General features: G+C 32.1%; 3 protein-coding genes and 1 pseudogene across 6 annotated transcripts; 3 read left to right on the forward strand and 1 right to left on the reverse strand.

The window, feature by feature from the left end:
• Positions 1-6,207: 6,207 nt before the first annotated feature.
• On the forward strand, positions 6,208-10,797 carry KMS1 (SNARE associated Golgi protein family). Its single transcript, XM_079060251.1, has 9 exons — positions 6,208-6,351; positions 6,456-6,531; positions 7,981-8,192; positions 8,681-8,759; positions 9,001-9,300; positions 9,470-9,624; positions 9,727-9,843; positions 10,122-10,301; positions 10,450-10,797. Exons 2-9 carry the CDS (start codon positions 6,519-6,521, stop codon positions 10,615-10,617), a joined length of 1,224 nt encoding a protein of 407 aa, XP_078916377.1. The 5' UTR covers positions 6,208-6,351; positions 6,456-6,518; the 3' UTR covers positions 10,618-10,797.
• A 14,185-nt stretch (positions 10,798-24,982) lies between these two features.
• On the reverse strand, positions 24,983-27,017 carry LOC145127218 (uncharacterized). Its single transcript, XM_079062448.1, has 5 exons — positions 26,834-27,017; positions 26,713-26,727; positions 26,292-26,586; positions 25,244-26,172; positions 24,983-25,137 (listed from the first exon to the last, which is right to left on the reverse strand). The coding sequence occupies exons 1-5, from the start codon at positions 27,015-27,017 to the stop codon at positions 24,983-24,985; spliced, it is 1,578 nt and encodes a 525-aa protein (XP_078918574.1).
• An 8,018-nt stretch (positions 27,018-35,035) lies between these two features.
• LOC145124307 (receptor-like protein kinase FERONIA) lies at positions 35,036-40,860 on the forward strand. Of its 4 annotated transcripts, none has more exons than XR_013715591.1 (5): positions 35,036-35,730; positions 36,020-37,911; positions 37,991-38,289; positions 40,351-40,486; positions 40,592-40,860. XR_013715591.1 is itself a non-coding variant. In XM_079059596.1 (5 exons), the coding sequence occupies exons 2-5, from the start codon at positions 37,869-37,871 to the stop codon at positions 40,747-40,749; spliced, it is 636 nt and encodes a 211-aa protein (XP_078915722.1). In that variant the 5' UTR covers positions 35,040-35,730; positions 36,020-37,868; the 3' UTR covers positions 40,750-40,860. The 4 variants fall into 4 exon arrangements, 2 of the variants coding, with proteins under 2 accessions (XP_078915721.1, XP_078915722.1); XM_079059596.1 differs by having other exon boundaries at positions 35,040-35,730; XR_013715592.1 differs by lacking the exon at positions 35,036-35,730 and adding an exon at positions 35,740-35,933.
• A 7,545-nt stretch (positions 40,861-48,405) lies between these two features.
• LOC145127219 (putative serine/threonine-protein kinase PIX13 pseudogene) lies at positions 48,406-50,596 on the forward strand (annotated as a pseudogene).
• Positions 50,597-72,089: the final 21,493 nt, after the last annotated feature.

Here is a 72,089-nt window from a genome sequence, read left to right on the forward strand (position 1 = left end):
CCAATCTCATTTTCAGATCTACCATTTTCTCCTTCATATTTATGAGCTCCGACGAGCGGCGATATCCACCGCCTTCGTCCATCACTGTTACTGCCAACGGAAACACATATCTAACAAGATCTGATGAAAATACTTCCATATCCACCGTCGATTGCCACCTGGTCTAAGATCTGGAGTCACGAAGTTGTTTCAGCTTCACTTTCCCTCTCTAAAACGCAAAATATCTCAGTTCTGGTGCGATTTGGTCAGTGCTGATACCACCGTCATCACTGTCAACTTCGTTTCCACCATCGCTACCACCACTGATGTCATACTACAACCTCCTACTGTCGACATCATGTCCAGATCTGGTGTATATGGTTCGATTTTTCTAGATCTGGTTTATGTTGTGCTATTCCATGCATATATCTGAAGCTATAATAGTGGTACCAGTGGCTGATGGTAGTTCCACCACCTTAGATATGTTCCAACATCGTCACCTCCTCTATCTCTTTCTCTCTGACCTCCAGTGAAACACATCAGGTATGTCTATTATTTATTTATTTCCTTCTGTTAAGCTGTGAATTTAATGTTTTAATCTCTCATTTATTGTTTATTTTTGTTAATCATAGTTTTTCTGTTGTTAACTTCTGGATCCATGCTTTTTTCTTATTTGTTATAATATCTGCATCAAATTGTTATTCATAGTTTATGTTTTATGGTTGTTATACTGTGAATTAAAAATTAGAATATGAGTTATTATTTTAATGTTTTCTCGAATAATGTGAATTATTTTTTTAAGCTGTGAATTATAATTTTAAATGTTTCAACTATTGTTCAGTTATGTTAAAGTTAGTTTTAACTGTGAATGAGTGAATTGATATGGTTTTAAGTAGTAAATACTATGAATGAGAGTCCTAAACTATTTTTTTAAACTGTGAATGAGAGTCCTAAAATGCTCTATTAAACTGTCAATTTGTTTGGTGCACATAAGATATTTGATGAAATGCTTCAACAAAATCGATTATGTTTTTAAGTTGTAAATATTGTGAATGAGAGACCTAAACTATTTTATTAAATTGTGAATTAAAGTCTTCAAATGTAATTTCTAACTTGAGAATATGATTGTGAAGTATATTTTTTTCGTATTAAAATTTGAAATTATTATATTAAGCTGTGATTTTTTTATTAAACCATGATTTGATTGTATTAAGTTGTGAATTAATTGTATTAAACTGTAAATTGGCTGTATTAAGCTGTGAATTGACTGTATTAAGTTGTGAATTGATTGTATTAAGCTATGAATTTTTAATAATTCCTTATAGCCTTTTAAAATATGAGATAAAAGCACCATTATATTCGGATCTCATTTAATCTAATTTTGAATAAAGCATTTAAAATTTAAGTTGTGAAGATTTTTGTAAATAAACTTTGAAAGAAGCACTAGCCTATAGATCTAAAAGTATATATGTAAGTTTTAAGTTGAGAACACAGTTTGTGAATGTATAATTTTTGTGCATTAAACTGTTAATTTTTTATACTAAGCTGTGAATTTTGTGTACTAAACTGTGAATTGATTTTATTAAGCTGTGAATTTTTAATGAAGTATGTGTTAAAATACGACTGATTTATGTATGAATGTTTGTTTTAATTTGTTTGTGAATATATTTATTTTTTGTGTTGTATAAACATGGAAGACTATATTAGTTTTTATAATTATTTTGCATTAAATTCAAGATGAGTGAATTAGTAGGTTTTATAAGACTGTGACAGTAGTATTTAAGCTGTTAAAGCATGGATTTATTTACAGATCTGATTTGGATGAAATGATGGTTGCAATGTTGCTACAGGTGTTCGGTGGCAGTGTATGGTGGTGGTAGTGGTAAAGTTTGTGTTTTTGATTTCTTTGAAGTAATGAATTATTGTAAAATAGTGTGTATTAAGTTGTGAAGTTTTTGCACTAAACTGTAAATAGACTGTATAAAGTTGTATTTTATATCAGTTTTGTGTTAAAATATAAGAGCATATATGAATGAAAATATTAGATTGTAAAAATTACAATTTTGCCTATTTCGTACCAAAAGGACAAAAAATAAGGAATTTTAACATGTTTTATAAGAGTATCGTGTATATATTTATTAGTTAATGGGGGTTCTTAGGGTTCTTAATCTTTTGTGGTTCTCATTTGAACCACTCAATATATATATATATATATATATATATATATATATATATATATATATATATATATATATATATATATATATATATATATATAGAGAGAGAGGTAGGTTCCGTTGAGATTAAAAATAAAATAGAGATTTTGAAATTCAACCTCAATCATATATTTCACATCTGCCGCTCTAACCCTTCGGCGTACCGGCGCGACGGGTTTGTTATAATCATAAATGATTATATAGCGCCGCCCGTTCATTTCTCCTCCGCCACCATCCCCACCACCACAACCGTCATCGCCGCCACCACTACTGACACCAACTGACCCCACCACTGTCACCTCCGTCACTTATACCATCGCCACCTCTGTCACCACCACCTCTTCTGCCACCAACTGTCATAATCATTTATGATTACTCTGTGAACAAATATATATGTATTATCATTTATGATAGGTATACACTGTTCCTGCCGGTACACTGAAGCGTTAGAGTGGAAAATGAAAAATATGTGGTTGAGGTTGAATCTCAAGATCTCTATTTTTTTTAATCTCAAGTGAACCGTCCCATATATATATATATATATATATATATATATATATATATATATATATATATATATATATATATATATATATATATATATATATATATATATATATATATATATATATATATATATATATATATATATATATAGGAGTAGGATCAAATGAGAACACCTAAAAGGTTGAGAACGCGAGAACAGATCTAGACCATCTAAATATTCAAATCTAAGGCTATTATCAGACGGACCATTTATGTAAATTCTGAAAATTATTGGTATTAAAGTGTAACTTTAATTGGTGAAAAGGGTATAATAGTAATTGAATGTTTATTTAATTTCTATAACTTCTCACACACTGATATCTTTCCTTTTAATTTGCCGTCTCTCTCTCTCTCTATACCTAGGGCACGCTTCGTCGCCTCCCTCATCTATACACCACCAGAGCATCTAAAAATGTGAAACAGATGAGAGAGTACACGAGGATTCAGAGTGAGATCGAGAAGGAGGAGGGGGAAGCAGCGGTGATGGAGTTATGTTGGCGGCGAACAGTGGCAGACCCCAGCGATGACTTTCGTTCTTCATCGTCTCGATGCAGGTATGTGAGCAAGAGAAAAAATGGCGAGACCCACTTCCTCTTCTTTTCTGATTCGAATCGCAGCCCTTTTTCTTCAGAATCAAGTTTTTCTTTTTCATTCCCGTCTCTCACCCCGTCTTAATCTTGGTTGCAGGTAGAAATCGAAGAACAGGGAAAAGACAGGGAACTGGGAATTCTTCCTTTTCTCTGCGCGATTTACGTATTACAGTAGAGTGCTGGCTTGGTGGTGGTCGAAAGTGGCGTTTTACAAGTGTCTTAATCTTGGTTGCAGGTAGAAGTCCACCTCTTCTCTTGATTTGAGCCTTACAATGCTATATATTGTTCGAATCTGTACATGTGCAGTCTTTTTTTAGATCTTGGTTGCAGGTAGAATCTGTACATGTTCGAATCTGTACATGTGCAAAATCAATTGGAAAGCCAAATGTTATGCTGATTTGAACCTCTTATGTTGTCTATTTTTTTGTATGCACCAAAGCTTCGCAATTCTTTTGCTTGAAAATGTTTCTCAGGTATGGTACTTTACTCATTTAAATTGGCTAATAGGGGAAGAAGATAAGTTATGCACATAAGGTGCTCGATGAAATGCCCGAATTCAGAAAAATGGAACTTGAATGCTTGTAGTTGTAATCTTATATGAATATAATGTTAGATGCCTCATTTTGCAGTTAATCATCAATGAATACTCCATGAGGCTGGTTCGAGAGGAGCAAGGCAAGCAACCACAACCAGTATATTTATGTGTGGATTTATGTTTGAATGACTATATTTATTTATGAATAACAGGGTATTCATTTGTGAATATTAGTGTATTTATGTGTGAATGACTATATAATTATACATACTTGTTTCATTAACATTTTTGCAGATACAATGAATAAACATGCATATAGTGGGAGGTGGGAGATTTACCAAATGAAACACCGACACCAATACCTCTTTTGGAAGGAGAAAAAATGTGTTTTATTCATTTATGATTGTAATTGTAGCACTAGTTTCCATGTCAAAAAAATATATATTGTAACTTATTCATTTACTATTATAATTATATTCTTATATGAATAGAAATGTGTTTTATTTATTTATATATGAGTATCATTTTAGTTGATTTTTATAATCTTTTTTTCGGGTTAATTCATTTATGAGTATCATTTATGATTTTACAAGTGTATTCATAAATACAACTGAGTTAATTCATTTATAATTTATAATTTTATTCATTTTTAAATGTAATGTATAAATCATTATTTATGAAGATATTTTTTTTTAAAATAAATGAGGTAAACCGATAAATTATTCATTATCAAATGTTGTTAGTAAAAATAAAAATATAAAACAAATAAACGTTTTTTTAATTCATTTTAAATGATATTTTTATTAATTTATTAATTAAAAGGAAGATTTTAAGTATTCTTAATAATTGGGGAAAAAATTCCCATGATTTTCGGAATTGATTAATTACTTTCCATTTATCCATATTTAATTAAATTGTAAAATGCCTCTAATGCCCTTATAAAATAATTGGTCCACAACTGTTCTTGCGTTCTCAACCTTTTAGGTGTTCTTATTTGATCATTTCCCTATATATATATATATATATATATATATATATATATATATATATATATATATATATATATATATATATATATATATATATATATATATATAGGGAAATCTCCGGAAAAGTCTCAATATTTTACCCTAATTTACGAAAAAGTCCCAAACTAAAATTTGTTTATGAAAAAATCCCAATTACCGGTAAAAACGACGATTTGGCCCTATTTTCCCGATTTACCGGTTTCCTTAATTATCGGGTTTTAATAAAGTCCCATTATTTTACCATAATTTACGAATAAGTCCAAATTATGATAAAATAATGGGACTTTAATGAAAATTTTGGTAAAATATTGGGACTTTAATGAAACCGATAAACCGGAAAAAAATGGTCAAATCGTCATTTTTTCCGGTAATCGGGACTTTTTCGTAAACCAATTTTAGTTTTGGACTTTTTCGTAAATTAGGGTGAAATATTAGGACTTTTCCAAAGATTTCCTATATATATATATATATATATATATATATATATATATATATATATATATATATATATAACATTATGTAACACATAATATGTAAATTTGTTAAAGTTTCGTATTATATATATATATATATATATATATATATATATATATATATATATATATATATATATATAATGGGTAAAAATAAAGACAAATTTTAGAAGAACCCAATATATTTTTTATCTATTTTCTTAAAAAAGCTATTTATTATTTGTTAGTGTATTAAACTCCTATATTTTCTGAAAGTCTAATCTAACATTTTTGTTCTTCAAAAAACATAACTTAGTTACATCAAACCAAAAAAACACTATATTATTTTTAGTATTTTTAGTACGTTTAAAAATCTTATATTTTCTAAAATTTTCTAATTTTTTGGATTATAACCAACAAACTATTAAGAGCCGATTACCTAAACATTTGTGTATGCCTAGGGTTGCCTAGGGTTTATTGGTTTTAAAACCTTAATAGACAATTATAAAAATTATAGGGGTTTTATGGATTAAAAAATTAATATTGATATTTTTAAAAGTTAGATGGAAATATGTTGGGTTGTAATGAGTTTTGTCAAAATAAGAAAATAATTTTTATTATAAATAAAAAATAAAAAATATATTATTACAAATAAGTAAAAACTAAAATTTATTCTATATAACATTAAAATCTAGAGATATGAACATCATCAATATGTTGAAATTTAATAGCAACAAACAAAGAAAAGAAGAAAAAAAACAGCAAAATCAATGTTATTTTTTGTTTTTTCTTAAAAGTACCAACTCTGAAATTACCGTATATATGTTTTGATATTTTTCAGACGACCAAGAAAAGCAAGCAACGAGCACAAATCATATCCATAGAGAGACGGCGCACAATCAGTGAATGCTGCGAATCTCATAGCTTCCTGGATTCCTCTTCCCGTAACAACAACAAAGATCTGCTTTCGCGTTGTTACTGATCTTAGCCTGCTCCGTTTGAATAGTGAGTTTATCAGATTTTCTAGAACTTCTATTCATACCGATTGTCACTAATTTGAGATTTTATCGCGAATTTAAACTGATTCAAAAGATGTATTTTCGTTTTAGCATGTGAGTGCAGAAGAACTTCAATCGCACTCGTAAATCTTGTTGTCTTCTCAGGCTTTCGAGATGCCGATCTCAGGTACCTTTTTTGATTTTTGAGATGCCGGGGTTGTTTAAATAAAATCCTCTAACATTTGATGTTGTTGGCTGTAATCCATGGATATAACTAGGGTAGCTAAATCCGTCCTGATTCACAACTTTTTTGATCTGGTTGTCTAATAGATTAAACTATCATCCTTTTTCATTGGTTACTTGATTTGACTTTGTGACGAGCTGATTCAAAAAGATTCAATTAATTTTTCCTTTCAAATAAGAATTAAAGTTGCAATTATGGTAGTTATCATATGCGCCTCTATGAAACAAGTTACTTGCAAATAAAGACAACTTTCTATGTTTTATTGAGAAGGTTTGGTGACGACAGGTTATGATCTCACAATGAATATGATCTCACAATGAACATAAATGTTATAGGCTAATGTACCAATGTTTGTCAGTGGTGGTAGTTACTGTATTAATGATGCAAAGTGTTGTTAAAGTTATATAGGTATGAGTCTTGAGAAGTACATTGTGAGAGTTTCAATTTCAATGTTTATTTGGCTCCTTATGGGGACTGGGATCTTATGTCAGTCACCTAACACACACACACTGCCATGTATCTGATTTACATCTCACATGATGTACCTGAACCGGGGTAGAGCAGTGTGGGCCAGCTCTGGGGTTGCTAGAACAATAACCTTTTAGTAGAAAGATAGTGATAGGTAGTATATCTTATAGATCTCGTGATCAAATTGAGATTTTTTTGTCGTCTTGCTACCATTCTCGCTCTCTTCTTAACCTTATAAAATCAAGAGACATACTATATTCCCTTTCTCCATGGCTTATTGCCTTATTTTCTTCGATCCATAACTTTTGTCCGTTGCACTTTCGCAAGGGTTTTTTTTTTAGTCTTCTTTACTTACTCTATTTCCGTTGAGGTTTTGTATTGTTTCTTTTTTCAGACTAAGAAAGTTTTACCTACTTAATTTGGTAAATCGAAACAATATTGATTAAATGTCATTGAAGATGTGAAATGAGTTTGTTGGATAACTTAACTTGCTCTAGGTTACTTGAGTTTACGTGAAGCTAATATGACAATGTAATAATATCAAACTAACACAATGGAACCATGGTTGTGTATTCCCGTATCTCTCTCTCTCTCTCTCTCTCTCTCTCTATAATTGATCTAATAAGATCACCTCACTCTTTTCTTATGAAAACATTTATAATCTCTATATAGTCTATGTCTATATACATAAGACATGACACAACACAATGGCCTTGCTCTGTGTCTAGTGTGCATTGAGTGGACTGATGTCAATTGGACAAAATTGTAATCTTTTTTTGTCTCGTGTAACGAACACAACCTTAATTATGGAAGTTCTCATTTTACCATTTGGATTTTTTTTCCTAATTTCGGGCTTATATTTTTGTAATGGTGAGTGGATGCCTTGTTTCCTTGGCTAATTGGTTTTCTTGTTTGTAATTGTAGGACTGCGTGAGAAGCATAAACAAGAACTCGAGAATCTGACATTAATAGCACAACCTTTCAAAACATTGAAGCTTTTTATAGTAGCTGTTCTTCAGTATATAAGGAGATCACTGGTATACCTTCTGACACATGTTGTCTGGCTTATGCTTTTTGTCACACTCACAGTTGCAGGTGGACTCTTGTTTCTCTCTGTGGATGGTCCTCATGGAAAGGTACTTCATATTGCCTATTACTTACATTAGGCCATTACAAATACATATTTCTGCAGTTTTATTTGAAATAATGATGTGTATAAGTGCTCTCAAATGAAAGCTTCTATTGATCATGAGATCATCTACAGAATAGAGTAAATAACATTTTTTTTTGTCCCTGTGCTATATTCGTTTTTTTGGATATGGTCCGAAAAGGAATATTTTTCCCTTTTTTGGCCTTAATTGACTGTTTCTATACACATGTAGTCCTTGATCAATATTTCATTTATCTTCATTAGGAATTATGTTTGTTAATGAATACTTTGCCTATGATTCATCGTACTTACAGTTCCTTCAAATTATCGAAAATGAGAATGAGGTTGTAAGTTCCTTGGTTTTCATGATTACATCTTACATATCAATATATTTTGGTATTTTCTATTCCCATAATAGTTTAGTTGGCATTTTTCTCTTCTAATGATGTATATGTGATACATGTGCTCTTGTAGCATGTTGAAGAGCTTCTTGAATATGCAAGGTTTGGACTGTGGTGGGTAGCTCTTGGTGTTGCATCTTCCATTGGTCTTGGTGAGCTCAATCAACTTTATCCCTATTATCTTTCATCTCATTTTTTATTATTATAATAATAGTTCAATAGCTAATTCGATAAAAAATAATATACTTCTTCAGTGGGTAAATCAATAAAATGGTGAAAGTACTTTTCTGTATTTTCCCCTTTAGATAATTATTCTTGCATTTTCAGTTATTGAAGTTGTGTTAAAGAATGCAAGTAATATTTTGTTAATTTGTATTTTTTTAATTTGATCAGGTTCTGGGTTGCACACTTTTGTTCTATATCTGGGTCCCCACATTGCTTTCTTCACAATAAAAGCAATGCAGTGTGGTCGAGTGGATCTTAAAAGTGCTGTTTATGATACAATACAGTTAAACAGAAGCCCTTCATGGCTTAAAAAGGATTGTTCAGAGTTTGGGCCTCCATTGTTTTCATCCTCTCAAGGTGTTCAGGTTCCACTTAGCAGCATTTTGCCACAAGTACAAGTAGAAGCTATTCTTTGGGGCCTTGGAACTGCATTAGGAGAGCTACCTCCATATTTCATTTCTAGAGCAGGTTTGTATATTCCTAGGTTACTATTCCCTTCTCAAATTGTTTTTTTTTTTCTTCATTAAGTGATACACTGATAAAGTGGTATCTAGATAAATGATGTTCAAAAAGGGTTTGAGAAAATCATTTCAATCTTGTTTTAAAAATGACAAGAAAAAGTACAATTTTTTTGCAGCAAGTATCTCGGGTGACAAAATGGATGTGACAGAAGAACTGGATGCTTCCTCATCAGAGAATAACGGAGTTGCTTCAAACTTAAATCACATGAAGCGTTGGTTCCTATCACATGCACAATATTTGAACTTTTTTACAATTCTTGTGCTTGCTTCGGTTAGCTTTCATGCTTTTATCCTCTTCAGACTTCAATAATAATAAACACTTGTTCTTCAATTCATTACATTGGTTGAATTAATTAGCTGAGGCAACTTGTAGGTGCCAAATCCTCTGTTTGACCTTGCTGGCATTATGTGTGGGCAATTTGGGATTCCATTTTGGAAGTTTTTTCTTGCAACCCTAATCGGAAAGGCAATCGTAAAAACTCACATACAGGTCATCTTCTCTTTTCTCTTCAAACCTTTGAGATTATTTATTATCATCAGTTTTGATGTTTGATGTTGTCAAATTTAAAAGCATTTCACAAAATTAAAATATATATGTTCTTATCACATATAGCATGTGATGGATGGGATGTTAGCAATATGAGGGACTTATCACTTACTAACTCCTTGTTTGGTAATTGGTATGAATATGATGGAATCAAAAGAAGAAAATAATAATAATGATTGATTTTGAATTTTGAATTTTGAATTTTGAATATTGATTTGCAGACAGTATTCATCATCTCAGTGTGCAACAATCAACTTCTTGATTGGATAGAAAATGAATTGATATGGATGCTTAGCTTCATCCCTGGTGTGGCTTCTGCCCTGCCCACCATCGTAGCTAAACTGCATGCAATGAAGGAGAAATACATGGCTGCCCCTCTCCCTGTCACATCAAACATCAAGGTACATTCATTTGCTCTTTTTTATTATTTCAAAATATTATAACTTTTGAACAAGTAATTTGGTAAAAACATTGTGACAGATTTGCAAATATACTTTGTTGGTTTAACAAATAGTTTTGTTAAATTTATGTATGGGTTGGGTGATTCAGGTGAAATCATGGGATCTATCGTTTGCTTCAGTCTGGAACTCTATCGTGTGGTTAATGCTGTTGAACTTCTTTGTGAAGATTGTGAACTCAACTGCACAGAGGTATCTCAAGAAGCAACAAGAAATAGAAATGGCTGCTCTCAAAAAGTTAGAGCAATCAGAGGATTGATTGATTGATTGATTCATAATAGCCATTACTAGTTATTCCATGTTTCTTTTGTTTACCTATTAGAATAGACTTCCCTTACTTACCATTGAAGCAATCTGAAATCAAATGAATCCTTAACAACTCATTTATACAAAACATTAGTTGCAGACATTTCAAGGGATTGCTGTTTTCGGTGCAAAATTACCTACCATATTATCTCTAATCTCTTTACATTCTTTTCCATTGTTGAACCACTAGTGTTTTTCCCTACGGGGGTAACACTGTTAGTTTTAGGGTGATATATTTGTAGAAATGATCCAAGAGTTCGAGTTTTAGTAGTTACATATAGGGGAGCGGGTTTGGGTTTCGGTTCCAAATTAACTACTTACTGGAGTGTTGTGTATATCTAACATGATGAATGCTTTTGGGGTGGTGGGAAGATTTTTTTTCTTTATTCTTTTAGAATATTTGTGAATTAGTTGCTTGGAATGGACAATTAAAAGTAATGTTAATAAGCTACTAAAATATATGAACAAAGGGATGGTGAAGTAAGAATAGAATTCGAGATAATTAAATCGTGATGGAGTCTGAGATGGTTGAAAAGAAGTCTGTATAGACTATAGAGTTTTGGTTTTGGTAAGAAGTTGGATATGTGAAGTTTGTGTTACTTAAGATGTTCAACCCAATATGTGGCTCAACTTAGGCCTAGGGTATCGTTATTGTGGGCCTAAGTAATATTATATCTCATCTGTTGTTTGGGCCTTATCGCATGGGTGAAAAATATTACGAGGTAACATTACTCGACATAGAAGGAGCATTATGTTTGAACATTACAACATGTTACCGTTGGCTTTCCTATGGCTTGGGACAGGGTTCATTAGTATCATACAATAGGGTATGTTTTATTAGCGTAATATAGCATGTTTGATTTTTGTTAACAAAACCTTAGGTTGGACGAAGTGAACAATGGATGGGTATAGATCAGTGCGGTACTGGAGGTACCAAGACCATGATTCCTTGCATTATGAGTTGGCACTAAATAAGGGTTAGGACGGTTCACCACCTCCATGAACCTGCATATCTATTTTTCTATAGGTGCACCATCAACTTGTACCATATGCTTCAGTATTTGTATATTGGAAGTGGGTTGGAAGAGATGTATTATTTGTGATGTGGGTTGGGAGAGAAGAAACTTAGAGGAGAGAAAAAATGTTGTGGTATCCAGATGACAAGTGGGTTGGAAGGGTTCAGGGACATGGACTCCCTCCACCCGTATATAATGTGTTATAATTTAGGGGTGTTGGTCGGGTAATTTTTTCGGGTTTCGGATAATTTGGGTCGGGTAATTCGGGTTTTTCATGTTAAAAAAATTACCCGTTACCCGACCCAAATTAAATTCGGGTTTGGGTAATTCGGGTAGCGGGTCGGGTTTGGGTAATTCGGGTATTACCCGAAATATATAATTTTTTTTTGAATTGCACCTGAAAATAAATTTAATGAAATAAATACGTCGTGTTTTATTAGTCATGTTTGTATAAACAAACGAGGCATAAATGAAGTTACTCAAGCTTTGAACATTGAGATTTTTTAGTCAATAATACTTAAGATATCAAACAATTTTTTAACAACTTAATCTAATCTAATAAGATGTTAAATAAACAAATACTTAAAGATCTTAATTTAAAAGTTTAAAATGTTTAAGATAATTATAACAATAAGTTTTGCCATGTTCTGAAGTTTCGTTAAGATAATGAGTTTGTTAGTTGCAATCAAAACTATAATCTAGAAAACAGTTAAGTTTTAAAGAACATCGTGATATATAAACAATTGCTTTTAATATTGTTAGTGTCATTTTGTCATAATAAAAGAGATTCATGTTTTACAATAATGATAGTTAGTTTAAGCGTGATCAAATATCTGCTACAGAGTACAAGCTCTATGAAAAAAAAAGAATTTTTAAAATAATTTGGGTAATTCGGATATACCCAAAACCCAACAAACGTACCCTTTACCCGACCCGAAAAAAAAATCGGGTTACCCAATTACCCGAAAAAATTTACCCGATACCCGAAAAAATCGGGTGGGTAATTCGGGTATCGGGTATTTTCGACAGGGCTATGTTATATAGGTGATTGGGTGTTTATAAATGAAAACATATCAATTGGAGGATGAGTTCTTCATGCTTTATAAAACTAGATGCCACGAACGACAATGAGGTGATGAAATGTTACGGTATTTCGTTAGAATTATTCAAATATGTCGATAATTGTACATTAACAAAGGATATATATATATATATATATATATATATATATATATATATATATATATATATATATATATAGAGAGAGAGAGAGAGAGAGAGAGGTAAGTTCAAATGTTTCTCACATCTATTGTGTGCTAGAATGCACGAATAGGAATTTAGTAGGAATTTAGTATTAATTATATGTATATTAAATGATATCCATATTTATAACTCATTTTTATGGAAACTAATTAAATTCGTCATTAATGTCAACAATAATATTCTTTCAGAATGAATTCATATCTAGAAGAATGAGAGTGTATTCTAGTAGAATACACTCTCGTTCTTCATATTCCATGCAAATTTATTGTATTTTAAGTGAGTGAGTCCTGAAACAAAATACGAACTCATATATAAAAACCTAGATGCGAATTCATTCTGAAAGAATGTTATTGCTGACATTAATAACAGATTTAATTAGTTTCCATAAAAAGAGAATTATAATTATGGATATCATTTAATATACATATAATTATGGAAATCATTTAATATCTATATTTAATTAATTAATTATTTAATTTACTAAATTTCTATTGGTGTATTCTAGCACACAATAAATGTAAGAAACAAAATAACCTAGCCGTATATATATATATATATATATATATATATATATATATATATATATATATATATATATATATATATAAGTAAAAGATCAAATGAGAACCACTAAATGTTAAGAACCCTAAGAGCCATATATTTTTAACTTACAAATAAGGTATTTTTTTTATATTTTGATTTTTTAAAGTTTTATATAAATAAAAAAACACAATAAAGACATAGTGGTCTTTGTGTAAAATCAATTTCATTACTTTTGAGTTTGATCAGATAATATTCTTTCATAATAACTGAAAAAAATCTCTCATCTCCTTCAACCTCCTCCCAGTCACCACCGCCAACGTCGACCTCACCACCGCCGGCGGCGACCACCCCTCCACCGTCATCACCTTCGACAACAAATTTCAAATCTGGAACCATCGTTACCTCTTGTGACATCCCCTAATTTATCGGCCAGAAAAGACCGCTTTATTTTATGCTTTTAAAATAAAATCAAAGTAATCATTTTAAAAGATGTTGCGGAATTTGTTCCCAAAACAAAACATGATAAAAGTTTGTCAAAACCTTTCTTTAAGAAATATATAATTTCCTTTTATATCAAAACCTCGGGATGTCATGTTCCGATACAGATCAAAAGCATAAACAAGACATGATAAGCCTTACAACAATTATTTACAACTATTGGCCTATAATCCAAAAATCACTCATCATCATCATCCGACTATGCTCGGGGTCCACTACCTGTAATATAAAAGGCTGAGTGGGTCAGGTTTGGAAGCCTGGTGAGCATATAGGGTTTTCAACCCACAATAAATAAATTTATTATACTTAAACATCAATCAATCAACCAAATTACCCCAACCCCATTATCTTATTTATTTCTTAAGGGTTTACCCTAAGATTCAAGTATCACTCATTCCTAAGGATTCATCCTAAGGAATAGGCACGAAGTCACATCGTCGTCAGGGTTTATACAACAGACACTAAGTCCATAGCTGCCAAGGTTTATTCAACATGTGCTAAGTCCATAGCTCTTATTCATCGACAGTATTATTCACAGGAATCCCCCCTGCAATACATGTCAATGGGTTTTTAGAGTACAGCTGATGAACATATAGTTCACACACTTACAGGTTGCGAGCCTGCTAGTGTTCCACATATCATCTAGAATAGTCCATGGTTGTCATTCATACTCTGCTGAATGACGGGGGCCACGTTTGGGTAAGTGATTCTCTCATATTTCACCACTCACCCTCAACTCATGATCTATATCACTGATCATCTCATTTATCCAACTCACCTTTCAACACACGTCAACTATTTCATCTACCCATGTTTTACCCAACATTTTTGTAGATAAAAATACATATACAGTTTAAAACTTGTATAAAACATCTATTCAACAGTCACCTCAAACAAACAATTAATATAATTACACATAGCACGTATTTTAAGGTAAATACTTCATATCTATGTGTAAGGTGAAAGTAACTACACACTCACCTGATTTAATGAAAATCGGGCAGCAATTCGTTTCCTAAAACGATCGTTTCTAATAAAACCGGGAGTTTTATTGAGAAACTGGGCTCTGCGAGGGTCGGGCTTCGAAACCGAAAAGATAAATTTCTTGGGCTTCTCGGGCACTTCGGGACGTGTTTCGGGTGCTATAATCGATACCGGGGCTTCGGGGGATGTCGTGATAGTAAAAATATTGAAAAAGGGGTGAAAAGAGACAATTTTCCAAAATTACCCGGGAGGTCTTGCACCCTTCTATTTATAGGTGCGAGGCTCCTGATCGGACGGTTGGAAAGAAGCCACGCGGCAGCAGATGCGAAGAGGCAGCACGTGGGTTGCGCATGCGAGGGTCTCGCTGGAGGCTCCTGATTGGACCGAAGTCTGGGTCCGAGGAGGGGGGGGTTCGTGGAACCTTGCGAAGCTTGGATGGGTCATCAGAAGGCACGCATCGGACACCCATTGGACCGCGGCTTCGGATGCGAGGGCAGGCGACACGTCTCGGATGACTCAGCAAATTTCGGACACGTGGCACGTTTTGAGCGAGGGTGACGTGGCCGAAGTCCACCTTGCGAAATTTCTCGGTTTTGGCAAATTTTCTCGATTTTCGCACCAAAACTTCTAAAATCCATAACTTTCGCATACGGGCTCCGTTTTTGACGTTCTTTATATGCACGCGTAGGTAAATTTGCGCTCTACAACTTTCGTTTAGACTTCGTCTGCTAATTTTGACTTTAATTTTTATATTATTATTTTTAACATACCGTGACAGGAAATCCGTTAAAAATTTATAACTTCTTCATCCGACGTCCGTTTTCGTCAGACTTTTTACCGTTGTGCTACTATTGATGAGACCTTCGATCCTCGTTTAGGTTATGTCGGCTAAAAATCACTCGATCTAAAATTCGAGTTTTTAGCTGTCTAGTGCTAAGCTGAAACTTAGAAAAATCATAACTTCCTCATACGAAGTCAGATTTGGGCGTTATTTTTATACATACTCTCGATTTGACGAACACTACGACTTTTGTTTAGATAACTAAGGCTAAAAAGTAGTTTATCAAAAACTCACTTTTTATGACATTCGGCACCGTGCCGGTTTGTCACGAAACTTCGACAAGTCATAACTTCTTCGTTATAACTCGGATTTCGGCATTCTTTATATACCCGTAATCCTTGTCACGACCACTACAACTTTCTTAATAGATATCGGCTTTATCTAATATTTATTTTCGACGCTTATTTTTTTATTCTTAATTAAATACCCCTAATAATTAAGCATAAACACATAATTCACATAATATTCACATAATTCCTTTTCATTTCTTCAAAATGAGTTACAAAGGTTAACCTAGACTATCATGTCAATATTAATGCCTAGCCTAGAAACACGGGCGTTACACCTCTTCTCCATTGCATCTCCGGTGTAGCATCGACATCTCCTCCCATTGGTGAACTATATTCTTTAGATGTACAAGCTCAAATGGGTTCCAGATCTGTGATTTCCGGATCAGATCTACAATATTCGTCTCTAGATCTACGATTTTCTACTGCAGATCTAAAGTGTTTGAGTTCAGATCTACACCAAACAACCACCAGATCTGTAACCATTGTTGCAAACTAATATTATATCCCTTGAACAGTCGTTATCTCCACCGAAACACGAGATCTAACTTTATACTCCTTTAGATCTGTGATGTGTGCTTCGTTTCCGAGCTCCAAAACACCAAAAAATGCCGCCTGACATCGTTCTCTCTCTTCTCTGGGGCTCTAACATCAACAACCTCTTTTCTCCAACTCTATAACTTCAGTAAGTGATGAGGATCTGCCAAAACCGCCTCCCTCTAGATATAATGTCTCTAATTCCTCCAGATCTTATTTGTCTCCGACTACCTTCAACTATCTTGTTCATCTCTGACCACCAAGGGCCTTCATACGTCGCAACTTATGCTTAGATCGTGCATTTCCCATTGTTTTCATCGATGCTCATGCTCTGTACCTCTCCTGATCTCTGAAATCAAGGTAATATGACTTCATATTTTCTTTTGTGCTTAAAGTTTTTGTGTTCTGATGCATATTTTGAACATAGAGTTATGATTTTGCTTTATCAGTGGTTTTAAATATCAGATATACCTTTTAGCAAAATAATAGCCTTTTTCTCATAGAATTGTGTTGAGGTGAGTGATTTTTATGAATTGATTGTGCATCATATATCTGATGCTTTTTTTTGGTAGTTTTTTCTTTGTGTTAAGCTGTGAATGTGATGTTTTAATCTCTCATTTGTCATCTACTTTTGTTAATATTAGTTTTAGCTGTTGTTAAGTTGTGAATGTAGAATCTTTTTGAATTAAATTATGAGTTTATTGTAATCTGATAAAATAATATCATTACTTCATAACATTCTTTATTTTCTCCAGTGACTGGTATTCTTTATCTTTAAGTTTTTGTGTTCTGATGCATATTTTGAACATATAGTTATGATTTTGCTTTACTAGTGGTTTTACTTATAAGATATACCTTTTAGCAAAATAATAGCCTTTTTCTCATGGAATTGTGTTGAGGTGAGTGATTTTTATGAATTGATTGTGCATCATATCTCCGATGCAATTTTTTTTGTTTTTTAATAGTTTTTTCTTTGTGTTAAGCTGTGAATGTGATGTTTTAATCTCTCATTTGTTGTCCACTTTTGTTAATATTAGTTTTAACTGTTGTTAAGTTGTGAATGTAGAATATCTCTGAAATAAATTATTAGTTTATTGCAATCTGATAAAATAATATCATAACTTCATAACGTTCTTTATTTTCTCTGTGACTGATATTCTTTATCTTTAAGGTACGAATACTCAAAATAAAGAGATTATAATTAAAAAGTCAAAACCTATTAGTCTAGTCTGAAAAGTAGATGTAGTATGTCACTACTTTTACATAGTAAAGTGTATTTCACCAACTAGCGTTAACTATAAAACCATATATAAAAAATGTTTTTAACTTTTTTTTTCTCCTTCATTAGTTTCCAAACATAATTTCATTTAGGTGGTAATTTATTTAGTTGATAAGTATATTTGTAATAAAAGAATTTAAATTTTTCTCAATTATTTGTTTGTTATTTAATTTAGTTCAATAAGTATGCATTTAAAGATGTTTTCAAAATATAAGAACTCTTCTTCTTAGATAATTATAAATAATTTACTAATTTCTTTTAAATACGTTTGATCTTTCATGGTGAAGCTAATATTATATTTTTCTTGTATTATATTATTGACAACCCGACATGATATTATAGCAGTGAATGCATATTTTTTGTGTATCAAAATTTGAAAATTTTGTATTAAGCTATTATTTTTATGTCTTAAACTGTGAATTGACTGCATTAAAATGTGAATTTTCTATTTAAACTATCAATTGCTTATATTAAGTTGTGATTTTTTTTGTATTAAATTGTAAATTGACTGCATTAAGATGTGAATTAACTGTATTAAGATGTGAATTTCCTATTTAAGTTGTGAGTTGATTGTATTAAGCTGTGAATTGACTGACATTAACTTGTGATTTTTTTTTAATAATTTTTTGACTACATCAAGATGTGAATTTTCTGTTTAAACTGTGAATTGCATATATTAAGCTATGAATTTTTTGTATTAAAATGTGAATTAACTGTATTAAGCTGTGAATTGACTAGTATTAAGCTGTGATTTTTTTTTATAAATTTTTTGTTTGCTTCTAAAATATAAGATTGAAGAAATATTATACACAAATATGATTTTATCTAATTTTGAATAAAGTATGTAAAATTTAAATTGTGAATATTTATGTAAATACATTTGAAAGAAACACTACCATATAGATCTGGAAATATAAATATAAGTTTTAAGTTTAGAATATAGTTGTGAATGTATAGTTTTTGTGTATTAAACTGTGAATTTGTTATATTAAGCTGTAAATTTTGTATACTTAATTATGAATTAACTATATTAAGATGTGAATTTTTTTTATGAATTTTGTATTAAAATATGAATGATTTATGTGTGAATTTTGTGAATATATGTATTTTTATGTTGTATAAATATATAAGAATGTATTAGTTTTCATAACTATTTTGCATTAAACTATGAATAAGTGAATTAGTTAGTTAATTAAATTGTGAATATAGTATTTAAGCTGTTAATCAATGATTTTATATACAAATTTGATTTGGAAGGAATGATGGTTGTTATGGTGACACATGTGGTTGGTGATGACATTTGGTAGCAGTTGGTGACAGCAATGGTAGATTTTGAGTTTGATTTCTATAAATATGTGATTTAGTGTATAATAAATTGTATAATGTTATTTTGTGAATTTTATGTAATAAACTAAAAATGGATTGTACTAAGTTGTATATTTTATATAATATTTGTGTCAAATATGAATGAATGTATGCATGAAAACATGTTGTGTATCAGTGAATTAATATGTTTATTAAACTGTGAATATGATATTTTAAACTATGAATATGTCTTATACACGATATATATATATATATATATATATATATATATATATATATATATATATATATATATATATATATATATATATAGGGAAAAGTGAATATACATTACAGCCCCACCTAAGCTTAGGTACTAAAACTCATGAAAATACGTCGTTTTACTATATAAAGATTGTGGTTAGGGGACTCACGATTAACACTTGAACATGTAGATTCAAGATTGACGCAATAATTTTGATAAGGAAACAGAAATATTGATTATATTCGACCTTTGTGACAGTGAAAAAGAGTAATGTTCGCTAGGGTGAAGTAATAATCGATAATAGAGGAAAGAAAACATGGATGGTAAAATGATAATGGAGGAAAGAAATGTTATCGATGATTGTATATTTAACAAGTGAAAACCAAATCGGGTATATTTACTAAATTAAAACGACATATTTTAGAGGTTTAGTACCTAAGCTTAGGTGGGGCTGTAATGTATATTCTCTATCCCCATATATATATATATATTTATTACAATTTTGTATATTTGGCTCCAAAAATAAAATGGTATGTATTAAAAAGTATTTCCAAAGAAATGAGAACTACATTGTTTGTTCTATTAAATTGTGGATATGATTAGAAATGCCCTTGAAATTGATTTTAGCTGAACGGCGGTCCGATAGTGGTCCAACGGCTGTCCAACAAGTGTCAACTAGTTGTAAACTAGGGAATAAAAAAGTTTGTTTATTATAATATTAATCTATGATTTGTCTAAAATGTTATTAATGAAAAATTTTAAAAAATGGCTCTTAGGGTTCTTAACCTTTTTGGGTTCTCATTTGAACCACTCCCTCTATATATATATATATATATATATATATATATATATATATATATATATATATATATATATATATATATATGTATGATCATAATAGTGTAGGACGCAGGACGAACAATGTAAATGAATTTGATAAAATTTGAATGTCTGGTATTGATTTTTTACTTGAAGGTTTTAACTGATTTCTTATTATAATGGATAAATTCGGGAAAACAAGAGTTAACAAAAGCAATCATGAAATTCACCTAAAGTTTCTTTAATGGTTTATGTAACGCCCATGTTTCGAGGCTAAGTATTAGTAGATGTTGTAATAGTCTAGGTTAACCATTGTAACCCATTTTAAAGTAATAGAGATGAATTACTTGAATATTATGTGAATTATGTGCTTTTGTGTGCTTATTACTTGTTTATAATAATATAATAAATAAACGACAAAATAAACGTCAAAATTAAAGTGCGAGATAAACCCGATACCTTTACATAAAGTTGTTGTGGTCGAAACAAGGATTCCGAATATATAAAGAACGCTCAAATCTGACTTCATATGAGGAAGTTATGATTTTTCTAAGTTTCGGATCGGCAGTGCACAACCCTAAGTTCGAATTGTAGATCGAACGATTTTTAGCCGACACAACCTAAACGAGAATCAAAGATCTCGTCAATAGGAGCTCAACGGTAAAAAGACAGACGAAAATGGAGCCCGTATGTAGAAGTTATGAGTTTTACACGGTCGTTTAACGGTGTAATCTTCTCATACTATTAAATTTAAAATCGGTCAAGAATTAACCGACGAAGTATAAACGAAAGTTGTAGAGTATAGTCCCACCTACGCGTGGATATAAAGAACGTCGAAAACGGAGCTCGTACGTGAAAGATATGAATTTTTGAAGTTGGAGTGGGAAATCACGAAGGCTGTGCGAAGGGGTACGCCCAGTGTACCTTCGGACGTTCAGCGTTCGCACTACGCCTTGCGTATGAAGGAGGTACACCCCGCGTATTGACTTTTTCCTTGGTCCACAACAAGCCACATCACCCACCGAAGTCTCGCCACGTGTGTACGGCCGAGCTGTACGCCCCGTGTACAGCGAGGGCCACGCCCCGTGTTCGTCCGAGGCTTCGCCCTATAAATTGAGTGCGAGGGCAGCCGGTTCTTCATACCTCTCAAGCCTTCTTTCTCTCACTACTTTCTCTCTCTAAGCCCCCTAACCCCCCCTAAAGCCTAGGAAAACCCCCTAGCCCCCGAAGGAAGCCCCAGAAAGCCCGAAGGCTCCAAGAAAAAGAGTTTTTCGGTTTGAAACTCTGCCCGCGAGGAGCCCGGTTTTCAAGCCAACTTCCCGGTTTCATCAAAGAAGATTATTTTAAGAAGCGAAGTGTTGTCCGAATCATTCTGTATCAAGTGAGTGTATAGTCACTTTCATCTTACACATAGATATGAAGTATTTTATATAAATTATGTGCTATGTGTATATATATGCTATCTGTTTACCTGAGATGTTTGCTGTATGAAAGATCTATACTTCTTTCTTTCAGATCTGAAACTTTTTCCTTCAGATCTACACTTCCTCATCTCAGAACTAAACTTTTTCTTTAGATCTAAACTGTATACTTTGAGATCTATGTTGGATGAAAGATCTAAACTTCTTTCCTTGAACTTTTTCTTCAGATCTAAACCGTATATGTATTTTATGCTTTGAAAGTTATGCTGGATAAAAGATGTAAGCTTTGTTTTACAGATCTGGACCATGTATGTATTTTATATCTACAAATATGTTGGGTAGAACATGGGTAGATAAAATAGTTGGTGTGTGGTGAAATAAAATGATGAGAGGCTTCAATGTTGACATTGTTCCAGTCATCTAGCGGAGTATGGATGATGACCACATACTTTTCTAGGAAGTCCAGTGGAACGCTAGCAGGCTCGCAACCTGTAGGTGTTTGTGAACGAAGTGTTCACCGGTGTACTCCATCCCCCCATGGTTGCCTTACGGACACATATGGCTGAGGAATCCCCTTAGCAGTAGTGTCCATCACGATGAAATTCCTTAGGATAGGTCCCTTATGATAGATGCTTTAGGGACGTAAGGTGACGATAACGGGAACGGGTAATCGGGTTTAATGATTGTTGAAATAATAAACTTATTTATTGTGGGTTGAAAACCCTATATGCTCACCATGCTCCCCAGCCCGACCCACTCAGTTTCTTGTATTACAGGTAGTGGAAAAAGCATAGTTGGATGACTTGACGAGAGATTATGGATTTTAGGCCAGTAGAAAATAAATGGAATTTTGTAAGGCCTATGTTGTTTTGAGGCCAAATCGTGTTTGCGGCCTATGATGTTTTTGGTTTATGCTTATGATTTGTATCGATGATTGACATCCCGAGTTTTTGTAATGTAATGAAAATACATTTTTTTAAGAAATGCTTTGATAAATTTTTATCATATTAATTTGTTTTGGGAACAAATTCTGCAACACTTTTCTTAAGAAGTTACTCTGATTTTTATTAAAAAGCATAAACGAAATTGGTCTTTTCTGGCCGTAAAAATGGGGATGTTACAGTTTAAGTCCTTCTTAGACAATTGTTAAAAAGACCGACAAGGCTTTAAAATATTTAGGGAATTACTCGGTCAAAGTCCATCATCTTTATGGAGAAAACAAGACTCATGAGGACACAAGTATATAAAACAACAAATTGTTTGTAGAATGTTGACCTGATGGCATGTAATTCAATTCTTACACAATAGTTCTTAGGCCATATGTTCAATCACGAGGTGATCAAGATTGATCCGATAAAATTCGAAGCAATAATGAAGTGGGAGACACCAAAGAGTACCATTGAGGTGTAGTTTTATGTGAGTAGTTGGTTACCATCGAAGGTGTATCAAGGACCATAATAATGTACCATATCATTTTGATAAAAAGAGATGAACATGAGTATAATTGTAAGATACTTTATCACCGATGAAAAGTTATTGTCACAATAGATACAATGAGCAAGAAGATGGACCATGAGAAGAAAAGGGTTAGATCATTATGAATCAAAATAATTCTGATGTTTAATGACTTTCTATGAGAACAATAGAGGATGTGAAGGAAGAGGATCTAAACAAATCTGTGACTTTTGATGAGGACAATATAGGACTGAAAAACCTTTTAGAATCCAATATGGTTATTGAAGTAAAGGAAGTTACTAGATCTCCACATGGATGAATCTCATCAATTGATGTATTTTATTCACCTTAAAATAACCAAAATATAATTAAACTTGAATTTATATTATTGGAGGCCGACGATAAAGCTAGATGTAGCAAGGTATGTGGCTAAATATGTGACATGTTAAAAGTGAAATAATGGATAAATGGGATGATTTGACCATGGGTTTTAACACCAAGTTGCCCAAGAAGATGAAGGATCACAACATGATATGGATCATAGTTAACTGATTGAAGGAGACTGCATATTTCTTGGCTGTATGATAAAACTAGTCGATGGAAAGACTAGATGAGGAATGTGTGAATATTGTTAGAGTTCATGGAGTACCTTTGTAAATTGCATCACATTTTTGTAAACTATGCACAAGTAGATTGACACAAATTGGTGGTTGAGTACTTCTTACAATCCACAAACTAATAGGAAAAGTAAGAAGAAGATGCATATATTGGAGGACATGTTAAAGACTTGTTCTCTTGAGTTTGTTAGTAGACGCGGTGACCATTTTCTACTAGTGGAGTTTGTTGGGTTATGTGGATACAAAATAAGCCATAAAGACATAACAGAAGCAATACAAATATATCCCATAATCCAATAGAGGATTCAAGTTCAACCAAATCTAATGCAACTAAAATAAAGAAGAATCAAGAGTATATACCCTTGTAGTACTTTGAAACCTTCCTAATTCTTGACGAAGAGAGGATGTAAAGAGCCCAAACTAGAACTCCTCTTTCATATCCGAACCTATGAAGCAGATTAATAACCTTGACACCTCCAGATCTGATGAAAACACTAAACACCAAAACTAATTTTGGAATCGTCACCGACGTACCACATAGAAGCAATTGACGTGCCACATCTTTGAGCTTTGAGAGATTTCTGAGAGTGGGAAGTTAGTAACCGAATATACGGCTAGCAATCACTCAAAATTTGTTCCTAAGACTCCTCTATTTATAGGGGAGGGTGTAGAACCCTTATGTGATAATTACTTGGTCACTAAGTAATTATCCATAAGTTTGGTAATTATCCTAAAGATCTGACTTTCAGAAGTTTACACTTAAATCCCTTAAGTCTACAAGTTTATTATTAATTAATCAAGTAACATCCTGCGTCCCGTCATTTCTTATTTCAGGGTCGTGGGCCGGAAGTCGATTGTGTAAAGGCTTTTGGACTTAAGGAGGTAATGTTTAGACCTTTTGGAAGGAGGCAATGATGGTTATGAGATCTAAACCTTTGAATTGTGTTTTGGGCCGAAGGGTAGAATGAGAAAAGTCATAGGCCGGGTTCTTGCATCAAATATGGATTTTTATTCGAGAAGTTTTTAGTCCAAGATATTTAACGGAAAACCATTTTGATCAATAGACGAGTGATTACAGAATTGTTTTGGAAAGTTTTTAGAGCACTTTTTATCCACCATGCATGGACAATTGATATTTTCAGCTCCACATGGACCATGAATCATGAACTCATTGAAAAGTGAATACAATTATGGCTCTTCAATTTTGTCTGGTATCTCAACGGAAATTATCAGATCGATATATTCAACAGTGGGTAACTTGTTGTCAGGATGCATAAATAAACATATATGACTATGCAACAAACCTCTCTTTTGAAATTCAATGGTATAAACATCTGCAAAATCTTTGGCAAAAAAGGAAAATATGATTAGACTGTAAAAACATATAAAAAATATACTATAATAAGAGTAATGTTTTATCAATAATGAAAAAAATATAATTTTAATTACATGCTTGAACTTTGCTGAAAATTTGATTCTCCCTTAAGTCTTTAATAAATGCATCAAGCTTGATCTTGAACAACCTACATAGTATATCAGGTCTGTCTTCTGGTTGAAGTGAAGTATCCTTAAGAAACCTTTTAATCTCTGGCCATTTAGGATTACACGTAAAGGTTATGAAAAAATTTGGATATCCAAACCATTTACATAGTGACATGGCATCCAAATAGTTTTGCAGCATATAACGTCCGCCACAAGTAAAGGACGAAGGTAATATGACATGTTGGCCGACATTGGAGATATTAGTGGTTCCTTGAGCTTTTTGGTTACGTAAATTCTCATACGAATCGCATCTAAGAACATGTTGTTGCCTACGTATGTAATGCAATCTCTCCGTTTCCATCATAGTATAAGCATCTACCAGAAATTGTTGAAACAACCTTTTAGAATTAAGAATGAGCAAGAACAAATGATCTCTATCTTGAATTCTAAAAGAGAAATATTCTCTCATTGTAAATTTCACCCGCTTGTTGTTGCTCGTAAATGACACACCTCTATGAAGAATGTCAACACTGTAACCATCATCCCCATATGGAAATAGTAATGGATATTGTAAAGGAAGGTATGAAGGATGCAATTCACTGATATGCTGTAGAAATCCAGTTTTTGTTTGAACAACAATATCCCTCTTTTCAATTGAATCACAAATGTCACCGACAAATAAAGCGGCAACCTCAGAAGCAGTCAATAGGTTATATGTTCTTCCATCTCGCTCCCTTCTCCCGATAAGTCGTAATTTCATATTAACTTGAGGATTTTTCTGAAAAGTATCTCGTACTATCCTATAAAATCTAACCAACACATTATTTGAATCCAACATCACCTCAATATCTTCAATAATATCACTATCAATTGATGTTGATTGATCCTTTTCCCCACTGAAATAATTGAATTTATACATAATATTAGTAATATATATAATAATAATAATAATAATAATAATAATAATAATAATAATAATAATAATTAATTATGAATAAGAAGTTTGAAAACATACCCAAAGCATCTTTGTCTATTTGAAATTTCGTTCTCAATATCATAAATGTATAACTGAGAGAATTTTGGTTCCGATCCTTTTGATGGTAAAAGACTTCCAATACTATGATAATTTTGACCACCCAGTCTGAAAATGTATGAAGCGTTTCCTTTATTGATTGAAGAATCAATTTTACCACCCATCGACGCAAAAGAAAACATTGAATTGTAACGGCGAATGTTTTTCATAAAGTGTTTGCTTTTAGAATCCGTATTTCGAAACATTCTTTCATAACTTGGGGGTGCTTTCTTTAAATCTGCAAGTTAAACTTTGCCATAACCACAACATAATGAATAATCCGTGTTCCCTTTTTCTTTACCTCTAATGGATTCATTTCTCCATAACTTTGCATGACATGTTTAACATACAACATTTTGATCACCATGATCCAAATATTCTGTAAGATAAAAGGCGTAGAAAAAATATCAGTGAATTTTATAACTATATACAACACAATATTTGAAATGTAAAAAAAATGAAAATGGATATTATTTTTTGATTACCTTTTGAGATACCAACTATTAGGTTTTCATTTATAACTTGATGTATATTTTCTACATCTTCTGTCAAATCAATCAACGGGATAGGGGATAAATGTTTCGAATTCCTTTTTAATTTATGGCATCCTGGATTTAACTTGATTGATGATGATGAACCAGTTTTTGTAGATGCATTTTTCGATGTCATATCATTTGAAAGTACATAGTATTGTCTTTTGTTTGGTAACTTGGAAGTGGCATAGTTATCGAAACTAATATTATTTGAACAAAATAAATAAAATCAGTATATATATCCGGATTATATAGAAAATGGATAATAGTATATTTTAAAAACAATAAATTATTACCATTTGTAATGTTAGATAACGGATTTCTAACATTTGTAATGTTAGATAACGGAGTTCTAACATTTGTAAAGGAAGGAGAGTATTGTATGATTGTATTTTGGATTCCAGGTGAATTAAATGAATCGACATTTTCAGTTTGACCAACAATGTTGGTTGATTGAGCTGCAAGTAACAAAAACTTATGAAAATTGAAGAAATATGTATAAAACAAAGTAATAACCTGAAATCATATAATATTGCAGGCTAATAAAAAAATACGAGAAATCATTTATTGTATATAAATGTAAAATAAGCGTAAAACATGGAATAAAAAATAAGTATTTTACAGTTATCCATGTTTTTTAAGAGATGCGGTATTGATGTACTTGGAACGTTGGATCTTGTATTCATTTTCTTCAATCTTTTATTTTCCAAATATAATTTTCTTTGTCTTCTTTTCTCTCTGGCTTGCAAGTGGTACATTTTATTGTTGTTTTCTGCATAAGAGATAATAGGACAACATATAAAATATATAATTAGGTAAATAATATGTTTATATAATAATATTAGAGAAATAAACGTACCTTTGTAAGCATTGGTTACCAATTTCGAAGAATATTGATTTGCAGCGGACGAAGAACTTGACAATTTATCTATTTTTTTAATGTTAATACATGTATATGTTATTAAAATAAATTTTATGTGAGTTAAAAAATAAGAAATAATAATAATAAAAATTTTGTATGAAAAAACTTACCTTTGTAAATTGAAGTATTAAGAGCTGTAGTTGTTGAAGATAGATGTATTGATGTAGTACCCAAATTAATATTATTTGTATTATCTAAGTAGAAACTATTTAATTTTCTAGTATTTTTTTTTGAAGAAAACGAATGCATTGTATGTTTGCAACCTTAACAGATAAATCAAATTAGTTTATAAATTAATATGCTTAACAGATAACAAGTAAGTAGTTCATATAATATTTATCTAGCGAACAAATGGGTAGAATGTCAATTTGTAGTCATTTTTAAGTATTTTTGTTAAGGATTAGCAAAAACAATACAATAAAACTGTGTAATTTTTTTTAAATGTTTTATTAAAATGTACATATAAAATAAGAATTAGTTTATTAATGTATTATTTTTTTTATAAAAAATAAGTCAATTGAAATTTTTTTACATTTATAAATAAAGTAAAATCAATATTTGATATTTGTTTACATTGTGTAATTGTGAATATAATTAAAAATATTAAACTTAATAATTTATAATTAATTACTTTTAATGAAAAATACACCATATGAAATGTGAAACATATTTTGGCCTTACAACCCAGAGGGAAATCGAAGAGCAAGGATATGAAGATGGGAATGAACCCTAAGCTTAAACATGATTTCAGCACAAACACAGAAATCGAGGAGGAATGAATCACGTTTCAGAGTTAAATACTGCCTGATAGTTTTTGCGATTCATTGATTAATCACATTTCAAGCAACCACTGCCAAACAACCATTTGTGTACATATCGATCAACCAGAGAAAAATATGGGATAGTGTTATGTATTTCTCTTCAGTCCAAGTGTGTTACCATCTATTGTTCTCGCTTCCTAATATCTACCCAACTCTCCTCGTAACCCTAGCCCAGACTCCCTCTCTCGCTTACTGTTTCCATTTTTTCCTCTCCATGTTTCCGTTAATTCGTGTTTATTGAATGAGATTACAATTCTCGGTATACAATTTCTTTATTGGGTACATAATAATTTTACGATTAAATGGTTATAGTATTACTACTTTTTCTCAATTTTGGTTGATCCTAAACACTAACGTAAACCCTAAAATATCAATACTCATACACCTCTGTTCCTCTTTCTCACATCATGTTTAATTTTTATTTTGTACTGATATTATTCTGATTGTGTGTATTATGTTTGACAAATGTCCGTTGTGTTTCAGGTAGAAAAAAATAGGATGTTGAGCTTATTGGCGATTAATTGGAAACCCAGAGGATGTTTAATGCTTTGCCTCTTCATATGTGTCTAATAGTGTGTGGGATGACAAAGAATACGATTGAATTTACTTGCAGTTAATTTCTATTATATGTTCTTTGCTGCCATAATTTGTTTGTTTTTTTATTTCTATAACCTACATCATCAATTTCATTCTGATCGTACTATTGCTTTAACTTTTATTAACCAAATCTTGATTGAAATGCTATAACAGATATCACTGATATATGATGTAATGAGATTGATAAAAGGAAGGTAAGTTGATTAGAGTTCACTGATATTCTATTTATTTTCCAAATCATTATATTTTTTTACAATCGTGTTTGTGTTTATACTTTCTGCAGATTGTTGGCATCCACTGTTAATATCTCACTAAAATATACAGTAGGTGCCATATATATATATATATATATATATATATATATATATATATATATATATATATATAACTAAATGTTCTGCTTGCATTTATATGTAAAAGGCATAGTATCACAAGGGTATTTTCTTCATAATTTTCTAACAAACTACAACTGTAGATAAGTTTCAAAATTATGTAAAGCTAATCTTATATGCAATAAAACTTTCTAATTAAGTCAACAGTGAAATTATGCATACCTTTCCAGAAATTATTCAAGTTCCAAACTTTTTTATCAGGCCAAGAGATATCCAACGCCATTGCATTGTGCAGCAAGAGTATTAATTAATTCTCAGATGGAAAATGGAGATTTTCCACAACAGGTAATAATCTTTTGCCAATAAAATTATTATCTGTTTTTTTAGATGATGAAAGCACATTGTGTTTTAGTATTTTGTTCTATATCAAAGTCGTAAAATGTGTTTTTTTTAAATAGTCAAAAAAATATAAGGGTTTGATAAGTACACAATATAGTTAACCGCTTAAATTGATAAATTGTGAACTTGTAAGTGTGTCGCTTGTATTTCTCACTAAAACTTTGGGAACAATGTGGGGTTCAAACACACACTAAAGTGCATATTCACATGTTTTTTAAAAACAACACTTATCATGTTTTAAAGGGAAAGAGTTCGATATGTTTCATAACATATCTTTTCAACACATTAAAAAAGCCCAATTTCACAAATTTCAAGCATGAAGATGCTTTTTGATCGATGGTTTTGTTTAGTTTGGTTGGAATTGGAGTTCAACTCCATTCCGACATTTAGTTGCAAATGAGTATGGAATTGGAATCTACAAAATCCTTTGACTAACAGATCTCAACATCCAAACAGAAACCCATGTAATCTAATTCCAAGCATTTCCTCATTGTTAAAAAAATACCCAAATATCCTTTTATTTTTAAAATGGTCACTTAAATATTAATAATTGATTTGTCTGTCAAACAATACCCAAATACCCTTTAAAATCTGTTCAATGTGCTTTATAAAATATAATTAAAAAAGTTAAATTTGACCAATGTAAAGCAAGAGGGGAGATTTCTATTTGCTGGATTTCATTTTATTTGGCCAGAATTGGAAATTGAAGAATAGAGTTACGAAGATGAATAACAGATACATATACACACACAAACATGTACATATACACACTGTCACAACTAGCAAATTAGGGTTAAGATTGTGATCCTTGTACAAGACAATTTCCTCCATGTAACCTTGCAACATCTTATTTAGTGAAATTCAAACTACAATGCTATTTAAGTTTATACTTCCATACATTGTGATTCAAGTCGAGACAGCTTCATGCAAGTCCAAGACTTGATCCAATAGCTAAGTCTAATCAATTTTGGGCCTTACCCCAAGAATTCTCGACCCAAAAACCCTATTGGACCAAGCTTTTTCATTGGGCCCTATTGGGCCGATAACTTCTTCATTTGGTCTTATTGGGCCGAAAACCTTTCTTTGGGCCCTATTGGGCTGAAAACTTCTATTGGGCTTTACATTGGACCGAAAACTCCTATTGGGCAGAAAATCCCTATTGGGCCAAGCCAAAAACTGAATCCCACTATTTTTGGGCCACCCTTTGGGCCGAGAACCTTTTGGGTTCGGTTGGAGTTTAAAAAAAAAGGAAAAAGGATATGGATAATAAGCATGCCACCTCCTTATTACCTCCCATGTAACAAATCCAAAATCCTCCATATATCAATGTAAACTTCACATCATCAAAGCTCAAGGTCAACTCTTCTCTTTCCCTCTCTCTTATCTCTCGGCCGAACCTACACCCCCACACACTTCACATTTTCATTTTCACTCACTTAGACTCAAGAACATCCTCCCATTCCTCCTCTCAAAAACTCAAACTTCTCTCATTTCTTTCCTCTAAAATTTTGTGGGTGTGTGTGTGTGTTATCTTCAAAGGAGTCTTCTTCAAAGGTTCATAAATTTGGTAAGACTTTCTTGTAACTCTTGTAAATCCAAACATTATTATGATAACAACTCCTTGTTTACACACTTTTGTTGTGTGTTAAGCTCTTAGAACACCACCATTTTTGAGAATCTCTCCAAGGCAAGGCTAGGCTAGAAATTTCCTTATTCTTCCTCCTACCACACGAAAATCCTCAAGGTGAGCTTCATACCCCACAATTTTCGTGTTTTTCATCCTTTTTTTTTGGGGGGGGGGGGATACAAGTCAAGTTTTGTTTAAATCTTTGGATGTTTGCATGCACTTGTGTGTTTATGTAACTACTTGTGTTTGAAATGTTAAATAGTTCATGCTAATACTCCATAAACTCTAGATTTACAAGCCTCATGAGGCTAGAGTAAATCTATCCTTTGGGAAGTTTCAAGTATCATGGTTATGTGTTGAAGATGAAACAAGTTCACAACTAAAATGGGGCTTAATATATGTTAAAAATCATAAAGTATATGTTAATAACATCTTTGTGTTATAAAAAGTTTTGTGGATATGTTTATTCATCCAAAATGGTGAAAATATGGGTTTTACACTAAAAAATGGTTAACTTTTGGACATATGCATTTTTAACACCTATACTTACACTAATAATGGAATATAATAAATTTCAAGATTTCTATATGTATTTTTGTAAAAATCGTGACATGCTAGAGTCACACCAAAATAGTATATTTTGTGTTACAAAACCCCTAAACTAAATTTTGGTGTGTTAAACAAGCTACAAATCTTGATTATTTTACTAAAAATACTTTTAACTAATAACATAGTCGTAATATGTTGTCACCATTTTAATAGTTTGAAAACTTAGAGGATTATGCTATTTACACAATTACAAGTAGACAAGGCCATTAACGATTATTTATAAAAAGTGTTATAAATAATTTAACTAAAACGGTATACAAAACATAATTATTACGACAGAGAAAAACTCATGTCATAAAACTGCAATCATGAATTTACACTAGTAATGTTATTTTCATTATTCAATAATAGGAGTCAAAGTTTGCGTAAATCTGTTAAGTCACTTGTGAGACTTTCCCTCGCCGTACCTACCTAGCGTGCATCGTAAGTCTTGTAGTTATAACTAGAGCCTCCTGGAGGGAGAGCGAGGTAATTGTGTATAGATCTATACGGGGTTGACAGCCCCCACACCTGAGCTGTTCGCTACAGCTAGACGAGGCCAGTCTAGGGTGAAAAATATCTTACCGAAACCGACGCTTGAAGAACATCATGACATACATTTTAGTCGTATCAAGCATGGTTGTAACGACTCACATAGGGATTAACTAATGTTATTTTGGATTTACGAAATTATACACTTCACTAGTTTTATAAAATATAAAACTATGCTTCACTTTTGTACCTTACTATCACCACTCCAGTCTTAGGGTTTTAAGACTACAACTTTTCATAAAATAGGAAATATGAGATTTTCTGGGAACACACACTCTTTTTAATTACAAACAAAAGAAAACAAAGGACACACATGCGATTATTCACAGTTTTAGAACGAGACTTACAAACCATTTTTCATAGAAAATATCGGATTTTCTGGAGCTTTACAAATGATTACAATCAAAGATGTTACAAAACTTTTTATACAAATATGCTTATGAACTCACCAACTTTTTAGTTGATGCTTTTCAAAACGACTTGTATTCTCATGGACTCGGTGAGCAGGTATTTGGGCTATGGATTTTGGATATTTGCTTACATTTTGGAGTATCATATTTTATGTCACTTTTGTGTAAATTTGTGAACATATACAATCGGTAAACAATGTATGTTGGTATCTTTTAATGTATGATGTTGGTCGTTGTGTTTCATTCATATTCAATTGTTATGATATTATAAAATGACGTCATCCGCCCCCGGACGTTTTCGCCGTCCTGGTTCGGGAGTGTGACACACACGGTAACAGATACATATACAAACAAATCGATAAAAAGAGCAGTGAAAGGAAGATGAAGATGAATACATTGAATAATCATAACAAAAACTTTTAATAGCATACCTAAAATAATAAGAGATACATATACACACAAACATGTACATATACACACGGTAACAGATAAATATACAAACAAATCGCTAAAAAGAGCAGTGAAAGGAAGATGAAGATGAATACATTGAATTAATCATATCAAAAAGTTTTAATAGCATACCTAAAAGAATAACAGACGACGACTTCAATATTTGATACTATGTTCTCTTTTTCTCTGAAATTTGGATTTGATGTGAATGAAACTAACCGTGATAATGTATTTAAAAAAATAGATTAGGTAAGTTATGCTATTTAAGGATTTGATAAGCATGACATATTTGAAAGATTTAATTATCGTTTAAAATTAAATAATGATTATTTACTTTCCATTTTTTTTAATGTTGCAGGAAATTGAGTAATTGACGTGCAAAAATAAAGCAATCCATGTGTACAACGAAGGGCAATAGCGGAAATTCATTTTATGAAAAAGAGTGGGAAAATTCGATTGGGGGTTGGGGGGTGCTATTTGAATGCTACATGTACAATTCATACTTATTTAGTAGATTAGAGGATTATTGCCATTTAATTTAAATGATAAAAACAGAATATTGAATTTAGAAGGAAAGTAAGTCAATTGATGCAATTGAAATCCATTTATTAGATAAAGAAAGACAAGTTCATTTGACCTATAAATACAATATGAAATTAAAAAAATGAAAAAAAAACTACAATGCAATGTGGTAAAATTTGTTTGAAAATAACAAGAAAATGACACGTTAGTGAAAATCAATGAGAATGTTACATATGGTAAAATTGATTTTCATTTATTAGTATAGATTAATGTATAAGTTTGATTATTTGGAATAAAAAACAAGACATTGTGGTTATGAAAGAAGGGAATTTGGATGGTAGGTATGCTAGTGATTAAGGGGTGTTTAGGATTTCTTCTTTACTTTAAAACTGTTTTTGAACAAAAAAACATTTATTGAGTTATAGTGGTAACGAAATGAGTTTTGTAAAAAAAATGTTTTGATTATATTTGATAGGTGGCAAAAACCAATAAGTTAATAAATAAAAAATTGTTTTACTTAATATCTTTGTCTTGAAGCTATTATAGTTAAAAAAAACAAAAAAGAAAAAAAAAGATAGTGTAAAAAAACCAGATTTTACATAATTTTTAAAATTTCTTTTGGAGGTAATAAAAAAGCTGTTTTGAAAAATGTTTTTAAGTTTGTTAAATATTTTTTAGACAAAACTGCACGAACCGTCCCTGTGGTTAGCTGAAAATTACCACTTTGGTCCAAAAAAGTTTGGACTAGCACCAGAGGTCCAAACTTTTCATTTGTTGCGAGTTTGGTCCGATTTTGTTTGAACTTTTTTATAAAGACGATTTTACCCCTGATTATTTAATATTTTATTTTTCTTTTATTACAACAATTAAAAAGAATTAAAAATAAAAAAAAAAAGAAAATAATCTCTCTCTCACTCTCTCGCGTAGGAAAGCACCATAGATCTGTACAAAAACGTTAATGTCCATGTGACCTCTCCTAATACCCCCAACCCCAAATTTAAGAAGCCCAAGAAAAGTAGAAAAGAACGATCGATCATTCGATCTTCAAGCTTTCTGCTCCAGGAATCGAAGTTCCAGTCGTTGCAGATCTGAGAATCAAGTTCTCCTCAATGGCGGTGGTGAAGAAGATGAAGCGATCGTGATGACCGATCGTGAATGAAATCAAACATTAGCCTCTGATTGATGACTGATCGTGAAGAAGATGAAGCGCCTCCGGCGCATGACGGGACCGGAGAAAATGAAGAATCGTAAGAAATCTTAAGTAACATTTCGATTGAGGGGTGTGGTTCGACGGTGGATGGCGATTCGCGAGGGGAAGAGAAGAAGGCTCGCAGGCGGCTAATCCCGGTGCTCCTGGGTCGATTAATAGCGACGAGGGAGATCGTCGGTGGGTGTAACGTGGTCGTCGACCATGGAACAGGTGAGGGAACGAGATGGGTAGGGCAGTAGTGAGGGTCGATTTCCTGCGAAAGCTTTGTTTCCGGAGATCGATGAGGGAACGGGATGGGTAGGAGAGAAGCAACATCGGCGCATGTGGTGTGTTTGGTAGTGGAGCTCGACGGGAAGAAGTGCACGTGCGATGGGGGGGGGGGGGGGTGTTTGGCGTTGTTGTTTCCTCGACAATCACAGGTTTCCTTTCATCTCTCTTCTTTTTATTTCGACTGTAAATCCATGGGGTTTAGTCAATAGATTTAGGTTAAGATGAGTGTTTGTTGATTGATTCTTGACTGAAATGGATAAATGGAATGCATGAGCGAGGTTAATCTTTTACAGGAAATCGATGGGTGTATGTTTGTTTTTCTTGACAGAATCGATGGGGTGTAAATCACTAGGTTTAGTTTTGTGTTTTGGTTACTTGAAATTGCCATGGAAAGAAGATGAAACAATAACAAGGAGTGGTTGTATTTCTCATTTGCAGGTATACATGAAAAGAACAAGAATGCTCTTGTGTTCTTGGCTGGGAACGAATGCAGAAGGGAAGAACAAGGATATGTGTTGACTGTATTGGTTTATGAGAGAGAGACACAGAGAGAGTATTTTCTTTTTTCTTTTATTTTTAATTCTTTTTAATTGTTGTAATAAAAGAAAATTAAAATATTAAATAATCAGGGGCAAAATTGTCTTTATGAAAAAGTTCAAACAAAATCGGACCAAACTCGCAACAAAATGAAAAGTTTGGACCTCTGGTGCTAGTCCAAACTTTTTTGGACCAAAGTGACAATTTTCAGCTAACCATAGGACCATTTGTGCAGTTTTGTCTATTTTTTACTTATTGGCTTTTTAAAAAAACCAATAAACCAATAAATTGTTTTTGAGTTAACAAATAGGTTTTTTGTGTGTATATATTATGAGTAAAGTACAAAAACGATACTCGTGGTATATTTCATTCTTTACTTTTTCATCCAAAGGTAAATTAGTCATTTAAAAACAGTAAAATGTTTAGGAATTAGGAGCAAATATACAAGGTTTAAAAAGCATAAGGACCAGTGGTGTAGTGCTGTCTAACATTATCATTAAGTTGTCACTTTTTCATAACCAGAAGGACTATTCGTGAAAAATTGTCTAAATTCATTGAAAGATGACATTTATGAATTTGTTTGGTATATACGATTGCGAAAGGCTGGAAGATAGGAGGAAATGTCTTCTCATCTCCACGAAAAAGGACATTTTGCAACTTGTAAGTCCGCTCTTTCATCATTTTTTGACCATAATCATGTCATTTGCTACCGACGGTGGCAGGGAACCTGAACCTTCTACCTCCGCCCCTGCTTCCGCCTCCACCTTTACCTCCATCTCCACCTCCGTTGAATGGTCACAACCATGCCGTAACTTCGAATTTCCTGAAATTCTATTAGCAACAGAAAACTTTGACGAATCATTAGTAATTGGGCGTGGGGGTTTTGGGAAAGTTTACAGAGGTAAAATTATCAATGGATCAAGTGTTGTCGTTGCTGCCATTAAACGATTGGATTCCATGTCCAATCAAGGCGCAGCAGAATTCTGGGCAGAAGTCGATATGCTATCCAAATTGCGTCACTGTCACCTTGGCTCTTTGATTGGTTACTGTAATCATGGGAAAGAGATGATCCTTGTGTACGAATATATGCCTCATGGAAATCTCGAAGATCATCTCCACAAACTTTCTACTCCTCTTTCATGGGTTCAGCGACTGAAGATCTGCATAGGTGCAGCTCGTGGGTTGGACTACCTCCACACTGGTACAGGTATTGGGTTGGGTGTTATACATCGCGATGTCAAGAGCTCAAATATATTGTTACATGAGACATGGGCAGCTAAAATTTCGGATTTCGGGTTGTCTAGAATCGGTCCAACTAATCAGACATCTACTTACGTGAACACTCTTGTTAAAGGAACTTTTGGGTATCTTGATCCCAACTATTTTACAACCGGAAGGCTTACCAGGAAGTCTGATGTGTATTCTTTTGGAGTGGTATTGTTGGAGGTTCTGTGTAGGAAACGTGCAGTGGATAAAAGTCTTGATGAGGAGCAATGGGGTTTAGTGGGATGGGCTCAAGAGTATATCAAAGAGGGAAAGTTGAAGCATATAGTTGATTCTGATATAAAGGATCAAATATCCACAAAATGTTTGAAGGAGTTTGTTCGAATTACAGAGAGATGTTTGGTCTGTAATCCAAAGCAGCGACTTATGATGACTGAGGTTGTGTTCAGTCTTGATTTTGTTCTCACCTTACAAGAGAAAACCAATAGTTCTTTACAGGCTGGCAGGCAAAACAATATTCAGTAGAATGGTTAATATGCTTCTGTTTCCATCCGGTGGGGAGAACTCTGGTATTTCAAGCTCCTCATGAAACTGTATCCACAAAGTCTTTATATATAATTTAAACATGTTTTTATGAATCTATTTCAGCGCATAGTGATCCAAACCTATCAAGTAATAACAATGGTGATATGTTTTCGGACACCGCAGAAGTTCCTATAGATTTCAGAGTTCCTAATTCAAGTTTGAAAGTATTCAAGTTTTCTGATTTAAAAAAAGCTACAAGCAACTTTAGTCATCATTTTGTATTGGGCCAGGGAGCTTTTGGAACGGTGTTCTTAGGTTGGATTGACAAGAAAACATTTGTTGCTTCAAGAAATGGTGTTGGCATTCCTGTTGCTGTTAAAAGGCGCAGGTCATCAAGCATTCACGGACATTCTGAATGGCTAGTAAGTATCAATAACTGCACATAAACTTATATCTATAATCAAGACAACGAATTTAGATTTTCATGGGAAAATTTCGGAATCTAAGCCTATTTCTCCTTTCACATTAATTCTGCGCACATTTTATCAAGCACCAGCTGGTGTCTAACATGATAGCTACTGACCAGTGCTTGGAGTACGGGAATTCTCACTGGTCAGTGTCATCATCATATTACAAATGGATTGGAAATTTGGAATGTATGTATGATATGATCAAAATTAGTGGTGTATCAAATCTCTTGCAATGTCTACAATAATGTTCAAACAACAAGAGCTTGTATCATTATTTTCTCGTTAATTTGGTTTAAGGATAAAGTATTTCAATGATTCTAGAGGTACAGTTTTGGAATTCTTTTTATCTGATTATAAAAGTAAATAAACTACTTCTGTAGACAGTTTTGATGGAGTTTCAGGGTAAATTATCTCCGTGATTTATTTCTAATAGTAACACAGTGTTCTGGAGTATGGAGAGAAAAGAAATGAAAAGAAAGGTTAAACTCTCTTTTTGCACGTTTTTGAGACCTAACAATTTTTCAATCATACGCTTCATATTTAATAGATTGTAGTTTAGATGAGGCTTAGTTTGGTAGTTAGAAAAGGTTATAAAAAATTCACTTTCCTTTCTCTTCAATTCATTCCACATTTGGGAGGAAGTTTTGAAGCTCAGTTCCTTCTCCTTCTCTCCAATAATACTCCAGAATACTACTTTTTTTATTTTTTATTTATTTTTACTTTTCTCCTGTTTCATTCCATATGATTTCTTTTTGCTCCTAAAGACCAACTCTAGATCATATAAGAAAAGGAAATAATACCACTTCAGTTATTCTAAATAAACTGATTATGTTCTTTGGATAGATACTAAAAATAGCAGGAGGCTTTCACTTTATTTGTGTACTAGTTGTGAGACCTGTATGTTATAAAACAAAAAATTAAATATGAAGGTTAAACAAGAATTCATTTAAATATGAAATTTTAGATTTGAAATTTAAATTTGAAATTTAAATTTAAAAGGAAACATATTAAATACTATATGAGTAGTAATATTGTAATATATTGGTTATTTTCAATTAAGACAATTATTAATTGAGGTGTAAATATGATGTGTTAATTAAGAAAAGATAAAAATACCAAAAAATGACAAATGGAAAAAACATTTATTCAAAAATACCAAAAAATGACATGTGTTAAGTTAAAAAGAGAGTGACATGTGGCAAAATTATTTTCATTTATTAGGGAGGATCTAACATCTTACTTTCATTTCTTCCTATCAAAATATTGTACTTTGAAAACTCTACCAATTATTGTAATTTCATCCAAATAGCAAGGTTATAAAAATCGCTCGACGGTAGCTCGGCGGTCGACTGGCAATAAATGATTAATCGGACTAGGCGGGGATTAATCTGAGATTAATCGGGGACCCTAAATTATTAATAAAATTATTTAAAAATTAATATTTCCTAAAAAAATGAAGTATTTGGAAATTCAAAATTTCAAAAATTTGAAAATTTGAAAATTTTAGTATAATATTTTATAATTTGAAAACTTAAAAATTTGAAAATTTAAAATTTTGGTCTAATATAAGAAAAATAAAAATTTTGAATTTTTAAAAAATTTTCCGCCTATAACCGCCGAGACCGCTAAGGGCCGCCAAGAACCGCCAAACCCGAGTTTGACCGATTTTGACCAATTTCCGCCAAACACCCTAATCGTAATCGGTTCAAGGCCGCCAAGCGATTAATCGGCCGCTAATGCCGATTTCTGCAACACTGCCAAATAGAAAGAATTTTTCATTGCTATAATTGGGTAGATTTTCAAAGTATATAATGGAAAGAAAATCAAAGTAGAATGGTATAATGCACAGATAAATGGAAGTTTGTAGATATTTCTTGCATTTAGCCCTTATTTTCATTATCTGTGTACTATTTTGTGAATGCAAACGAGTCTGTTTTCTCATAGAACATTACTAGAAATTTCCGTTTGTAAAATCTCTTTGTTGAACATAACTAAATTATGTTTTGATTTCAGTCAGAGATACGCTTTTTACGATGCTTGGCTCATTCCAATATTATTAGTCTCTTGGGGTACTGCGATGATGAACTACAATACTTCCTTGTTTATGAGTACATGCAAAACCGAAGTTTGGATCGCTTTTTGTACAGAAGTAACCTATACTTGAATATCTCTAAAACTGAATTTTTTATTTTTACTCTAAAGTTGAATTATTTCAATTAATGAAGTATCTGATGTGACATGAATAATTTTGCAGGTGCACATGTTAGGGCTCAACCTCTATCATGGAAAACACGTCTTATCATACTGATAGGAGTAGCCCGTGGACTCACTTATGTTCATTCGTCAAAAGATGAAATCATACACCGTAATGTTGAAAGCTCTAGTATATTGTTGGATCAAGTATGTTTTTAGCTATTAATAATTTACAATTTTGTTCAAAAGCTTTCTATACTTATCATCTATATGCCATTGAAAATAGGGTTATATGCAACAAATAACAACATACATCCCTTGAGTTGTTTATTATAGCGCCATACTTTAATATTTGGGAGAATTTTATATATGCCCTTCTTAAACATTAAAATATCATATTTTCCCAACTTAATTTCTTATTTACCCTTTATAAACCTTCAAAATATCATATTTGCCAAAATCTATTTTTACAATGTTTTTAATAGTTTATGACCAGTTTTTATATCTTAGAATTATTATAATAATAAAAAAAATTAACCATATTATCCCTACGTCTATAATAATGGAACGTATACTTCTAAATTGTTGGAATGTCGCTCTCTTGACAAACAAACCGCTTCATCTTCAGCCCTCTCCATGGAATATATGCATTGATTGCTTAACTTTTGTTGTTGTTGAATATTGTCATGTTGTAAATGGATGATATTTTAGATATTACCATTGATATTTTGATGTTTAAGAAGGGCATATATATATATATATATATATATATATATATATATATATATATATATATATATATATATATATATATATATATACTAGTAGGTTACCCGCGCGATGCAGCGGCGTAGATTTGTTCCCTTCCTGGCGATTAGTTTCCATCCAAATTTTTTTTTGTTTTTATGGTCGTCAAATTGTTTTCTTTTGATGTATAATTTCCTTTCGGTAGACATTGTTATTTATGTTAAAAATAAAATGATTTTATTATTTTGTTTTAAAAGTACATGCTTTTTAGTTAAAAAAAATATGTTATTGTTTATGTTTAAAACAAACATATATTGTAAAATTACAATAGACTTTCTTTCGCTATAATAGATTTTCTTTCGCTAGGCATTAAATAATTAATTTGAATGATAAATATCTTATAATATTACTAAACATAGTCAAATTTGAAACAAATGTAATGAAAAGCAAACCACTAACATATAGAGAACGTCAAAATTCTACGGGATAAAAATTATTCGTATCATCTTTGTTAAAATTGTAATAAACAATTGTTTCTCCATCAAAGCTATCAGTCAACTGATCACTAATTTCAACGATATTACTATTTTTATTTGAAAATATTCCCTAAAATAATATAATCTGAAGATATTTGAAATATAATTTGTATAAAAAATAAGTATGCAACTATTTGGTTTTTTTTAAATACAAATAATAATTACATATGCATCACAAACGCTTTTAAATAAATATAACATATGTATCGCAATTTAAAAATAAATAAATAAATAAAATATTGTATAAACATTAACATTTAACTGCATATTGCAAAATACATAAACAAATTAATAAATGCTCAAGTAACAACCACATTACCACAATGCCGTTACCATCATTTTTATCTTTCTTTTTCTTTTTATTTTTATTTTTTTTGTAAGAACCATTTTCCAATATCATATTTACATTACTCTATTTTTCTAGATTTAATCGTGACTTTTTAGAATTCTAATATATTATTAATTATTTAATTTTAATTTTTTGAGCTCATTTTTATCATTTACTTCCTCTTGCTAAATAGACAATATGAATTTAAAAAGGTGTTTAAGTTTCTATTTTTCATTAAATGCATCATATGGATTTAAAAAATAATATAAGTGAAATAAAATTAGTGACGACTATAAAAATTTATTTGTTATAGAGATACGATTCAAATATTAAAAAATAAAAACGTATATTTATATTTGATAAGTAACTCTTATTTTGTTTTACAGATATTATTAATTATTGAAGTTAAGAAAAATATACATCAATATTAATATTATTTGAAACTACTTTTAAGTTATTTAATAAGGTTTGTATCTTTATGTTTGTTTGAAATATATTAAAAATATGCTAACATCCATCAATGTTAAGAAATATTCGATTGTCATAATTTTAATTTGACATATAATCAATTTAAAATTTTTGTTTGACAACATCTTATGACCAACGTAGTCAAATATTAAAATGTTTAAAAGATCACGTATACGTCTTTATTTGGTTAATATATTTTAAGTTATTTATATTTCTCATTCTTTTATATAATATTTTTTTGGAATTTTTTGGAAAGTGATTTGAAATGACAACCAATAATACAAAACTTGTATTATAGATCACTAAAATTTTAATTGTATAAAACCAACTTTTATTTTGATTGTCATTTTAAATCATTTTCCTTATTTTGTAATATCGTCCTTCACGATAGCGTTCAATAATAAAGTTTGTCAGTTCTAAACAAAAATGAAATATTTTTATTTTATATTTGGAATAAAAAATTTATATAATTATAACTTTAAAACAGAAAAAAATATATACTGAGTTTATAATTAGTTTATTTTCACATAATATAATTTGTAGTTACTCCACTTACTCGTTATAGTTTGTAATTACCTTACAGATCACTCAAAATTTTAGTAAAAAATGATTAATTTAAGATTTTGTATTACTTATTCACTTAATATAAACTATAATTAATATCAATAAATAACTTAATTTTTATATTAAATAAGTATTAATAATTAATAATTATGTCTGATTATAAATAGTGTGGTTCACTTATTTTTTACTTTTGTGTATAAGTTACTCGGTGTTGGTGATAAACAAAAGTCAAAAACTTTATAGGTTACAAATGACTTTTGAAAGGGTTGTGCTATAAGTACCCCTTAACTGATTTTACCCCCTAACATCAATCTAATCAACCTTTTACATTTGATTTGACATCATTTTTTTTTCTTTTTTTTTGTTTTTTTTCCTTTTTGTTTTTTTGTTGTTTTTTCTTTTATTATTATTATTAATAATATTAATAATAATAATATTATTATTATTATTATTATTATTATTATTATTATAAATTTCGATAACCATATAAAATTCGGACAACATTATAAATTCGAACGACATTATAAAATTTCAACGACTATATAAAATGGAACAAAAGTAAAGTTTGTTTCCAATCCGCATAACGCACCATACAAATGTAATAACGAACCAATTTATGTCGTCCAAATTTATAATGTCGTACGAATTTTAAAATTTCATCTGAATTTATAATGTCATCGGATTTTAAAAACCGATTTATAAAATATAAATTAAAAAGAATTAAAAACCGATTTTATATATTCGTTCGAATTTATAATGTCATCCGATATATAAAATGTTGTTCGAAATTTATAATAATAGTAATATATAATAAAAAATAATTAAAAACCGATTTTATATAGCCGTTCAAATTTTATAACGTCGTACGAATTATAAAATTTTGTTCGAAATTTATAATAATAATAATAATAATAATTAAAAACAACAAAAAAACAAAATAGGAAAAAAACAAAACAAAAAACAACAAAAGACAAAAAATCAAATCAGGGGATGAAATTCGAAAATGGAGGGGTACTTATAGAAAACCCCTTTTGAAATAGTACTTTGGAAACAGTTTCTGCAAGCGCCGTTCATGTATAATTTAAGCATCACATCATTTCTTTTTATGACAATACATCATTTGTTTTCTTTGTTTTTTAAATGTATAAAAGATTTATAAAAGAAATTTAAGTATACATGTATGTCAGGTTCATTTATGTTCACCATTATATTCTTTGATTCTTGTTTCGAATTTACAGAGTTTCAGATCTTCCACTTCTTCAAACCATCAAAAAGTATAGTAACAAAAATTTAAAAAAGAACAAATAAAAAATAATATCGAAATAAATCATGTATACATTTCATCTGCTATTATTTATCTTCAAAATCACAAACAAATATCAACTCACACAACATTTACAAATCGAAAAACTAATAAACATAACACAAACTAAATAGCTGATTTCAAGTCTCAATACGTATATCCTACATAAAACCCCATAAGAAAAAAAGCAACAAAATAATTATTTTTTCTTATAGACACAAAATAGGCATCAAAATTGTCAGATATCTCACTTCCCTGCATTCAATATTTGGAAAACAAAAAAATATCACAAGATCATGGAGAAGTCGGTAGTGATTGGCGTTAGGTGGTCTTAGATCCATGTCTTCAATGACTTTCTCCCAAAGATATTATTAAAATATTATACATCGGCATATTAGAATAGTTATATATATAGAAGAAATGAAGCAATCAAACTTTCCGTTTTACTGAATAACAAAAAGATGTTTGAGAAACTTTTGAGACTTGCAAAACAAAAAGATAGATAAGACACTAACTACTCTAGGTCTCTAGCAAAACCTATCTCTTACTAAACAACACCAAAGATTTCAAAACCCTTTTTCATCACACAATAGCAAAACCTATATCTTCCTACTACTCGCATTTTTGTTCTTCTCTTCTTTTTCCTTTTATTTTCTCGTAATAGAAGGTGGAGGAGGGTTGACATGAATGTGAAACAGTGGTGGTTTCCGGTTTCAAGCCTACAAAACATATAAAATATGATCAATAACCTAAAAACAATGGAAATAAAAGAAATAAAAAACCAATATCTAGATTCTACAAAAGGCACTGAAGATCCACAGGTTTTTATTCATATCTTGGAGAGAGAGAGAGAGAGAGAGAGAGAGAGAGAGAGAGAGAGAGAGAGAGAGAGAGAGAGAGAGAGAGAGAGAGTGTGTGTGTTATTTGTAGTAGGTGTCATGGTGGTAATTTTTAGGAGAGAATGCATACGTAGAGTCGGTGGTTACGGTCGTTATTATTGATGGTGTCTAATGGTTGTGGTGATATCTCGAGATGGCTGAAGGTGTTGAGGTTAGAGGTGGCTGACGGTGATGACGACGGAGTTGGCTAATGGTGGAGGTGGTTGCTGGTGGTGATGGTGGAGCTGGTTTTGGGTGGAGACGGTGGAGGTGACTGCAACTTTGGGAGACTTTAAATTTTTTAAAGAGAATGCATAATTTTGAATGGGGGTGGATTAGGAACGTAAGAGTTTAAACAGAAGAGTTTCTATCAAGGTAGTAGAGTGCCCAGTGTGTAGGTTGTGTCCTTTATATATTAAAACATTTTTATGTTGATTGGTTGGTTTTTAGTTTCATGGATCACCAAAATAATAATCTAGACCATTGAAGCTATATCTAATGGTTCATAATTGAGCTCCTTAGTTTTAAGACTTTGGTCTTAAAATTTGTGGGTTGGATTGACAAGAAAACATTTGTTGCTTCAAGAAATGGTATTGGGATTCCTGTTGCTGTTAAAAGGCGCAGGGCATCAAGCATTCACGGACATTCTGAATGGCTAGTAAGTATCAATAACTGCACATAAACTTATATCTATAATCAAGACAACGAATTTAGATTTTCATGGGAAAACTTCGGAATCTAAGCCTATTTCTCCTTTCACATTAATTCTACGCACATTTTGTCAAGCACCAGCTGGTGTCTAACATGATAGCTACTGACCAGTGCTTGGAGTACGGGAATTCTCACTGGTCAGTGTCATCATCATATCACAAATGGATTGGAAATTTGGAATGTATGTATGATATGATCAAAGTTTGTGGTGTATCAAATCTCTTGCAATGTCTACAATAATGTTCAAACAACAAGAGCTTGTATCATTATTTTCTCGTTAATTTGGTTTAAGGATAAAGTATTTCAATGATTCTAGAGGTACAGTTTTGGAATTCTTTTTATCTGATTATAAAAGTAAATAAACTACTTCTGTAGACAGTTTTGATGGAGTTTCAGGGTAAATTATCTCCGTGATTTATTTTTAATAGTAACGCAGTGTTCTGGAATCTGGAGTATGGAGAGAAAAGAAATGAAAAGAAAGGGTAAACTCTCTTTTTGCACATTTTTGAGACATAACAATTTTTCAATCATACACGTCATATTTAATAGATTGTAGTTTAGATGAGGCTTAGTTTGGTAGTTAGAAAAGATTATAAAAAATTCACTTTCCTTTCTCTTCAATTCATTCCACATTTGGGAGGAAAATTTGAAGCTCGGTTCCTTTTCCTTCTCTCAAATAGTACTCCAGAATAGTACTTTTTTTTTTTTTTTTTTTTTAATTATTATTTTTTTTTATTTATACTTTTCTCTGTTTCATTTCATATGATTTCCTTTTGCTCCTAAAGACCAACTCTAGATCATATAAGAAAAGGAAATAATACCACTTGAGTTATTCTAAATAAAATGATTATGTTCTTTGGATAGATACTAAAAATAGCAGCATGCTTTCACTTCATTTGTGTATTGTAACATCTTACTTTCATTTCTCCCTATCAAAATATTGTACTTTGAAAACTCTACCAATTATAGCAATTTCATCCAAATAGAAAGAATTTTTCATTGCTATAATTGGGTAGATTTTCAAAAATATATAATGGAAAGAAAATCAAAGTAGAATGGTATAATGCACAGATAAATGGAAGTTTGTAGATATTTCTTGCATTTAGCCCTTATTTTCATTATCTGTGTACTATTTTGTGAATGTAAACGAGTCTGTTTTCTCATAGAACATTACTAGAAATTTCCGTTTGTAAAATCTCTTTGTTGAACATTACTAAATTATGTTTTGATTTCAGTCAGAGGTACGCTTCTTAGGATGCTTGGCTCATTCCAATATTATTAGTCTCTTGGGGTACTGCAATCATGAACAATAATACTTACTTGTTTATGAGTACATGCAAAACAGAAGTTTGGATCGCCTTTTGTACAGAAGTAAATTATACTTGAATATCTCTAAAACTGAATTTTTTATTTTTACTCTAAAGTTGAATTATTTCAAGTAATGAAGTATCTGATGTGACATGAATAATTTTGCAGGTGTACATGTTAGGGTTCAACCTCTATCATGGAAAAAACGTCTTATCATACTGATAGGAGTAACCCGTGGACTCACTTATGTTCATTCATCAAAAGATGAAATCATACACCGTAATGTTGAAAGCTCTAGTATATTATTGGATCAAGTATGTTTTTAGCTATTAATAATTTACAATTTTGTTCAAAAGCTTTCTATACTTACCATCTATATGCCATTGAAAATAGGGTTATATGCAGCAAATAACAACATACATCCCTTGAGTTGTTTATTATAGCGCCCTACTTTAATATTTTGGGACATAATTTCATATATGCCCTTTTTAAACATTAAAATATAATATTTTCCCAACTTAATTTCTTAATATCACATTTACCCTTTATAAACCTTCAAAATATCATATTTACCCAATTCTATTTTTACAATGTTTTTAATAGTTTATGACCAGTTTTTATATCTTAGAATTATTATAATAAATAAAAAAAATTAACCATATTATCCCTACGTCTATAATAATGGAACGTATACTTCTAAATTGTTGGAATGTCGCTCTCTTGACAAACAAACCGCTTCATCTTCAGCCCCCTCCATGGAATATATGTATTGATTGCTTAACTTTTGTTGTTGTTGAATATTGTCATGTTGTAGATGGATGATATTTTAGATATTACCATTGATACTTTGATGTTTAACAAGAGCATATTATATATATATATATATATATATATATATATATATATATATATATTTTGATGTTTATGAAGGGTAAGTATGATATTTAGAAATTAAGTTGGGCAAATATGATATTTTGATGTTTAATAAGGGTATATACGAAATTCTGCCTTGATTTTTTTCTTATTACAACAATGTCTATTGACAAATCTACCCAATTATACAAATGTCATGCAGGTACAAAGAAATTTTCAATGTTATAGTAAAGTAGATTTTTTAAACCACAGGTAAGGGAAAAAAGTAAAATTACAATGCTCTAATCAGTAGATTTTTGAGTAAATTACACAAATGGTCCCTATGGTTTGGGGTAATTTGCGTGCTTGGTCGATAACTTATTTTTTTAACTCGGAAAGTCCCTACTGTTTGTTTTTGTTACGCCCTTGGTCCCTACTGTTTGTTTTTGTTACGCGATTGGTCCCTCTCTTACCTAAAAAGACTATTATTTAAATAGGAAAAAATGGTGGGATAGGTAAGATAAGGTGAGGGGGGTTGGGGTTGAGGTGTGTTTATTTAAATATTTAAAAAAATCAAGGGCAAAATAGTTTTTTTAGGCAAGACAGGGACTAAGCGTGTAACAAAAACAAACAGTAGGGACCTTCCGAGTTAAAAAAATAAGTTAGGGACCAAACGCGCAAGTTACCCTAACCATAGGGACCATTTGTTTAATTTACTCTAGATTTTTCAAAAAAAAAAAAGAGAAAAGAAAAACTGAAATTGCAATGTTGTAATAGAAATAAATAAAAGGAAGATGCCATAATACACATATAAATGAAAATACATTACTATTTTTGCATATAACCCTTAAAAGTAACCATTTATATTTACTGTATCTTATTCCAAGATTTTAATGCAAAACTAGGAGGTTTTGGGTTGGCAAGATTTGGCCCTGAAAGCGGGAAAACACATGTTAGTACACGTGTTGTGGGCAGCAATGGTATTCTAGCCCCAGAGTATATAGCAACCGGTAAGTTGAAATATACTGGAGTCGTTAAATACAGGATCCATTAATTATCTTCTAATTGTGGTCTATTTTTAGAATTTCATCTACAGTAATCAAATTTATTGTGATAAAAGGCTGTTGTTTATTTGTTCTTTCGGTTTCCAGTTTCTTGGAGATGTTTCTTAAGTAGGACTTTTATTTCTTTGTATTAGCGAATCCTAATATTTCCACTTTTTTTAAATGAACCGTAAGTAGGTTCAAGTGTAAACCACATTAAAAGCTGTTTAGGTAGCAATATTAGATTTTTCATCATAATTGCTAATATGTATGGCCTTGTATATCATGCCTTCCACATGCCTCTAAGTAACTTTTGTACAACTCGATGCAAAAAATGGCAACAGACTTCCATTTATTTGTGTCTTATAGCATCCTACTTTCATATCTTTCTATTACAATATTCAGTTTATGTTTTTTTTTCCTTATGAAGGTGTCGTTTTTCAGAAAATAGACCCAATTATAGCATTGTACTTCCTGTTTTTTCCTTATTAGGACATTCGACTTGAAAAATCTACCCGTGGTTATGGTAGTTAAAACTGCTTTTTATATGGATGATGTTTTTATAACCGGGTAAAGTTTTTAAAGTACATTGTTGTTTCTTGTGTCAGATGCAAGAAATGTCAAGGTACTTCTATTTATTTGTTTATTATAGCATCTTACTTTAAACTACACAATTATAGCAATGTCATCCAAAAATACAGAGCAATTTTCACTCCTATAACTGGGTAGATTATTCAAAATACAATGTCCTAATAAGAAAAAAAAAATGGAGGCACAATGCTATAGTTAGGTAGATTTTTCATAGTACAATGTCTTAATAAGAAAAATAAATTGAAAATACAAATATGCAATAAAAAGAATTGAAAGTAGGGTTCTATAATAAACAAATAAGTGGAAGTTCATTGTATTTAGCAATTTCTCATCTGCTATAATTGGGTAGATCTTTTAACCAGTTTGTGTAAATACACTTCAATGATGATGATTAGTTGATATATTTTGAAAATCTTGCAGGACATCTTAGTGTGAAATGTGACATCTACAGTTTTGGAGCAGTGTTGTTAGAAACATTAACAGGATTAAAGGCTAACGCCATAATGGTTCGTTATGAGACACACGATTTTGCAGAATGGGTGAGTCTAATCCTAGAAAAAAGAAGAAAGCTAAAGTTAATAATTGATCCATCTCTTGATCATAATTACCCTCAAGAAGGTGCTTTCGCATTGCTTACACTTGCATCAAAATGTTTTGCAAACAAACCTAAGGATAGGCCATCAAGTGAAGAAGTTTTGCTGAATTTGGAACAAGTATATGCTGCTAACGAGTATTGAAAGATGGATGAAATCTTGATGATTCCTATTATTAATCAATTTACCAATTGCTATCTCTTCGTCAGTGGGTCCTATATGTTACATGTATGGTTCTATAAAGCCTTTTAGAAGAATATTGAATATCAAAATGTAGAATAGGATACTCCCATTCATTCATAAATCATGTTGCATAAATAATCAAGAGAACATTTAAAGAGACGTACACTCAAAGTAAATACTCGGATCATTACTTTTTATGCATTCTTCAAGTATAAATTGTTGGGGGTTGCATATGTATGGGATTCTGGAGATATAGTCAGCACCATGATTGTAACCAATTACTAGACAAGTCACCTACAATAATACCTAACTAAAGTACTTCAGTTTATACAACAAAATAACAAAATGCAGGGAGCATTATGTGAAATATAGGCTGTGAAGTGTAAAATCATAGATTACCAAATAAATTATTTAATTAGTGACGGAAATTGTATGGTCCAAAGCAAGTAATTCTTTTGTATGAGCGGAGCTAATTGATAAAAAAATATGTGAGTAAATTACAGAAATGATCGTGTGGGTTGATCCAAAGAATTCATATTATACTCACAATAACTATTTGTCCCTTAGATCATCCACTAACCCACTTATATTTTTTACCCAAAAAAATAAAGTAAAAAAATAAAATAAATAATATTTCATCCTAATATATTACATTCTTATAACTTACATAAATTATTAAACAACCCTTCTACTACTAATTAGTTTTTAACAAATATATATATTTTATCTTTTCCCTTTACAACAATATTATAAATTAGGTTATCATAAAATTATAACAAAATAAATTGATCATATATAATGAATTTTAACTAATTATTAATTTGCACCTTCAATATGTATTTAATTTTTATATGAATTCGATACATAAATATTAGACTTTATATTTGTGATTAATTAATATAATTTAAAATATAACAGGATATTACAAATATTAAATAATACATTTAAATTTAACCAATAGATAAAAATAAACTACAAATGTATAAAATAAAAAAGAGACTAAAATCTACGTGTAAAGTCAAGCCTTAGAATATGATGATGTAAAACAGTCATGTTGGTTCTTATCTGCATCAACGTCTCCTCATCGCTAACGTGAAGCTATGTATACAAGGCATGTCAGTGTGATGTCTATATTAAATGTAATCTGTTGTATACATAAATAGACATATAGTTAGTTAATAGATCCAATATTTTAGGGATATCAGGTACACTCTATTATTTACATAAATTAGATGATATCTGTGATTTGTAGGGATTGACATCGTATTGCTTTACTATATGTATTAGGGTTCATATCATTATTGATCATCGAACCCTAGAGCTTTGTGCTCGTTCTCTTGGTGAGAACATTTTTCTTAGTAAAAAACTTTTGTGTTACTTCTCTGTGTTCTTTCAAGGTTGCCTATGAGGGCACCGATGAAGTCAAGGTTGTTAACAAGAACAATCTAAATTGACGATATGAGCATTTCTTTCAGTAAAAGAATGAAACTCTTACTAAGGTCTTTAATCGTTTTAATTGCTTAGTGAACGATATGCGTCGACTTAATATGAACAAGACTAAAAACTTCTTGGTTCTCAAGTTTCTTGATTTAATTAACGATAGCTGAGAACGTCATGTAGATGTTTTGAAGAATAGTGAGAAAATCGACACCATGGATTTGGCTTCTTTATTTGGTAATCTTCGTAATCATGAAGAAACAAATATTTTACGAAAAAAAATCATGTGAGATACTCACAAGTATGTGGCTCTCTATTCCAAGAAGCCTTCTCAAAATAGTGACAACGACTTCTCTAATGAATCTGAAGGTGAAGCCCTGATAGTCAAGCTCTATATTAGCCGAAATGATAAGAAACCATCTGGATTTAAAAAATCTTAATCAAAGACGGACTCAATATTGTCTAAGGGTTATGACGCTAGAAGAAAATTTGTTTCTAAAAAGAAAGAGGGTCCCAAGTGTTTCAACTGTGGAGGAGCTGCTCATTTTGCCAAGGAGTGCAAGTCCAAGAGGGTAGACACTAATGAAGATTATGAAGTGAAATATAAGAAGCTGTTGACATCTTTAAAAAGGAAAAATATTGATGTAAAAGTATTGACTGCAGAGGTGGAAAGTTAAGAAGATGATGAAGACTCATCTGATGAAAGTAAAGAAAAGGAAAGGTGTCTGATGGCATGCACTGATGAATTTGTTACTGATGAAATAAAAAGCAGCGACTCAAGTACTTTTGAAGTTGATCTAGCAAAAGCTGCCAAGGATTCTAAGTTAACATTTGAGAAATGTTAATCTTTATAAACAGATTGAAACTGAACATTCGTTAGTTACTCATTCATAAATCAATCTCTCGTTGATAAACATTGCATGATTGACCCGAATGGTGTCACTGTTTGCACTACCCTTCTAACTACATTGGATCCTACTATTAGAATCTCCGCCCTTCACATTCCTACCCCAACCACTAAAATGTATCTCAAGCTTCCCATATCTAATGGTGAATTTCACTCTACACATGAGATACTCAGTGAGTCCCCAGAATGTATTGTTAACTGTCATGACACTGATAATTCCCATTCCTCCGACACATATGAATCTTTGTGTACATCAACATCATGCCACACTGAAAAATCCTTTATTTCTAGAGCTTGTCCTAAAATTCATAAAATTCAATAAAAATTATCAAATCATTGGAAACCCAAGTGTCTGAAAAGTTCCAACAGAAAACATGGGCTAAGGGTATGTTATCATTGTGGAGATACTTCTCATAAGATAAGTGAGTGTACTTTTGGTGAAGATACTAAGAGATTTGACAATGTTCGCTTAAGAAATGAAAAGTGGACCAAAAAGGATAACTCTTTAAATTGTCTTCCTTCTTTTTTATGATATCTTTAATGTTAAATCCTTTGTGAAAAGACCCACTGAGAAATGAGTCAGTGTGTTTTAACTTATTTTCCTAACATTAGAGGGTCATGAGCATGTATGGTATCTTGACAGTGGATGCTCCATGAACATGATAGGATTCAAGTCGCTCCTGGATGATTTTGTTTTTCAGAAAAGATGGCCCTGTAGTAACTTATGGTGACGATAACAAGGGAAAAACAAAGGATTTTAGAACAATTAAGTGCAAGTCCGTTGAAATAAAAAATGTTTATTATATCAAGGGTCTTAAACATTACCTCATTTCAATTAGTCAGCTCTATGACACTGATTATGAAGTTCACTTCAATAAGAAGGAAGGAAACATCATTGACTCAAGAAATCTATTGTTCTCACTGCCAACAAGAAAATGATATCTATGTACTGGATATGTTCTCTGCTGATTCAGCCCTCACACATTGCGTGTTCTCCCGATCCCAAGCTCACTTAAGTTGGTTGTGGCACAAGAGGCTGTCTTATCTAAATTTCAAAACTCCTTCAAAGATTTCTGTCACACCCCCAAACCGGAACGACAGAAATGCTTGGGGGTGGAGGACGTCATGTATAGTATCATAACAATGAATAATAGTAACCAAAGCAACAACAACCATTGTATTAATAATAAAGTGTTTACATTGTATTCGAATCACAACTTGATTGACTCCAAAAGTAAATAACAAAACAAAGACTTGAAGCTACTATGCTCCATCTTCTCGGACCCTGTGTGTGTACCTGTCTACTATTTTCCTGAGAATACAAGTAGTTTTGAAAAAGTGTCAACATTTAAGTTGATGAGTTCATAAGCATTTGGTATGTAAAAGTATATTCTTTGTTCTTTGAAAATGTAAGTGAATTTATCCAGAAAATTCTATATCATATATACTTATAAAGCTAGCATTTTTTATTGAATCTCATGCATTTGAAACCCCCTTTTTTAACTTCCTTTCACCACATTCATTTGAAACTCACATGACTTTTCAATTTCTTTACAATAATATTATAAATAAGTTAAATAATGTTCTATAAACAAGAAATGGTGTTTTATTACAATGTCTTCATCCCACATCGATGGTGAGAGTAAACAAGAGAGTGTTTCCTCTTCTATAAATAGGAAAGGTTGTGAAATGTTTCAAAGGGACCAAACCATGAGAACTTCCTCATGCCTACCTTTGTAGGATTTTGAAGGTATTATTTAGTGAGATTGTCTATATTGGCAAGTGTCCAGTTAACTTTTAGAATTCCAAAAATGGTTTTGAACCAAATTTTTTCAGGTTTAAACCGTGTTTCAGTTAGAAAAAAAATTATGTAGTTGGCTATATTGAGTTGAACCGGAGCTGGATCAATTTGGACCGATAAAGGAATCATTTTCCTTTCACAACAAACATTTGAAACTCCCATGATTTTTCAAATTATTTATAATAATATTATAAATAAGTTACATAATTTTATATAAATATAAAAAAGCATCTACCTAAACCTAAAATTATAACTGTTTGAAAAATCATTTTGATTCAAAAGCACGAAATATATACAAACCGGGTTTCACTAGAAAAAAAAATGTAGTTTGGTATATTTAGTTGAATCGGTCCGAGTTTGATCTATTTGGACCATAAAAGAAGCATTTTCCTTTCACTACATACATTTGAAACTCCCATGATTTTTCAAATTGTTTCCAATGATATTTTAAAAAAGTTACATAATGTTATATAAATATAAAAAAACATCTACCTAAACATAAAATTAAAATTGTTTGAAAATTCGATTTGATCAAAAGCACGAAATATATACGCATATTATATTTTATAAATGAATTCTTTTTATAATGAACTTTTGTATCTTGAAAATACATATTAACAAACTTTCTATATTAAGTACCTAACTGAATTTATGATTTTAGAATTGAACAAAAAGTTATTCAATAAAAACTTACTTTTTTGGATAGCAACTTACGAGATTATAGAAAAATGGAACTATTGAACAATAAAGAAAGGGTAAACAAGAGAAAATGTGTTTTACTAAATAAGTTGAATAATGTTTTATAAACAAGAAAGCGTGTTTTATTACAATGTCTTCATCGCACATCAATGGTGAGAGTAAACAAGAGAACATTTCCTCTTCTATAAATAGGAAATGTTGTGAAATGTTTCAAAGGGACCAAACCATGAGAACTTCCTTATGCCTACCTTTTTAGGATGTTGAGGGTATTCTTTGGTGAGATTGTCTTTATTGGCAACTGTCCATTTAAGTTTTAGAATCCCAAAAATGGTTTTGAACAAGATTTTTTTAGGTTCAAACATAGTTTCAGTTGAAAAACCGTTATGTAGTTTGGTATATTGAGTTGAATCGTTCTGAGTTTGATCAATTTGGACCGATAAAGGAAGCATTTTCCTTTCAGCACATACATTTGAAACTCCCATGATTTTTCAAATTGTTTCTAATAATATTATAAATATGTTACCTAAACATAAAGTTATAATTGTTTGAAAAATAAATTTGATTCAAAAACACAAAATATATACAAACCGGGTTTCAATAGAAAAAACGTTATGTAGTTTGGTATATTAAGCTGAATCGGTCTGAGTTTGATCAATTTGGATCGATAAATGAAGCATTTTCCTTTCACCAAATACATTTGAAACTCCCATGATTATTCAAATTTTTTATAATAATATTATAAGTTACATAATGTTATATAAATATAAAAAAATCTACCTAAACATAAAATTATAATTGTTTGAAAAATCACTTTGATTCAAAAGCACGAAATATATACTCGATTATATTTTATAAATGAATTCATTTTATAATGACCTTTTGAATCATGAAAATACATATAAACAAACTTTCTATATTAAGTACCTAACTGAATTTATGATTTTAGGATTTAACAAAAAGTTATTCAATAAAAACTTAATTTTTTATAGCAACTTACGAGATTATTGAAAAATGGGACTATTGAACAATAAATTTTCTGGATAACGTTTTATTTTTATTATTTAATATTTTATTTAACAAAATGAAATTATTGGCAAATAAAGAAATGAGTTTAATTAAAATGTCTTCATCCCACATTGATCGTGAGAGTAAACAAGAGAATGTATTCTCCTATATAAATAGGAAAAGTTGTGAAATATTTCAAAGGGACTAAGCCATGAGATCTTCCTTGCATCTAACTTTGTAGGACGTTGAGTGTATTCTTTGGTGAGATTGTCTTTGTCGACAAGTGACCAATTAAATTTCAGAATTTCGAAAATGATTTTGGACCGTATTTTATAGATTTGGATTGAGTTTAATAAGGATCCGAGTGTCTTCTGGCTGAGTTAGGCAAACTCGCTTCCATTTGAGGCCGAGTTTAAGTAACATACCGAGTATTTGATTGTGTTAGCCAAGTTTTACAACCCTGTATGTAATACAATTTAAAGTTTTAACCTTATAAAAGACGTCACTATTATCATATGTTCTACATAATTATGGTAATATTTATGATACAAAACATTTTTTTACTATTTAAGATAAAAAGTTGTCTCTATTATCATATGTTGTACAAAATGATAAAATTTAAGATAGATAAAAAGATGTCTCTATTATCGTATTTTCTACATAATGATAACATTTAATATAAACGTTTTAATTTAATATGAAATGATTATTTAATAGATAACAATAACGATTAATTTATTATTTATTTATTTTTTTCTATTTTAATTATATAACTTTGTATATGCAAAACAACTTCAAGTTCCAACCTTATCTCTTATAATATAGTTCAACATAATAACAATACTAAAAATCATTTTTTATGAAATTATTATTTAATTGTTAATAACAATGATTTAGTTATTTTTAATATAAAATATTTTTTTATATCCCACGCAACACGCAGACATTCGCCTAGTTTTCTATAAAACTGAATTGTGAACCGTAAACTGGACTGTGAACTGTTTGCTTGTAAAGTAATTATGTTTATCCCAAAAAATCATATATTTTCCATAAAACTGAATTGTAAACTGTTAACTGAACTTTGAACTGTGAACTGTTTGCTCGTAAAATAATTATGTTTATCCCGATAAATCCTATATTTCCCATAAGTTAAGTTGTTGTCTAATTATGATCCTAGACCGAAAGTACAAGTATAATTGCCATACTTAATTTAATGATATGTAGTTTTATTCATAAGTAAAACTAGCTGAAGACGTGTTTGCACTGTAAGCTAGATGTGATGTTGATACCCTCCCATGCTCACTTAGTACATATGAGTTATATAAAATCGAGATTGAATGAGTGAATCTGCCCTAAGCCCACAACCAAACAAGGAACAGGAAATAAGGCGGAAGTCACACATTCCACTGTCTACCGGACATTAATTTTATATGACCGTGACGTATATGCTAAGTAATCACAGAGTTAATATCCCTTTAAGACTGTTTTGAAAATATACCCTTACGTAAATATTTAGTTAATGCTTATTGTGAGAGTTCATTATAACCATACTAATATGACTAATGACCTGTACGACGTTCTTCAGGCGTCGGAAAGTTATGACATTTGTCACCTCAGGCCTGTTGGCCTAGCTGTTGCAAGTAGCTCAGGTGTGGGATTGTTAGTCCCGTATAGATCTATTAAAAAACTCACGCTCTCCCTCCAGGAGACTCTGGTTATAATTCAGGAATTTAACGGGTACCATTTTTGGTACAACGAAGCAAGAGGCTCACAATCCTGTATTAACTAGCAAATTTATAATGAATTGAATAACCCTTTTTCTTATAACTGAAAAAGTAACTTTTCATAGAATTTGTTTATGATGATAAATATTGTAAAACGTCCCAAAACTATACCTATTATAGTTTTGAAGATATATATTCTAATGAAATGAAATGCTTTTCTATTTTAACAACTTGAAGAATTATAAGTTTACAAGTAACGTTATCTAACATTTTTACGTAAAGTGTTTATAAAGTAATAAACGATTTATATTTTTAAACACAATATTTCTTGTGTTTTACTTGTATTCCCCCCTAAAATATAGAAAAAGCTTGAAAAGTGTGGGGGTATGAACTCACCTCGAGTGTGATAACGGTTTTGATAACGCGATAAAAACGGGGACTTCAAGCTAGAATACGGGAAGGATGTCATAATCCTAATGGTTTTAAACACACAATAGTGTGTGAATAAGATTTCTTAATAACACAAGTATTCCATAAACACTAAATAATATGAAAGAACTTACAGTAATATCTTAAAGATGAAGCTTTGAAGTATAAGCTCCAGGAAGTTTTGTCTTCTAAGTCTTGAGAACAAAAGGAATATAGTTTGCTATTTGAGAGAGAATTGAGGAAGTTTTCGTTTACTGGAGGTTGTTAAATGATCCCTTTTTGTGTATTATATAGGGTGAATGAGATAAGATTTTCATTGGTATGTGTAGCTTATCTTCCTGGGAAAGTAATCTTCAAGTCAAGTGGCTAAAATATCTAGATACTTCATGAGGGATTTCGGCCAAAATAAACTAATTTCAAAAGGGTTTTCGGCCATAGTGGTCCCCCAAGGTGTGTTTTCGGTTCTATACTTCACATGGGAAGTTGATTTCGGTCCAAGAGATAAGTATGTTAATGATTTCGGTCTAGGCTTTCTAGAAGAGGGTGTTTTCGGTCCTAGCTTCCTAAAAGCATTAGATTTCGGTGCTAAGTGGTCCAAGCAAGGTGATTTCGGTCCTAAGTGGTCCAAACCAAGTGATTTCGGTCAACACATTGCTAAGGTCCCCACAAAATCGAAAACTATAACATAGTGCTTTTATATATGAATTCAAGCTAACCTTTTGACTTATGTTGACTCATACTAACATAACTCAACATGGGTTTCAACCTACACTTATTTACTAACTTATAAACATGACCTTAAGGCTATGGAGGATACAATGAATTAAGGTTGCAATATGGTTTCACTTATACTTGGTTAGGGTTTAGACCTTGCTTGCTCAATTTTTTTTTGGATTGTGACAATTTCTATTGATGAGCTTGTCAGGGGAATGCCCAAGATGAAGTTTCACAAAGACAATCTTTGCTCAGCGTATGTCAAAGGAAAACAAACCAAGTCCTCTTAAGCCTAGATCATGTTTTTCTAATCATCGATCCATTCAGTCTTCTTCACATGGATTTGTTTGGAAAAAGGTTCACTCTTGTAATTGTTGATGAGTTTTCAAGATTTACTTGGGTGTTGTTTCTTCAAAAAAGAGCCATGTAGCTGAGAAAATCATTTCCTTTGTTAAAAATAATGAATTATTATATGATCGAAAGATAAGGTAGCTCCAAAGTGATCATGGATCTAAGTTTAGAAATTCCATTCTAGAGGATTTTTGTAATGAAAAATGGATTTCTCAAAAATTCTCATATGTCCGAACTGATGGGATTTAGGTAAAACAAATAAACTTAAAACGCTCAAGTTTGCATGCAACCTAAATAGGATCTATGTTTTCACTATTAAACCTATAACTATGAACATCAAAAAGAAACTCTAGAAGCCCTAGGTTATTTTCGAAAATCATATAGGGTTTAGGATTACATACCATAATTGTTATTATAGTAAATAACAATGATTCATCAAAAGTAGATCTCTTGGAAGCATGCACCACAAGTGTCGTGCCTCTAATGGAATCACACCCAAACTAGCAAGATAATGACTTAGGAGAGAGGAGAGGGGAGGCTTGGAATTTTGGCTATCTCTCTAGGAAAAGGAGTGGCCGAAATTTGGAGGCCTTAGGGTCCTTTATATAGTTGTACAAGGAAACTCTGGATAACCCTAATTGGAATACAATAATAATATTTCAAATCGGTAATTATCCAACTCCTTATTTATCCACATGGATATTCTAGAAACCCTAGAATATCCCCTCCAAAATTGTCCACCCTATTCCATGGAAGCTTTTGTAGCCTTTTGTTCAACTATTGAACAATTGCACTTTAGACCCTCCACTTTTAATTAATTCTTTTAATCCCAAAATTAATTCTGATTAATTTTTAATTAATTATTAATTAAATAGTACTATTTATAATTAATATATTATTTTCATAATACATTAATAAAATTTTTATATTAATTTATCAATCACATAATAAATTAATCTCTCTCTCTAAAAGTCATCCTGTCCAATTGCTAGCTTTGAGGGCAACCCAAAAGGACTATACTACTATCACTTCAAGTATATACCAATTATAATTATGGGATTAGACTCCTAATCCATCAGTCTTCCACTTGGATAAGTCTGTAACTATAACTGCCAGTATATCTTCTGAATCGATCAACAAATTGTAGCTTGTAAAAGCTGCTGCCAAACTATGAACTAGTTAGTTATGCGTCCTAAGATAAGTGATAATATAATCCTCCATTCTGCAAGATATCATTCGGATATGAGACATGGAACATAATCAATCTCATTGTCCAAGTCTTTGTTTCATGATTTCTGATTTGTGATGACATAGGACTTCTAATCGAACACATCAATTTAGTCCTGACTGGGCCCAACACTATAAATCAACACCAAATCACCGAGGGGCCCAAAGATATCGCTTTTCCCATTAGAGAAAATGGAACGGATAAAATTTGACTCATATGCTTGTATCCTTTACTCATCAAATCATGCATGTAAATACGTTTTATAACATCAAGTTACTGATGTTTTTACGCGTTACCAATGTACAACCGACTTGTAAATTACAACTCATATTTCTCCGTTTCAAGATCATAAGATATTGTCATCTGAAAATTACTCGGATAGATTCCATGAAGTAATTATCTGAGCGTGGGTTTATCCAATACTAAAATCTCCATTTCTAAGTACTCATGAACATTTCAGTAACACTATTGCTATGTCTAACACCTTTAGACAATCTACAATTCAGTTCATGACAGTCTTAATTCATTACTTACTTCCAAAAGTATGACCGACTGTGGAATTTGAATAATCACATTATTTAGGAAGTAAAACATGCAAATGAAACACAAGAATAAACAATTCACAAAAGGTAGTAACCAAACTCATAAATAATTCTCTATTATTTAATCACCAAAAGTCAATTACATTTACTTTGTTACAAGTTTCGAACTAACTATCTAACTACTAAAACTAATATCATCTCTCAGACCAATACTCCTAGCATGCTAACTGTGCTTGACCTTACTCAGAGCCTTCGAAAAAGGATCTGCATGATTCTCTTCTAATGATACCCTCTTCACAATGATGTGACCTTATTCTACCCTATATCTGATGTAATGGTACTTTCTTTCGATATGTCTAGACTTTCCATGATCTCTTGGTTCCTTAGTAAAGGCAACCACTGCTTCATTATCGCAAAAAGTTCCATTGGCTCCTGAATGGTCGGGACAACTCCAAGGTCACCGATAAAGTTCCTCAACCAAGTCGTTTCCTATGATGCTTCACTTGCAACTATATACTTTGATTCACAGGTTGACTCAACCACCATGTCCTACTTGGAACTCTTCCAAGTTACTGCTCCACCGTTCAGAGTGAACACCCAACCTGACTGAGAATGGAAGTTGTCTCCGTCTGTCTGAAAATTGGCGCACTCACTCTCAATGTATCACTGCCACCATGGACTAGAAGCATGTCCTTCGTCCTCTGCAGATACTTCAGAATGTTTTTAACCGCTGTCCAATGAGCTTTACCTGGATTTCCCTGATAACGACTCACCATGCTCAAGGAAAAAGACACATCATGGCGAGTACATGTCATAGCATACATGATCGACCTTACAACCGAAGCGTGACGTACCCGACTCATATCAGCTATCTCTTCATTTGTACTAGGGCTTTGAGTCTTACTCAATTTGGTATTGCTCTGGATAGGTATCTCTCCTTTCTTGGAATTTTCCATACTAAACCTCTTTAGTACTTTATCCAAGTATGTACTTTGACTAAGTCCAATTAGTCTCCTCTTTCTATCTCTCAAGATTCTTATCCCGAGAATATAGGCAACTTCTCCAAGGTCTTTCATGGAAAAACAATTTCCATGCCAAGACTTAACTTCTTGAAAAGTTGGAATGTCATTTCCCATGACTAGTATGTCATCGACATACAAAACCAGAAAAGTCACTATACTCCCACTAGCCTTGATATACACACATGACTCATCTTCACTCCTAGAGAAACCAAACACTTTGACTTTCTCATGGAAGCAAAGATTCCATATGGGAGATGCTTGTTTCAATCCATAGACGGATTTATCAAGCTTGCACACTCTATTTGGATACTTTGCATCTAAAAAACCCTCTGGATGACTCATGTAAACATGCTCAGCCATCTTCCCTAAAAGGAAGACGGTTTTGATATCCATCTGCCAAATTTCATAGTCATAAAATGCAGCTATGGTGAGCATTATCCGAATAGATTTTATCTTAGCTACTAGTGAGAAGGTCTCATCATAGTCAACCCCTGGGATTTGAGTGAATCCATTCGCAACCAGTCGAGCCTTGAAGGTATGTACCTTTCCATCCATGTCAGTCTTCTTCTTGAAGATCCATTTGCACCCAACTATATTTCAACCTGGTACATTATCAACCAAATTCCAGACTTGGTTGTCATACATGGACTTGATCTCGCTGTCCATTGCCTCTTTCCATTTAGCAGCCTCAAAGCCTTCCATTGCTTCCTTGTAGCTAGCAGTTGAGGTCTGCCATTGCTTCCTTGTAGCTAGCCGGCTTATCCAAAATTATTAGTGTCCTATCACTGACAAACGTGTCACCATATGTAGTAATATGGAAGCCATAGAACTCAGGTGGCATGCTAACTCTACTAGAACACCTAAGAGGTAATGACCTGTCTATCGATTCCATAGGAACTTCTTCCTCTGGTTGAGTGCTAGTATCATCTAAGATTCCGTCACTGGTCGACTCTTGAATTTCTTTAAGGTCAATTGTACTCCCGCTGTCCTCTTTGAATATGATCTCTATCTCTCTCTCTCTCTCTCTCTCTCTCTCTATCTCTCTCTTGAAAGAATCCCCTTTGTGCTAAAAAGACTACGTTCTCACTAGGTCTGTAGAAGAAATATCCAAAAGACTGCTTTGAGTAACTAATGAAATTACACTTCTGACTTCTAGATGCTAGCTTATCATGAGTCTCTCGTTTTACGAAAGCTTCACAACCCTATACTTTTATATGTGCTAACGAGGGAAATTTCCATGTCTACATCTCGTGAGGAGTTTTGGAAACCTTCTTTGTAGGGACAAGATTGATGATGTGGGCGGCTGTCTCTAAGGCATACCCCTATAAGTGAATAGGAAGAGAAGCACAACTCATCATGGAACGAACCATGTCTAAAAAGGTCCGATTATGCCTCTCAGCCACACCATTTAATTGTGTTGTCCTAGGAGGAATCAATTGTGAAACTATTCCACATTGCTTAAGATAGTCGTTGAAGTCATTACTAAGATACTCTCCGCCTCTATCGGATCTAAGCATCTTTTTCTTCATGCCCAATTGATTCTTGACTTCTTGTTTAAACTCTTTGAACTTTTCAAAGGTTTATGACTTATGTTTGATTAAGTAGATATAACCATATCTGCTATAATCATCAATGAAAGTCACATAGAATCGATTAGCATCCCTTGTGGATGATCTGAAGGGTCTACACACATCTGTGTGTAAGAGATCCAACAAGATTTCACCTCTTTCACAAGATCCAGTGAAAGGCGATTTTGTCATCTTTCCTAAAAGACAAGATTCACATGTATCATCTGACCTTAGGTCAAATGATTCCAACACTCCATCCTTTTGGAGTTGGGCGATGCGCTTCTTGTTAATGTCTCCATGACGATAATGCCACAAGCACGCTTTGTCTACACCATTAGATGAATTAATATGAAACACATTATTGCCTAAATTATTAACACACATCACTGTTTCATACACACCATCACAAGGTAAAGCTTCAAAATAAAAAACACCATTTTTTTAAGCAGAAATAGAACCATTCAAATCATTAAATGAATATCTAAACCCTTGTCTGAATAATGCATGAAAAAAGATAATGTATCTTTTCATTTCTGATGATTAGCAACAATTTATTAAATCTAAAGTAACACCATTACTAAGCACTAGACTATAAACTTAAATCTTGGTAACAGGAGAAGATCGCCTATTCCCCATGATTAAGTTCATTCTACTGTGCTCCACCTCCTCACTTCTTCTTAGCCCCTACAAATCAAAACAAATAAGAAATCCACATCCTGTATCAAGGACCCAAGAATAAGAAGATGATAATTTATTAGATGAAATAGTGTATATACCTGCAGAAGTTGGCTTCACTTTTCCATCTTTGATATCTTGCAGATACTTCGGGCAACTTCTTTTCCAATTCCACTTGACGTTGCAATAGAAGAAAATAGCCACTTTGGGATCAGAAGAGGGTGGATGATCAGAACTGGACTTTCCTTTAGGGCCAATACTGGACGACCCTGCATGAGACTTTTCCTTCTAGTTCCTGCCTGAACTGTCTGCAGAAGGTTGTGCAATTGAGCCAAGGGGGTCTCAATGTTGTTTATATGATAGGTCAGGTTGAACTGATCATAACAACTTGACAAGAAGTTTAGGACTATGTCAATAGCTAGCTCATCACAATGCACATTCATCCTAACAAGGCGCTCCACGTATCGTTGCATCCTTTGCACTTGGGCACAGACAGAGTCTCCCTCCTTGACCGTGCAAACCATGAGGGCTTTGACCACCTCGTATTTTTCTTGACGAGAATGCTTGTGGAAATTTTCCACAAGGTTCTTGTTCATCTCATACGGCCAATAGTCTTCATAAAATATTTGCAACTCAAGAGTCATGGTAGCTTCGATGATGCAATCAACTTTTGTTGCATCATCGTAGTGCTTCTTGTAAGGGGCTAATTCTTCAGGAGTGGCATTCTCTTTGTTGATCTCATTGAGTTCCTTTTCTAGAACATACTCTTTGTTCTCAAATCGAAGGGCCATCTTTATATTTTGCATCCAATCATTATAATTGGAACCATCCAATATATAACGTCCCAAAAATATGATCCAAAAATTTCATTTTTAATTTAATAAGTCAGTATTCCAAAACATTATCCATACAACCCAAATGAAAATAAGTGTATCAAACGTCATATCAATCAGAGTAATATCTCTAAAGCGGAAACCATGTGGTGTCTGCGATGCAGTCATCCCGGGCTCTTCCCCTTGGAACCGGAAGTAACTGAAACATAAACTAAAAACGGTAAGCACAAAGCTTAGTGAGTTCCCCAATATACCGCATACCAAACATAAAATACATAACGGACCCCACCCAAAGAGTATAACGTCCCCACCCTAACTTGCATAACGAGCCCTGCTCACATACAATTCATATCTAATTACAAATAATAGCATACATGATAATCATCGGGCACTGCCCCGTAACACACAAGCACATACACATACTAGTGTCACACAGATAACGAGTAATCTAACAGAATAGATAATGGGTTGGCATGGTGCCTTCGACCCGTTAAACAAGGTGAGAAAACTCACCTCGCACAGTTGATTCACACTGAAATCCATGGCTGCTAGTCCGACAAATCCCCGAGCTATCAATAACCAAAAACAACCAATTAAGCATTGGAGTCAAAACTATATCCATCAGCCCACACTTAGGGTAAAAAGACCATTTTACCCCTATCTATTTTTGGTCCAAGACTTAAACCCAAACTTTCAATCTAACGTCCTAAAGATCAAATATCCATCCAAGGCCCACATATGGCCTAATTTTCCAAATTGGGCCCAAATCCTTCCGTGGACCTTACCCAAAGGCCCACTAATTTTTTTTTCTAATCCAAGCTTTTTCATTCAGGTGGCCCAATAGGGCCCCAAGCCATTAATCCCAAAGAAAGCCCAAATCCGAAGCCCAATTATGCGAAGCCCACCTGACTGAGTACGTAGGGATGATGTCTAGGCTGAATTTAGTGAGGTGTTTAAAGTGGGATTTCGAAACAATATACTTTGTATACCAAAAGAAGCCTACTTCCTATATGATCCTACCTGGTTGTTCCTTACTTGATAGATCTTGATGTAGATGTTGGGATTATCGAGGAATCTAGTCTATTAATTAGTCATAAGAGATAATAAACTAAGACTTAGTGGTAGTTGAACCTAGGTCATATCAAAGGAAAATCCAAGTGCTGAAGCAAAGCACTGTCCAACTTTCCATTCATCCACTTTAACAAGTGAGTGCATAGTTACTTTCAGCTTACAAATAGATATAAAGTATCTAGATGAATGAATGCTATGTGTGCCTATTATCTTAATTACTTGATATTTGTGTGAGATAAATTATATGAGTTTTACTTAATTTAATCATATATGTATTTTCTTGTGTATTTATATAAAATATATTGAGTAGTGATGGGTGATGAAAATGATCAGATGATGAGGAGAGGACTTGACTATTGACAAACTAGTCGTCTAGCATAGTATAGATGACGATCGTAGACTATTGTAGATAGTCAATTGGAATCCTAGCAGGTTCGCAACCTATAGGTGTTAGTGAACTATAAGTTCATTGATGTATTCTATCCCCCCTTGGTTTCCTTATTGACACATATTGCTATAGGATTTCCCAAAGCTGTATTGTGTACTCATTGATGATAATGATCCTTAGGATAGGTCCCTTGAGATCAATATTTTTTGATCAAAATGTGAGAATAATGGGAATGGGTAATCGATAAAATATTTGATGCGAAATGCATAATTCAAGAAGTTATTCAGTGTGGGTTGAAACCCCTATGTGCTCACCATGCGTGCAACCCTAACCCACTCAGTTTCTTTGTATCATAGGTAGTAGTACGAAGGCTAGTGATGCCGAGTGATTTAAGGGGTTTGTAGGCCATATTATAATAATATGTATAAGGCCTGTAATACTTTCGTTATGCTTATGTTTCTATATTGATGATGACATCCCAAAGTTATTAATGAAACACATTTCTTCGGAAATGCTTGGCAATAATATAATCACATTATTGGGAACAAATTCCAAAATTATAATTCTTTAAAAAAGATACTCTGAAATGAAATAAGTACAATTAAATCGGTCTGTTCTGGCCGTGAAATTGGGAATGTCACACATCAACCCTGTATTTTGAATGTGGTTCCAACCAAGAAAGTAGACAAAACACCTTATGAGATTACGGATGGAAAGGTTCTATCCTTATCTCAGTTAAAGGTGTGGAGATGTGAAGGTTATGTAAGACAAGAAGTTTCTAACAAATTACACACAAATTTAAGGTATTGAATAGGATTCTCACCCATGGTTATGAGCAAGTCTATAAGGATACTATTTTCCATAGCCACATATTACGACTATCAGATATGGCAAATAGATGTCAAAACGATCTTTTTATATGGCTCAGCCTAAGAGTTTTGTTCACCAAAGTATCCTAACAAAGTGTGTAAGCTTAAAAGATCCATTTATGGATTAAAACAAGAATCTCGATGCTGGAACATTCGTTTTATTGAGAAAATCAATGAGTATGGTTTCATCATAAATGAAGATGAATAGTGTGTTTTCAAGAAAACTAGTGGGTGCACTATCACATTCCTAGTTTTATATGTAGATGGCATATTGCTCATTGGAAGTGACATTCCTTTTTTGAAAGGAGTTAAATCATAGCTTAAGAAATGTTTCTCAATGAAAGATTTAGGTGAAGCAACTTATATTCTTGGTATAAAAAGCTATAGAGATAAATCAAGACAACTTAGAAGTTTAAGTTAAAGTTCATACACTGATAAAATATTGAAAAGATTCAAGATAGAGAATTCTAAGAGACGATTCTCTCTAATACCACATGGAACTAAAATGAGCCTGTATTAATGCAGAAAAGTGGAGTTAGAGAGAATAAATGGAATCCCATATGCTTCTGCAGTGGGATCCATCTTGTATGCCATGTTATGTATAAGAACGCATATATTGTATGCTTTGAGCATGATGAGTAGATACCAACAAAATTTGGAAGAAGGTCATTGGATTGTTGTTAATAACATTTTAAAGTACTTACGAAGAACTAGATAAATGTTCCTTATCTATGGAGGTTTGCAAGAAGATCTTAGTGTAAAGTGTTATATTAATGCTAGTTTCCAAACATATGTAGATGATTCTAAATCGCAATGTGGTTTTGTATTTATTATGAATGAACGGGAGGTTTCTTGGAAGAGCCATAAAAAAAGTGTCATTCCATAATCTAAAATAGAGTCAGAATACATTGCCGCTTCAGAAGTCGCATAAGAAGCATCCTGGATGAAGAAATTCATTGAAGATCTAGGGGATGTCCCTTCCATTCAGGATCCGCTAGAGATAGTTTGTGAAAATGAAGGTGCCATTGTGTTGGATAAGGAACCCAAATTGCATAAAATAACTAGGCACATCGAATGAAGGTTCAACTACATTCACAATATAGTTGAAGTATTCATAAAGTTCATACAGATCAAAGCATGGAAGACCCATTCACGAAGCCACTACCACCAGTTAAGCATTAGCATCACACTAGAGCTATGGGGCTTTGTTTTTCTAGGGAATGGATTCGATTTGGATTTAATATTTCGGTGTTGGAACTTTATAAGAAACAATATTTTGACCCTTAAATAATACTAGTTATTTCGATTTAATATTTCTAGCATGTTTAAACCTTACATAAAACTAGTTATTCTAAAAGGTCCATAGTCGATCATATTTATGGGAACAAATATGAAAAAAGAATAATATGAATTGGAGTGGTTGAATTTCACAAGATGAAATTTGTAAAAATGGGTTGCTACCATGTTCATAGGTACTTGCTGAGGAAGAAGTATTGGACATGACCCGCTTTAAGACCACTTCATGGATATTCGTCATGAGTGACTCTTGAACAAGGTAGTATCTTTGTATCCTTAGACATGAGGTACATATTAGGGACTCAAGTATAAGATGTATTGTTCTTTAATATGCTTCTTCCATGATCTTTAACTAGACAATCATAATGCCATCATTAGGTACAATATGATATGTATAAGAGGCATTTGTAGTGAAAGTGGGTTTTGTTCCTCTTATGTGTTGAGGGTGAGACAGCTAAGTCGCCAGACAAATGCTGAGCACCAAGTTTGAATGATTTTGATCCATGAATCATGTTTAACATGATGTCTGAAACAAAGGGATGATTGATACATCACCAAGGTACTTCGATTAAATCTATGAGCTCATGGGGAATGAAAGTTGTTGAATGGCACTTCGTCATGTGTTTTTTTGGGGGTGGGGGGTAGGGGGGAGTGAAATATTTCTAGACATTCACCACTCTCTATATCATTTTTTGAATCAATTTTATGCAAGTGGGAAATTGTTGGTTCTATATGCTCAAGAATGATCACAAAAAGATATTTTTAATAACATATGATCCTATAGGGTCACACCAAAAACAAGTAGACACTTGAATTAATATTTTAGTATCTGAGTTTGGTTCAAATTAAAATATTATTACTCTGGAATTTTTTATTACATGATAATAATAATAATAATAATAATAATAATAATAATAATAATAATAATAATAATAATAATAAACGTGATTCATAAGTACATGAATTATTATAACTTTGGTACTTATATCGTTTAGTTATTAAATGATTTAGTTTGTGTGTTTGACTAAATCTTCATTCTCTCTCTCTCATAATTTCGTGTATAATCACCCACAACCACCTTTATGTGTGCTCCAATACATCTAATGTAAAATACATGTTAATAACAATGTATAATTATCACGTTTTGTAAGCTTGATAGCTTAAAAGTGAATATTATTATATAATATATGATTTTGAGCGTTGAGTTCTAACAAGATAATTCTATGAGATTTGAAGTAAAACTATGTTTAGAATCATTCGAAAAGTGATGGGAAGTCTTATGAGATTCCAATCAAAAGTTAAATATTGAAATTAACGAAAATGTAAAATTTAAGTTGGAAATAAGTAAAACTAATGTTACTGAAAGTTATCTCGATAGAAACTTTTAGGCGAAAACCTCACTTAAATCCGAGCTATAACGAAGAAGTTATGACTTATTGAAGTTTCGCGCCAGAACCGACACGTCAACATATGACGTAAAAAGTGAGTTTACGTTAAGCTACTTTTTATCCTTTGTGATCTAAATGAAAGTCGTAGTATTCGTTAAACCGAGAACTTTCATAAAAAGAACGTCCAAATCTGACTTCGTATGAGGAAGTTATGATTTTTCTAAGAATCGGCATAACAATGTGCAGCTCGAAATTCGAATTATAGATCGCACAATTTTTAGCTGACACAACCTAAACGAGAATTGAAGATCTCGTCAATAGTAGTTCAACGGTAAAAAGACAGACGAAAACAGACATCAGATGAAGAAGTTATGATTTTTTAACGGAGTTTTCCTGTCCCGGCCTGTTAAAAATTTAACATTAAAAATAAAGTCAAAATTAGCCGACGGAGTCTAAACGAAAGTTGTAGAGTATAATCTCACCTATGCGTGGATATAAAGAATGTCAAAACGGAGCCCGTATGCAAAAGATATGAATTTTTGAAGTTTTAGACACAAACTTCAAGGCTTATCCGAAGCAGTACGCCCAACGTACTTAGAGTACGCCCCGCATTCAAAACTTACTGGTGTTATTCGGAAGACTCTTGAAGAACACAAAAAGGATAGTGATAAAGGTAAAGAGAAAGCCACCAGAGAATCTTTAAAAGGGGAGGCGAAACGTCCCTCATTTAAAACTTTGAAGAGTAATGGTGCTATGGAGTTTTCAGGTGTTCTTAATCCCATTGTTGTTCTTACCTGGATCCAGAACACATAAAAAGTATTCCGTATCTCTCATGTGGTTAATGAAGACAAGGCTAATTATGCTTCTGCAATGCTCATCGGAGAAGCATTGGTCTTGTAGGAAGCAACATTTGAAGCTCTCAACGAGTATGACCAGGATAATTTATCTTGGGAAATGTTCAAAACTCATTTGCTAGGAAAGTATTGTCCTCTAGACATGAGGAGAAGATTGGAGAAAGAATTCCTCGAGCTTAAACATGGAGGAATGACTGTGAATGATTATGAAACTCAATTCAATCAAAAAGCACGGTTTGCTGTAAAGTATATTCCAACTGAAGACGATAAAATTCAGTTATTCATGGAAGGACTACGATATGAAATCCGCGATTTCGTGGTTAATCGGGATGTTCTGTCATTTGATAAATCTATTGAGTATGCCCGAAAGCGCGAGCATGACTTAGAAATACATGGTGCCTCTCTTTATGTTCCGAAGCATCCACGTGTTGATCGAACTGTTCCTGCTTCCTCTATTCCATCAGCTCAATCCGCTCGATCTGATCCTGGCAAACAAGTGCAATCTCATAATACCTCTCGTGGCCACGGTAGGTCACAATCTTTTTCTCTTCAGTCACCATCGTGTCGAAAATGTGGAAAGAATCACCAGGGCCAATGCAGAACAGAAAAAGAATCGGTGATCTGTTATGGATGTGGCGAAATGGGCCACATGA

The sequence above is a fragment of the Lactuca virosa genome, chromosome 7 (genome assembly GCF_052849685.1).
Source record: "Lactuca virosa cultivar CGN04683 chromosome 7, Lactuca_virosa_CGN04683_v6, whole genome shotgun sequence".
NCBI lineage: Eukaryota > Viridiplantae > Streptophyta > Magnoliopsida > Asterales > Asteraceae > Lactuca > Lactuca virosa.

Excerpts from the sequence above, each read along its gene's own strand:
- KMS1 (XM_079060251.1), top strand. Across the intron at positions 8,760-9,000 it reads TGCATCTTCCATTGGTCTTG|GTTCTGGGTTGCACACTTTT; the intron begins GTGAGCTCAATC and ends TAATTTGATCAG. Across the intron at positions 9,301-9,469 it reads ATATTTCATTTCTAGAGCAG|CAAGTATCTCGGGTGACAAA; the intron begins GTTTGTATATTC and ends ATTTTTTTGCAG.
- LOC145127218 (XM_079062448.1), bottom strand. The coding sequence starts at position 27,017 with ATGACATCGAAAAATGCATCTACAAAAACTGGTTCATCATCATCAATC. Across the intron at positions 26,173-26,291 it reads AATAGACAAAGATGCTTTGG|TGGGGAAAAGGATCAATCAA; the intron begins GTATGTTTTCAA and ends CAATTATTTCAG. Across the intron at positions 25,138-25,243 it reads TTTCAGCAAAGTTCAAGCAT|ATTTTGCAGATGTTTATACC; the intron begins GTAATTAAAATT and ends TTTTTGCCAAAG.
- LOC145124307 (XM_079059595.1), top strand. The coding sequence starts at position 36,680 with ATGACATTTATGAATTTGTTTGGTATATACGATTGCGAAAGGCTGGAA.